Here is a 69,914-nt window from a genome sequence, read left to right as displayed (position 1 = left end):
AATTTCTATTCGTTACTACTACTTAAATAATAAACCACTGGCAAAAGCAAATTTTTTCCATACAGAATGATCTTCCTAATAAGCCAAGTGTAAACCATTGGATCCCCCTATGTGTGTTCTTCTTTTCTCAAAATTATCTCCTCGGCTTTTCAGTTCTCAAAGTAGGGAGGTAAAAGCCCTACAGATAATGGACCAATTTCCAAGGAAATTAAAGTGCAGGCCTGCTCTACACTAGGAGGATAAGAGGTCCATTTAGGACAAACTGATACTATTATCTTAGGGAAGAACAAAGAAATAATTCATATGCAGCCCACATACCATCCTAATAGTTTATAGAGAGAATTATACGTCAGACAAGACTCGCATAAAATTCATAATACACTAATAGTATAACATTATGATGCCTGGACCATAAGTGCTCCATATAATGGCTGCATATGCTGAAGCAAATGCACTGAACACATTCGCATGGGGCCATCTAAAGAAAGATTGAATATTTAATGTTCAATTAAAGAATGGATGTGGATAAGTTGTCTGGGAGAATATTGATGTCAAAAGGAAGCATGCAGCAGATAAAGGGATAAGGTAATTCTGACTTCAAGAGAAATGAATCTTGCAGGCTGTTCTACAGGAATTGCAAGTTGCTGCAAACCTAATCATTCCCTAAACAACTCATTCGGCCGAAGTGGCAATAACTTAGATTAAACAAACAGAAGAAAGGAATAAGAAAAGCTAGATTAAACAAACAGAAGAAAGGAATAAGAAAAGCTGAACTACCTGTGTAGTTAAGGGCGCTATAATTCTCTAACAAAACCATCTCTCCATGGAAGTCCACTATCTCTTTCCTAATGTTGGTCAACTCTTCATTAGAAGCCTTCGCCTCCGCCACACTGTCTTGTAATTCCTGCATCCCAACCCAAAATAACTCACCAAATGAGCATAAAATTTACACAAACGAAGAACCCACAGAGCTAAACTTTAAGCATTACGAACTAAGATTCTTTACCCACTAATACACATAATCAAAACTTTTCTACATATAATAAATTTTTACCATAAACATTTTAATAATAATTTCTGAATCTTCTATTCATTAATCCAAGCTTACTCTTATGTTTTCAATTCAACTTTCAAGCACGTAATTTTTTTTCTTTTTAATCGAACGCCCATAGTCTTGAAGGTAAGAAAAAGTTACGTGGCAGCAACATTAACATGCAAACTCAAGACTGTGACTCAAGGACAACCCTTTCCTTTATGTGCGCCAGTTATCCAAGGAATTTTCCCGTAAGTTGCCAAAAAAATGTTAACGGTTTAACGGAACCGTTACGGACAAACAAACAAATTTCAAAAAAAAAAACAAAAAATGCTTTCTTTAGTTAAACTAAACGACAACGTTTATGGCTTGTTAATTAAGTTTACATCCATGTTTGTTTACCAGGAAAGCAGGAGAAAGAAACGAAACGAAAAATAAAAAATTTTCTCCGCGACCATACAGATCGAGATCAAACCAGAGTTGGAATTACCTTCAATCTAATGATGTATTCTTCCTCTTTCTCAACAAAAAACGTGTTGAATTTCTCGAGCTCATCTTCCAAAAGCTTAATGAAATCGCTCTCCTCTCTCGACATGCCTTCACCGACCTTATCTCCGGCATCGACAACATCACCAAGATTTTCATCCAATCTAGGCCGTTTATTCGGCCTCTCACCGGACTTCGGCTCAATAAGCTTCAGTTTTTTTTTAAGCTCCTTGTAAGAAAGAAACTTGTCCCGCCATTCAGGCAAAGTCTCCTCGATCTGGTTACTGAGGCTCTTTCCAAATTTCATGGCAAAACACTTTGTTTTTTTTATCTAAGGGGGCTGTTTGGTTGGTCAGAAAATGAGAAAGAAAGCGAGGCAAAAAGAGCAAATGGAGGGGGTATGTGTGAGAGTGGGGAGGGGAAGCAGGTGAGGGAGAAGGGGAGAATATAACGGGAAGCGGAGAATATTCGGAGGGTAGGGTTGCGAATATCCGTTGGGTTTCATAAGGAGAGTATATCTTGGGTTTTATTCCTTTCGGAAGAGAGAGGTGTAATTTTTTTATTTGTTTGTTTAATTCTTTATTTATTTTATTATTATTTCTTTTTGGGGCTAGTTTATCTTTAGGGGAGTTAAGATTGGGCACGTGGCAATGGTATTTTCATTTGTACTGTGGGTGTTTTCGTAGCGGCTCGAAGGCGGGGTCCAGGGAGGCGTTTGTTTGGGTCGGAATTGTTGAGTCGAGGGAGCTGACTGTGATTGTGATAGTGATTAGGAAAGATATTTTAAGTTAACGTATTTGGTCAAATTACCAATGTTTCACTATTCAAATTCAATTTTATGTTTGCACCAAATTTATTATTTATTCCTGCTTCCAGCATTTCTTCACATTTGAAAGTAAAAATAGATGGCTTAAACTTGATTTTTTTCATATTTTAATTGTGTTAATTTATTCATAATTCTCTAAACATAATTCATTTGATTTCTCTACCTACTTGTAAAAATTATTAATTCAACATTTTATTCAATAATATGTATATGTATTTAAAAAAAAGTTAAGCTATGTTATTCAAATGATAAACAAATATGTCAACATTATATGAATTGTTAATAAGTACGCACAATGTTATTATTTTATTGAGAAACTTAGTTTTATAAATAAAATTTTAAAAAATTCATAAAATTGAAAAAACATGTTGATGTACAAAAAAGAAGAGATTTTATCTCACATTATTGAGTTATTTACTTTGACGTGGTTGCATCAAACAATAATATTAAATAAAATAATCCAAAACCAAGACAATCTTTAACACCAACATCTTTTATTACTATATTTAAAAGAAACCCCAAAATGCTTCCTTACTTAGGCACTTTGGCTTACTACCATCTCTGCTCTTGCAGGTGGGTGGCAAGCTTGCCAAAGCAATGAAACATGATTAGAATTCTTGGAAGTTTTACAGATCAAATCTTCACATTTTATGCTCAAAATAGAAAACCAAACATTAATATTTTTTATTTTTTATTTAATTAGTTATGATTTTCCACATTTATAACTATATTTAAAGGATGCTTGACACTTGGCAATGAAATTGCCTAAAAGAGAAAATCAACTATAAAGCTCAAATCCAATAGTCAATTACTTTGTGAGAGATTCAGGTGAAATAGCATTTATATTGATTTAACTAGGCCAATTGTTATATTAATCTCATTTCATAAATTTATTAATAATCTAAAAAAAATTCCTAACAACCAAGTAAATGAAAATCAATTAAATTCAAAATTTATGGACATAAACAAGAAAAAAAAGTTAAGAGAAAATTGAGTAGTAAAAAGAAGTACTTTGTACAGTTATACTCTTTTGTTTCATCATATGTAAACAAGCACATAACTGATTATACAACTTCAAACCATTAAATCAACTTGATCATGAAAAAAAAAATACGAACATGCATTTTATATTACTAAATCAACTTGATTATATATAAAAAAAGAAAACACTTACATGTATGTGGACACATTATTTAAGCTAATAAATAATCTTATGTAAGCTTTTTACAGTATATTGAGTTTTGAAAATTATGAATAATCAAAAAAAGTTTGAATTGACACTTAACAGGGTTCTTGCTTTGACAGATGGTTGTTAGGGCATGAGCTTAAGGTTTAAAGGGTTTGTGGTTGGGTTTTTAGGTATGAGCTTGAGGTCTAACGTTGAGTTTGGATTAAATTTTTTTTGTATCACAATTTATGTTATAGATTTTTCTTTGACTTTTTATATGTGAGTATTTATAAAAAATAATTTTTTTATTTCATTATTTATTATTCACATATCATTTTTTTGTGTTAAATGTAATTAATGCACATATCGACTAACTAAAGATAGGGTTTTGAGAGAGATTGAGTTACTACATATTTTATTTTTCAAAGTGTTAAATGTAACTAAGATAAAGTGTGTTAGCTAAAGATAGGATTTTGAGAGAGATTGAGTTACTATATATTATATTTTGAGTATTAAATGTAATTAATAAAAAGTAATGCAAATCAACTAATTAAGAGATAAAATTTTAAAAGAAATTAAGTTACCATATATTTTTCGTAAGTTTGAAGATTTTATTTAAAGTTTTGTTTTTTCTTAAAATTGTTTATAAGTGTATTTTGTATGAAAGCACCATTATAAATATCACAATAATGATTATAATTATATATTTTATAAAATAATATTTATAATAATATAACTACTATTACATATCGTTTTCACAAAACATTTTCAACTCAATTGAAAAAAAAAATTATCATTCCAAACGTATAGCACGAACAGTAAATTAGTAAAAGATAAAAAAACCCTAAATATTGACTAAATTGTTCCATCTTATTCGAAAACTATTTTCCCATAAATGGAAAGGACTGCTTTCTAATCCTCTCTTATCCAAAACCTTCCACGTCGGAGACAGAGCCAAGAAAGTTGGCTAAGCCAAGCTTCAAAAGGCACAGCCACGAAGCCGGGCCGAAGTGGGGACAGTTGCACATTTATGACGCTTGGTATAATTCTAAAGCATTTGGAATATCCATATCTCTTTCACCTAAAAAAACTTTATATGTAAAATTTAATATTAAATAAATAGTACTACTCTATAGATTACTAAAGCAAATTATTCGCGGCCCTTTCACCGCCACCCTGTCACCGCTCTTTCCTCCAATCTGGCACAGGGGTTGGGAAAAGTCAAACAAAAGGGCAAAATTCGGAATTTAGCCCTTGATATCAAGGTTAAAGTTGGAATTTCATTTCCACTATTTGGTGTTTCTCTGTTTCTTTTTATTATTGTTGTTTTAATAATTTTTGTTAGGAGAGGATTCGGATCTATGGCCTGGATATTCCTGGCTTATACTTGGAATCTTCCCTTAATAATTAATAATATATATCCTGTCGATATCTCCCCTACTTCCCCCTCTAATCTTTTTTATTATTACTATACACCTTTCTCCACCTTTGAACTAAGATCAAGGTCTCTTGCGATCTTTATTTATTGCTCTCCCTTTTTTTTTTCATTTTATTAATGAGTTTTCTTTGCTAAATTAATAAGTTTTAAGATCAACTTTTATTGGTTATTACAAAATTAAAATGCACGGTCTTGAAATTTTTTTTTCAGAAAAGAGATGGGAAAACTCTTATTATAAGCTTTCAAAGTTAGTTAAATTGCCTTAAGTAAATAGTCTATTTATTTGATTTATTTATAAATTTGAAGAAATAATTTAAAAAATTCCCATGTATAATATTCTAATTTTGAATCTATTTGATTCATATATACGACCATTGGGAGCAATAAAAGATGGTATCGAAAATATGTGTCAATATAAAAATGAAATTTTAACTGTCAATTTTAAACGTTGAATATACTTGAATACGTGTGCGATGTCAACTTATGAATGAGTCATTTTTAAATTAAAATATATATTTTTTGAAAAAAAATTGAAGTAGACTTCAAGATTCGAACAATTCGTAAGTCCTAATATTTTCACTCCATCTTAGGAAATTGAGCTCATTCAAGAACTTGTAAGATGCAATTTTAGCTCTGAATTAGCCAATTGTTCTGTTTTGAATTGATTATTCAAACTAATTTATACTTTTGAAAGCATGCAGTAAAGAGTAAAGAGTAAAGAGTAAATTAAAATTGTGTAATATTGGTGATAGAATTTTGAATTTTGTAAAGAATTTAAGAAAGATATTATCCTATACCTATGTGTTCTATGAAGTTGTTGATCAAGTAGTATAAATGCTTAATGTTGAATGCTTAGGTGTACTTGTTTATGAGCTATTTATATCTTTTATATTTAGGCGAAGAAAGATCGTTTAGAGATCAATTTTCGCATGGAAGTTATATAGACGGCCTCTACCTATCCAAATTAATCGAATTTGAAGATATTCTAATTTAATTATGCCCTTGGGTTTCCCCCCCCAAATCTATACTACTCTTGTGTCTCTTTTCCCACCAGTTAGCTTCACCTTGACTTTCCAAGAAACCTAATTTTTCAATAATAATAATAATAACAATAATAATAATAATAACCGATATATTGTGAAATTAACCCATTATTGTATCCAAAAGGTAATTCCATTTTTAAGTTACGTGATAAGAGTATTTTTTTTTTCAAAATACATCTAAAAAAAGTTGTATTTCATTAAAAAATATGGAAGGACATAGATACCCTTAACATTTTATTTTTATTGTTACTTCAGTTTGATTTTTACATAATTTCATTAACTAAGTTAATATCATGTGACTCATGACACTAAACTCAATAAGAAGTTTTAATTATATTAAGTATAGACAATAAGGATTACTTTTATTGAATACATATTTATGATCTTATTTAAAAGCTAGGGACACCAATATATGGATGGCTACATCTTAATTATGGGATAAAAAGATCGTGCATTAATTTCTATTTCATGCCAACTTTTCATTTTTTTAATAAATATATGTAAAAGAACAAATATTGATAAATTTTTTGATTTTATAAAAAAGGACATCTTTGTTCATTATATCTAAATTGTCATCTTAAATATTTTTTATTATACATATTAATAAAATTTATCCAATTTAAAAAAAATAATTAAATGAAAAATTTTCATTAAATAGATTTTTCAATAAATAAAAAAGAATTAAAATTTATATTGAATTGCTTTATTTTTGGAATTTTAATTAATTTTACATTAATGGGAAAAGTAATAAACTCTATGTTAACTATGATATTTTTTGTACATTGGACAAAACTTTACATGTTAATGAAAATTAGGAATGGCAATGAGTATCTTTTCATAGTGTATAAGGTATGGGTACTCTTTGGAATGGGTTCGGATAGCAAGTTTAATGAAAATTTTGGATAATATTCATTGTATTAGTTTCAGTTATTTGTGCAAATGTAACTCTATATTAAAAATATTATTATTATTATTATAAAAATAGATTAAAAAAGCAATGTAACTTTATGTTCCACATATAATTATTATTTAATATTAATATAAAAAAAGAAAATATATTTGTCATGGAAAAAATGAGGTGTGTGTTGAGTTTTTAGATAATGATCTTTCATCAGAATGGCAATATGGCATACGAGTTGTTGCATATTAACTTCTGTCTATCTGTCAATGGGAATATCCTCTAGAAAACGAAAAAGGCATACCCATGTATATTTATCTCATAATGGAAGATCTTATCCCAAAAAAAAAAAAAATCTATAGAACTACCAAACATGTGAACTTGTTTTTGATAAGACGGAGATGAAGAAAATGAGGAACAACAACAATGCAGCATATTCCGTTTTGGGTTCCTTTCTGCTTACAACCAAGAGAGTTTTCCATGTTCGAGAACTGGTCATCCATCCTTTTCACAATCTTAATTTGTCTTAACCACAACGTTATGACATATTAATCGCCAATTAATTTCTATGATCTCTTTCATGCACGAATATGCTGCTTTGGCTGATGGATACCTCAATCAAATTCAAAGCTTATATAAATTAGGACGATGAAATCAGTTTTTGTTTTGTTAGATATGATATGGGGCTAATGCTTTCGCCATGTCGGTGCAATGCCAAGCATATACCTTAAAAGAATGTTAAATTAACAAATCCGTGGTGTTTCAAGTATTTGTTTCCATTCTCTGCTTTGGTGGCCTGCGAATCTGGGTCACCTGATGACTCTCAGTGATCTATTTAACATTCATAAACAGACAAAGCACTTATAGTTAAAGCAATATCAAATTCGAGAAAAGAAGAAGCATATGCTTTAGCCTTTACCTGCAGATAATATTATTTGATCAGTAGATGTGGATTGTTATGATTGTTTGGACTTTTGAAAGTGGAGAAATTATGTCTTTGATTTTTGCTTGCACTATGCATATGCCTTGTCCACATGCAAAAAACCTAGAAAATACATCTTTCATTGGGAGGCGAGATTACAATATTGGTGTTTTACCTATAATATTTGAACAAAGAACTCCCTCATTTTCTAAAACAATGCTCCCATCTCTTTCGAGAAGAAACAATTTTGAGTTTAAATTCTTCGAAAGAAAAGTTCTTGTCAGGATCATTGCTCAAGTTGTTTACATGCGAAGAAGGGTTGCAGATGATCTTGTTCGGTTGGACACTGGGCAGGGGCCTGGGCCAATCAATTAAGTTGAGAGAGTGACTAATGTATCATTGGGTTAGATATCAACAGAAGGAATTAAGGCTCTTGCAATCATATATTGGGGGTTCAACACTAAGCTAAAGTCCATTGCAATAAATAAAGAGAATAAGGCAGGATCAGAGTCCATGCGCTAGCCTAGCCCATTTTTTTATCTAGTAAAGAAGGGCATATTCAACTTCCTAATGTCGCCACCAATTACCCTTGAAATAAACAAAAAGTTTATATAAACAATATAGGCATACTACAGTTTCTTAAACAAAATTTAGGATGAGCAAAGCTTCGGATTTTGATGCAAATGACATGTATTAATTTTACCATTTGTCAAAATTCCTCACTCTGGCATAACCTTATTAGATACTTGAGTTATTATATTCCCAATTATGTCACCAAATACATTTGTTGCATATTAAAGATATCGGTTTTAAAATTATAAGATTTTAATTATTAATTTATATTATATAAATTTACTCCGAGTATAAATAAAATATATAATATCTAAGGAGAGTATGTTATATCATTAAACTAAAAAATAAACATATTATTTTTCTATTACACATTTTCAGGAAATACCTCATCAAAATATCAAAAAAATCAATTAAACATACAAAATAAATAAATAAAAACTAAACATGCACAATTTTTTGTTTTTTAAAAAAAGTAGCACAAATAGGTCTCATAAAGAGAGTGGAGAAAATTGCTGAGATAAAAAAATTGAAAAACTCGACACGTGTGCTGGACGCTCTGCACGTGTGCGTGGGATCCCAAGTTTTTAAACGCTTTCAACCAACTGCACCTATATAATTTGACCAAACTATTATATTGCACATGAATTAAGCATGCTTTAAACTCAAACTGCACTATACATAAAGGTTTACGAATTTCAATGAAATAATTACACATATTGAAAAATCAGACAGAATCTTCCATGTAGTTACTATTAATCATGTAATCAACATATGTTAGTAGTTAATTAGTATAATAATGATTTACTCCCTCTCCAAAGCCATATATTCATGTTTTGCACATAAAATTAGAGATTGAAGTTGGAGTTTTTAAGGTTTTTAATCCAAATTAGGGTAACTTTGATATCTATTGATAACTTTATGTATAATAAATTATACTTAATTTAAAATCCACCATAGTAGAAATTTAAAACACACAAAATGTACTTAATTTTTGATACATGACTTTAGTACGGAAACAGCACAAGCACCAAAATAATTGTTAGTAATCAATACATTAGAATCTTCCTTATCTTTTTCGACAACTCTTTAATGAGTGAGAAACTGAATGTGCAAAGCAAGAAGTAAGACTTAACCTTTTTCTTATATAGTGAATCAATCTCATCCATTATAAGATTTAAGGTTTTCTTATACAAGTTTATTCCATTAAAATGACATAAAATAATAGAGCTTAACCAACTCTATTAGATTGTATTTTGAATTATAATTTTATCTCATTATCTAGACTTAATTATTTTGAATTTGATTTTTATAAAACATAAAAAATAAATAATATAATTTTACACTTTAATTATTTGGAAAATCTATAAACAAATAGTTATAAATGATATTAAGCGAACAATATATAAATTAAGTAGCCAATAGCAATTGTACTAAATTTTACGACATATTATCTTTTCCTGTCCTTTTCGTTATTTATTTTTGCTTTTTGTCATGTATGCATGGGCACAGTCCAAGACTCTGTTATAGCAAGTTGTTAAAAATGGTACAGATATGTTGTCATGCTAATTATTATTATTATTATTATTATTATATTGAATTTTAATTTTGAAACCTAGAAAGTGTAGGAAGCATTCTTGGTAACGGTTGCTTTTGCTTTGATTGGACATGTATTTGTATAAAGGGATCAGTTGTTATGAGAGATCGGGGACCCTTTCCTTGTTGCCTTAGCACTTAATTTTGAATGTCAAATCAAGGTGCAAGAGTTGGGTGCTAGGTCTGGGGCCATTTGCAAAAGCTCCAACACAGACAGCTTACTACATATCCAACAAAACAATACAACATTCAAGACCAACCAACTACCTTGTCAGGACCTCAAATTTTCACGTTTATTACAAACTGGTTTTCTCGCAAATCCAACAAATTTTTGGCTTCATTTTCTTCTTCTTCATGCTATCAGCTAACCTAGATTGCTTTACTGGTACATTGGGACTGACGACATCAATTAAGCTTTCTGTCTGTTTTTCATTTCCTTTAAATCTAATAATCTTTTGAGAATATATATATATATATATATCATATTTTTCTAGGTCTTGGTGCGTAGGAGCTACCTATATACCAAATTTTTCTGCGTTAAAATACCTAAAACTAATTTCAACTGGATATTGATATGGAGTGATGAATAATGGTTGCATGCAATTGTCAAGGAAGCATTCCTGATGTGATATAACATTATTAAGCTTGATGTGAAGCTTTTCTTCGCAGAAAATATAGATGCAAGTAGATTAATCCTACATAACTAAGGTTTCCACTCACAACACTAAATAATAATAATAATAAATAAATAATATAAGATGTAAGATTATTATGAAATGCAAAAAAAAAAAAAACCAATCCTTTCATGTAATCCACAAGATAGTAGAATTTTATATGCACACACAAAAAGAAGGGATGGGTTCATGAATACAAGAGTCATATGTTTCATTTTCGTATGTAACCATACATGAAAATTCATATTTCAACCCTTTGGGTCAAAATGTCATGACCTGAAACAGCATATATATATATTTTTTTCTGAAAATTCTGAAAAAGTATATACTTAATTTGCTTTCTTGTGTGTATTTCAGTTTGTAGTTGATGTGCCAATACTCCTAACTTTTAATTAGAGGCATTGGTAATGATGTGTAGATGTCATAATTTTGATATTACCTATCAAGCCCATTGCTTTCTTATAATCACATTCATTAGTCCGTCGAAAAACCCCCTGTTACATTAACTGATGTTAATCAAACCTTGGACCTCGAATGATTAGACATCAAGCTTTAATGAAGAAAGTACAATGCTAGGAACCTGGAATTACGGCTTAGTTTGGCTGGTTCGTGGTTATATATCAATCACTTCCTTTTCTTTGAAAATTGTGTTAAGGGAAAAAGATATATATCAGGAAAATTATAGATTTGTTTCTGTATAATCCTTCATTATCTAACCGGAATTCATTATCATGTGGAAAATATAGATATAGTCTTATTAATGCTATTTTTTTATTTTAATTAAGTTTTGTTTAATTACGAGAAGTGACCTTCAAACTTTGTTTTTTAAATAGAAGATTATATACCAACCAATGAATCAAATGTTCGAATATTTTTTTTTATTTTAATTAAGTTACATGTTCATTCAATCTATTATTGATCTTTCAATTTTATTGATAATAGAGGTTTACACTTGAGACTAAGGTAGTTATCAACTTAATTATTGCCTTGCTTAAGCTTATAAATTGATGTGTGATCTAGAAAGGGAAGAAAAAGACTATCATCAACTTAAAAAAAAAAAGTTGAAGGAATCATTTTTATTGAGATCATATCCTCAACATTAGACTTATTACTTGGTTTATATTTTTCTCTACTCAAAAAACTTGATTGGAATCTTTTCATCACAACATAAAAAGGAAAAATCAAATTCGGATGTTAGTACACAAGGCCTTTTCTTCAAGGACAAATAATCAAATATTTTCTTCATTGAGAGGATTAAGTACTCATTCATATCTCAAATGAAACGATTGAATGATTCTATCAAATTCTATGGGTTAGAAACAAAATAGTTTTGCTCCCGCTTGCTTATTGTCAACTTTTTAGTGTAAACCCTTTCCCTTTCTATTGCTACTACTCTTGGAAAGGCATATTATCATGTGTCTTGTTCTTCTTTATTCCTTTCATCCAACACAATACTCGAGTATACTAAAGAAAAGATTTTCCAGCCTTGTTCTCTTTCATGTCTACTTTCTGCTTAATTGCAATATTGCCTCAACTTTCACTGGAGCCACCTTCTTTTCAACATCCATACATGTTTCTAGATCCTTATTAGTTTCTTGCATTAGTCAAAATAATAATAATGAATTGCGTCTTTAGCTTGGCTCAGGTCATATACGTCATCAAAGTAATGAAAGTAATCAAAAGATTTAAGTTTTTTTTTTTTTTTCAGAAGCAGGTAATGTATGGTTATATTCCATGAAAAAGAAGGGATGAATTATCCCATAACAACCAAGTCCAAAAACCGCAGCAACACCAAGAAACGACCAGCAGTGGAAGAACCATATGGGTAGACCTACAGATGACATATATCTTACACTGAAGATAAACAAAAGAGACCTTACAAAGAGCCTATACATCATTCCTATACATGAGAGAACCCCGTACAAGAAAATACCCCAGCAGGACACAGGAGGCAACGGCCTTCAACAACTTCAAAAAGGATCTTGGCATGTCAGCAGCCGCAAAAAAGCCTCAAGATTCAAGTTTTCTTAATAGTAATAAAAAAAAAAGAATTATTCTTTGTTAACGTGTAGCAAGAATCTGAACGAGTAATTAATTTCTGTAAATAAATAAATATATATGTATATAAATCAACCAGTTTGGAGCAACATACAGCTCCCCATCAAGAAAAATGCAAGATAGGAAAGATCAGCTGATTAGCCATCCGGTGAAGCATGCATGTCTTGATGTCCTCCAGTAACGAGGAACTGAAGGAAAAGGGCAACGGAGGACTAACCTAACAAGAGGAGATATCCCCTCCCATAAAGCCCCCAACAATTTGCCAGGTTGTGCCTTAAGGGGAGCCCTAGTGGCAAATTATTTTATCTACCCTTTTAACTTTAATCCCATGATGGAAGCAATGAATGTATAGAAACAGCACATATGGGTTGTCGGGAGTTGGATGCAGACCTGTGAAATGAAGTACTTTTATCACCTAAAAACTAACAAGACGTCTATACATGGATATATAGTATATATTTCATGGTGAGAACTGAGAATTGCATACCCGTTTTGGCATTTTCCATAATTCCATCTTCCTCAGTCAGATGTAATTAATGATCAATCTAGCTAGCTAGCCATGGAATAATTCCATATGCTTGCTATAAAATGGACTTGAGAGATTAACAAGGAAGAAGAAGAAAAAAATAATTCCATATTTTTTGGATCAGTTGTTGCTTAAAAAAAAAGAAAAAAAACTGCAACACCAAAAATTAACTGATAGTATATATATAATGATAAACTATAAAAAGAATCCATATTTATGAGAAATTATAATCACTTTATTCTTTCTTACGAAACAACAATAATTGCTTGTAATTATACTGGACACCTTCTATAGCTGTAACTATAATTATGATACATCATAGAATTCAAATGCTTAATGTAAAGTATCCCTCCCCTTTGTGCTCACATATATACATATACACAGGTAATATACGTATATGTATATGTATATATATTCACCGATGAATGGACATGATATTTATAATCCTATACAACACACATGACTTTTCAAATCATACAGCACGAGAAATTAAAGATTACAGGAACAAGTTACCCTCCCCTTCTTGAACATCAATGGAAGAACAGTTCCTATGAAGCAGCTCCTCTATCATTTGCAGTGCAATTCTCTCCTCTTCATCCATCTCCCCTCTCAGTTCAGGCCCTGCTAACCCTGGGGACTTGGAAGGCAATGTATTGGCAGACACTTCAGCATTTCCTTTTTCAAGTTGGACAGTCATGACCCAATTGGCATCTGAGCTCTGGCCTGCCCGCTTTTGCCACACTCCTATATGAGAATTCTCAGTGTCAAGCCTCAGACAAGTCATGGAAGGAGAAGGTGCCTTGCTACATTTTCTAAGCTTGGCATGGAGGAGTTCAGATAAATCATTTGGAGGAGATGAATGGGAATTTTCAGTGCCTGCTTTTGTGTCTCCACTTGGTGTTTGTGAGATGGGGAAGTTCGTTTTCGCATTCCTGCCACTCATTAAGATGGCTGCTTGATCATAAGCTCGCGCTGCTTCTTCAGCTGTTTCAAATGTACCTAGCCACACCCTTCTCTTTCTGCAACAAAATACGTCAGAGTTAAAGAAAATAAAAAAGATTCAATAAGAGAATTTTGAACATTTAATTGTATGTCTTTGCCACTGCTGTTTCTTCTTTCCAATAATCTTCCCCAACCAAGAAGGGAAAAAAAAAAGTCAGAAAAGCTTGTAGGTTGACTTACAGCAATGGGTGGCGAATTTCAGATACCCAGGAGCCCCAATGTCGCTGCCTGACACCTCTAAACTTCTTTGACTGCACCATAATTAGGAAACAGATGGAGGTTTTTTTTTTCTTTCTTTTTTCGGCTAACTCAAACAGATGGAGAGTTGAAATTGGAATAGGTACGGACAGAGAAGATGCATCATATATGGAGACGGATGAAGTACATAAGAGCTCAAAGAATTAGATATATGGGGAGATGGATAATCAGAGGAAGGTTTAACTGAAAAGATGCATTGTCGGCGAACAAAAAGGCATGTTCTAAGAAACTTTCATTTAAGATCGCCACCTACGCCTTCATTAAAATTATATTAACCTACCAAATAAATGACTGGGGCTTACCTTGCAGAATACTCTGTCATCAGCTGCTTCTCATGCACTATAATTCCATGTGATTGAAAATAATGTAAAAGTGACACTGATGGGACAAATTTTTCATCAATTATACTAAACCTATGACTTCTTGTTTAAGACCATCAGTAATATTGCAGAATCAAGTGTAAGGTCGACAGGTTATTATCGAAGAAAATTAATGGTTTGGACAATGATAAATGGTATATGGTTTTAGCTAATTAATCTTGTTTGGTTCTTTTTGGAGAAGTTTATGAACTTCACATGGAGGAACTATTCATGTAGGCCCAGGGATTAAAAGGACGTTCCAAGGAACCAATGAGCTGATTGGAAGATGTTGCTAGAGGCTGGGGGATATGGCTTATCGTTCGTCAGCATCAACTCCTAGGAAGGATGCCGACTGATCAGCTTTGTTCCACTAAGGACTCTGAGTTTCGCAGCTCAGCTCAAAATGCAACCTCTTTGCAAATATGATGACTTAATTCATATCTCTTTTAAGAGAAACTGACTACTCACCAGGCAAGAGAAAAATAGTTATCCTTGCACACGAGTGTAGGAACGATGGAGTACAACATCAGATCTTATGACTCTCACCAAATTCTATAGTATTCTCCCACATCTGCTTTGAATTGGCAACTCTTTATATAGATTTTTTGAACTCACTGTTCTGTCCATTCATTTTATTAATTTATCAGCTGAATCAATCAGCATGGTTTTTGTTCAGTCAAGGAACTTTTTTAATTTCCCCTACAAACCTATAAATAATTTTATGCTTAATGATATAATTCAGAGAGCTTTTTTTTTTTGTTTTTCATATAAGTAAAGACTATAACCTATAAAAACTAAATTTGCGGTTCAAGGAGCTATAGATAACATAGAGAGACTTAACTGGAAGCACTTGGATCTGCAACCAGTTAATTGACTCTCTCAAACAAATCGCATGCTTGATGATTTTTGGACAGCCTTTAAACTTTTTCCTTAGAAAGAGCCGATGGAACTTATATGGGAAGGCTAGAGTGTCCTACCATGATGAAGTCTAATGTGTTGAGCTTTTGATTCATGACCCCAAGTATTACAACCAATGCATGCCAGTTCATAAGGTTATTGCTGTTGTCGTGGCTGATTCAGAATCACTCAATTACACCCAAGTTAAAGCACATAGAAAGAGGTTAGCAATTAATCTTTGATTTTTCCTGATCTGCCATCTGAGATCAGTAATGTTCTAACACGACTCCATATCTCGACACAAGTTCATTTGATCTGCATATTCTACAGGTTGCTTATAGATTAGTTTAAACTGCTTAATTAAGCCAGGTCTAACAGATAAATTTCTCAACACCTCCCTCCCTCCAAAATTTAAAAAAAAAAGAAAAAAGAGAAGAATAAATGCTCATTTCTGTGTGGTGATGCTAACTCCTGAAATTTCAGATTTTTACATACAATCCAGTGGAAAATCTGTTCGATTAAAATTAATGAAACGCTATTGTTTAACCGAAATGAGAAGGTAGGGCAGAAGAAGTATGTACTGAATATAGATTTGATCTTTCCTTGCAGTTAGAGAAACGCCCTGCCGCTACCTCACTCACCATCAGCTCACAATTCCTATGACCAGTCCAACAAAGCTCACCCAGGAAGGTGGGAAGATAACAATGTACTACCTTGCTTTGCTTGGCTAACAACGAAAGACGACTTGATGATACTAATTACTATATTGATGATGAGGAAACAATTGGACCCCATTACAGCTGGATGGTGAAATGTCAAAGAATAGAGCAGGGCCATCAACCTCAGCTTCCATACGACAAGAAACTGAAAGATCCCTTCCAAATAAATTGTAACTAGCATATCGCATGTGCAACCTCTAGTCCTTTTTCCCTTTTTTTTTTCTTCTGGTTGGGGCCTTGTGGTTTACCAATCATTTCTGTCATCTAACTTTAGTTACTTGGTATGAACTACATAATAATTACCCAGGACTTGGAATTCAGTTAAATTTTATGATGTACCAGTAATACATTCATGGGATTTTGCAACCTTCCTGGGGTAGGAAAGTGAGAAGAGAAGTAAAAGCTCTTGTTCCATAAAGAAGTTATTTAATAATGGAAAATATTATTGTCTTCAAGAATTTCCAAGAGTACTAGAAACAGGAGGTACAGTTAAGGCCACAGCCAATAATGATTTTCACTGCATCTCCATTTAAAGGTTGCCAACATGTCTCTCTTCCGATGGGAAATCCCCACCATTACTGAAGAGATCTCTTTCTCTTGCCATTTTCGTGACCCCTTCGGTTGCAACTTTCTGATCTACAAAGGTTGAATGTTAAAATATGAAGTTATTCTGCTGTTTCTGTATGATCAGTCACACGATTGAAACTAGCTTTAAATTGCATGGTTGCATCTCCTATGACTGCGTTGAACCCTGGACTAGTGGGGATGCATAGGTGGTGAACCACTAGGCACATGGCTCAGCTCTCAGCTAGAGTTACAGCTTCACTCTCCATTCATCATCACCTAACTGGTTAAAACAAACCATGTAGGCTGTAGCCATGCTTTTTTCTTTTTGAAAAGCGATTTAATTAGCCTCACCACCATTATGCCATTACAAGTCTGTAGCCATACTTAATGGCTTGCTTAAACAAAGCAACTAATATCCAGCCATCTTGACCTGTGTACTTACTAGGTTTGTGAATTTAACATACGCCACGAATCCAAAAGCAAAATCCACATGCATGACATGGATGTGTAGCCATTGAATGAATTTTGTTCGCAAATGGGATCCCCATTCTCGATCGTTCAAAACACAAACTGGTGGCTGAACAATGTGGTCCAAATGACCCAGGAATAGTTTTCAGCATTATTATAGCACCGATCTCCAAATGTGAATGGTCCTTTTCTCCTTCTTACCCTTTCTCTTTCTTAAAGAGTTAAGTCCCCTGCAAAGGGAATCAACCGCAACCTGGTCCTCAGACGAAAGCCTGCTTCTTTTTCCTTTGGGCTTTGGCTTGTCATAATGGCATGTCCCTCATTTGGTTCAGTATACTTTTGGAAAAAAACTTGCAGAAAGATTGAACTACTACTGTTAAAATGTTTTATAACCCATTTAAATATAAGAAGACTTTAATAAATTGTGTAAAAGGAAAAAAACCACCAAAAAAACCCAAAGAAGAAAAGAGTGGATAAGATAAATGCAAGTCTCTGCCTCAAAATTTTTGAAGCTAAAATTGCTACTTGCAGTATTAACAGTGGCTATGACGGAACTACTAGAGAAGCCATGCTAGCATAGTTTTAGAACCTAAAATTAATACTCAGAAGCTGACAACTTTATATAGGAATGGAACTGTAGAGACAAGAATAGCCATGCGCCGAGCAAAAAAAAAGTATATCCATGCAGTGGAAGTGCAAAAGAGAGGAGAAATATCCTGTATGATACGGCAAATCTATAATGTGATGTATCCATTTCTTCAGCCAAATAAGCTATGAACCATGACAATGGTAAAAGCAAATGAGTTCATGCAAAGCAGAAATATGTTGGGGCAGTACACCCCAAAAGCGTATTCCTACACCCCGTGAAATGTAACATGACTGACGATAATCTGGTGCTATTACAAAAACGTAAGCTTGAGGCACCAAAGGACCATGAATTGAGAGTTGAAGAAAACAATTAAAACCTCAAGAAAGTACCTCTGTCAAAACAAGGACCTTGAATATCATTCATGTCATTATTATAGTTTTACATCCAAGAGCAATCTGCCCAGAGTAGAATTCTCCTACAATTTCATCGCAAAGAATAGGAAGTACCTGTTGCAGAATTTTTGTAAGATGCGTAAATTGGAGGGTTAGAGGTGCAGATTTGAAAATTCAGAGGAAAAGCATTCATCAAAGATATGCTAACGTAACTTAGACTTTAATTGAGGTCTTTCGTAACAAAAAGATCTACACCTGGAGGTATATTGTTGCATGTTGGATGCGTTGGGTTGAGGAAGTCGAGGGTACTTTAGAAATTGCAATATTGAAACAAACAGAAAACATAGAGATCTAGACAAGTGATTCGTATCAAGCTTTTCCTCCTTAAGACAATTAAGTATTGAGGCATATATACAAAGTAGAAAAGCAAGGGTTTTTCCTTTATGTTTTTTTTTTGTCAACCAAAATAAGATTTCTATTAATAATCTGAATTGGATACAATTCTGGTGAGAACCAGAAAGTTTGAAAGAACAGGTCTAAGGACCTGTTATTGAGCAGAGGTTTTTGGGGGGAGATTCCCCACAAAGACCGTAACGTTTTCTTCCAATGGTATTGTTTTTGGGTGCCACCAATCGTTAGTCACGATGGATTCCTTCTTGCGCCGATTCTCTTTTAGGCGTCCTCCCTCACCTACTGGTGGAAAATGTGAATCCCTAATCGTTTCGAGTTTGTGATTCATGGTGGGCACAAGGTAACTTACTTGAAGTACGAGATGATGCCTGTTTTTCCTTTCTGTTCAGTCATACGAAAACTAAAGTAAGCATGTAAGCAACAGAGTCCTAAACCTCTCATGGGCCAATAAAAGAAGAACAGAAGGCCGTTCATTACATAGCACCGATTTAAATCAAGAGAGAAGCAAGCAACTCAGCTTTTGAACTGCAGCTGATAGCCTTCTTCACATGCCTTACACTTTTAGCTTGGAACCTGCTTGAGGAGAGCTCTGCAATATCAACAAAGGGTAGCAGAAATTATTACTTTGGAGACGAAGTGAAAATAGAAAATACAAACATGCATTTGCACATGGCCTATCTGGCATGGTAAGAGACATTATAAATAGGAACAGATAACAATTTCTTTGTTCGGACAAAATCACTATCCTAATTTAAAAGCCTCTTCTCATTCATGCTGGTCTTCAAAGGCAAATTATAATTCTTCAATTAATCAGTCAGAAAATTAACATAGTGATAACCAGAGAGCTTTATTCTCAATGATGCGACAAATCTTCTGCAACAATAACAGCAGAAGTGTGTGTTCTTCATGGCTAAGAGTCCAGAGTAACAATAAATGTCAACAACAGTATGTACGTGAAAAGTTCTAATTGCTAGGCTCCATGGTCATCATAGTTTGAACCTATAGTACAACTACCATGAACATGAAGCATAGAGAATAAAAAACAAGATGAGTTAAGTTCAAAGAAGTTTGCATGGGCATCCGCATGGTCAAGCTGGTTTCACTGCAATGGAATCTGACGGATAGAGGAGCACCACTACTGATACCTGCATGTGCACCATGGGATCAAACCATCTCCTGGTTGCCAAATAAGTAAGCAAACGAGTCGCATTTCAACCAAACAATTAAAACCAAACTAACTACTTACATTCATCAAATAAGGTATGCCCACTCTATGTTCCTATCAATCTAATCGGTCAAATTAAACTGCATAGTTTTCTACAAAAGTTTAAAATCCCCCCCAACCCAAAATTTCTAACAGAAGAACTCGTGACCATGAAGCCCCAATTTGCTTAATCCTCGATTGCAGTCTGTCTCCCTTGACTGGAACCTCTTAAACTTGAAAGACTTCAGTTATAAGGAAATATTAAGAACTGGGCTTCTTTTCAACAAAAAAAGCAATTGACTTGTCGCAAATATAATTACTACTAATAATTAAAAGCATCAAATTGTAAAATATTATTAGAGTTATGATAAAGAAATTTTATGTATGTTAAGTTAGGGTATTTTAAGTATATAATTATAATAAAGATTTTTTTTATTAAATATCAGTCTTAAAATTTAAACATATTATCAGAATAAATGTTACTGTACCTGCTATATATGTTTCTTTTTGTGATAAATTCATTATCTTTATATTTAAATGAGAGTATTAAAATGATAATAAAAACACCTCTCATTTATTAAATTAAACATATTTTTAAAAAAGAACATAGATTAATTTTAAATCACATCCCATTTTAAAAATTTAACAAATATAAAAGCTAAAAAGTATGTTTAGTGTCAGGAGGATGAAACGGGCTAGTATGGAAAATAGTAAACAAGTCACCCGCCGAAGTGGAAAGCTTAAAGCGGGATGCATTCGGACATAGCACCGGCATTGAGGCCTAAATCACCGCTCGCATTATTTAGGGCACCAAAGCATCAGCCCACAGCCAACTGATTATATATGGATTAGAAGGTATAAAGTACTCCAAAGTAAAGACATTGTTTGTACGAACGAAGGGTCTTCGTCTTCGAAGATTGACGTTTGCTTTCTTCAGTACCCGTGTCCAACGGCTGACGTTTCGCTTTCGTCGGTATCGGAATGCTTGCTTCATTTTTTGACCAAATCTTTCTTCTTCGTCTTCTGGAAGAGTGTGGAAACGGGTGCTGAAAGAAATACCTTAAAAAGATTCTTTTTTTGTTTTTTCTGATGTTCTGCTCTGTCAAGCGACGTCGTTTATTTCGTCTTCACAATTCCGTTGAAATTGGAAAGTTCTCCTTTTTACCCTTTTCTTTTATCTGATCCTTCAAAAGTCGCTTTTCTTTTATATCTTTGAATTTCAATTTGTATTTTGGATGTTTTGGGTGACTTTTAAAATGGGATAAATGAAATTTATTAAAAAAAAAATAGCTGTCTCTTGTTGTGTGTTTTAAAGTATGAAAAGAAAATAAAAACCTGAAAGTTTAAAAGAAAAACAAAAAATAATTCAATATATAGTTTTCAAAAGAGAGAGAAAAATTATAAAAATGTGTATAAAAAAACCTATGGAGTGTCAAACTTATTTATTGTCAAGCAAAACTAAAACATTAATATACTCTTATTGGTACATTTTTTATTACATATGATTTGAACTTTTATTTAACTTTACCAATTGAATTAGTATTTCTTGACTCATGACACCATTTTAACTATTGAAATTAGTATTATTACTAGTATAAGTATCTGAAAATTTTACTACTTAGTAATGTGACCAAAATAAAGGCAATATATATTCAAAAAATTAACAAAATGGAAAAGAGAAAATATTCAAAAAATTAACAAGAGTCTTATTCAGTAAAGTAGGAGTAAGATAGAATTCAGCTGTCATCAAATCTATTATAAGGTTTATTAATCATTTATAGGATTTAAAAATCAATTTTAAGGTTTGATAAATCAATTCCAAGATTTTGTGAATTAATTTTATAGTTTGATGAATTGATTTTAAATTTTATAAATCGATTTTAAAATTTACTAAATTAATTTTAAAATTTGATGAATCGATTTTGAAATTTGTTGAATCGAAACTCCAAACAACAAGTAATTAACATTTGCACTAAAGCTCTACCTTGACAATCCTTCCAAGCAATTTTGCAACAAACTGGGTCTATGTACTTCACCCATGCTCAGTTTCAGCTCGAGGGAGTGTAACACACGTAAGCACACGAGAAGCTGCGCCTAGAAGTACAACAGAAAATGCAAATGATAACAAAACGGGAGCTGCGATAGCAGCTAGGATAGCAGAACACAACCAGTTGACTTCAACAGCAACAAGTGATAGAATCATCACATGTGCAACTGTTCAGGAGTAAATCAAGCCAAGTACCGTTAGAAGCTTTAGTTTAGAGATTGGATTGTAATTATATTACCTTTATTGCATATTGTACCATTAGGAGAGTTCCCTTATACTGAACTCTTCATCAAATGTACTGCCGATAGATACAAAAGAGAAGAAGAACTCACTCTTCACTCAATTCTCAGTAAGTTATTCTACTTTCATATCTCTTGTTTCTTCTTCCTCTCCTCTCTTTCTCATGTTTTCATCAATTAATTGATGACATGAATAGAGGTGGTTGTCAAGGTCTTCTTTCATGGATGGATTACAAATATGTCATTACAAGTCAATTGATTCCTTTTTTTTTTTTACTTCATTTCTTTTCTAATCTAATCTATTTTTTTCCTTTTCTTTTTGGGTTTAACTCATGAAAAATAGGAGGATTTCCAGGGGAAAGAAGAAGGTATGAGTATTTTTGTTTAAATATAATCTCATATGTGGATTTTTTTTTATTTTTAAATAAAAAATATATTACTAAATCTCTCAAATATTTGATGATTGTAAGGAGTTTGAATTTTTTTGTGCTTGGTTTTTCTCTCATTAATTAATTATAATTAAATTTAATTAATTTTTATATTTTATTTACTTAAAATTATCACATCATTACATCTCAACGTTTGACTCATTAGTTGATATATGATCTCTAAATAAATTTCAAATTTGCTTTCACTAAATCTAAAAAGAAAAATTATCTCATCGTCTATTTGTGCATATAAGCACTACCTTGTTATGAAAAATTGCCATTAACACAATTGAGTTAATTGAGTCATTAATAATGTCAATATTTTCCATTTAATTTTTTTAAAAAAAAATTATTTAACTCAAATTAAAAAAATAGGAACTTAAACGAATATAGTTTGATGGATTTTTTCAACAGTATGCCTTACATGATTAACGTGGCATTTTTCTATTGGTACCAAAAATACTGGTGGACCCAACTACCAGTCAAACCGTTTATAACTACCAGTCTCCCGCTTGGAGGGAAATCCCCTGAATCACTACCCAAGCTGAGTTTTTCGCTTTCCGAGTCATGAGATCTCCTCCAAAACCACTCAAAGAAAACCTTCCATGGAGCCAAACCACAGCCCAACTTGCCCCTGACTCAGTCCCATCTCGCCCACCACCAAAACTCGCCACGCCACCATGCTCAAAGGCAAAAAGCTCAAGCTACCCGATCGGCTCGGCAGCTTAGTCGTCGGATTTGACGACAAGGATGAAGATAGCGGAGGTTCCGATTCGGTTTTGGAGTCTGGAGAAGAGCTCGAGATCATTCAACCAAACGGATTCGGGTCGGGTCGTGAAAGTGAGACTGATGATGATGGTGAAATTGAAGAGGACGCAATGGTGAAGAGGAAGGCGAAAGTGGATGGAGAATTGGAGCAAAAAGGGAGGCAGAGACACGAAAAAGACGGGTGGGGTCATGTTTTGGTAATGAAAATTATTGAAACGGATGAGAAAAGGTCTGATATTGAGTATGAGGTGAGAGATTTAATATGTTATAAATAATTTGCTTCGTTTAATTTCAGTTTTTGTTCTTAATTTTTTAATCCAATATTTTCTTATAATTCAGATATCTCAGAAGGAGGTAAATTTGGAAAAATTGCAAAGAATCGCTAGCACAGGGCTTCCTGATGGAGGAGGTCTGCGTGCAACAGTTTGGAAGGTAATTTTTTCAGTCATTGCCTAATTATTTTCTCCATATGAAAGCAAAATTATTCTGTTTTTGATATTTTAAATTAACAGAGACTTCACATTAGTATTCAGAGAGCTTGCATTGCATCTATTTCATTGATCTATTTGATATTTGAACGGTAGGGAAATAGCAGTGCAATGCATATGGATAAGTAATCAAGTAGGGTATTTTAATTAACATCGAAGAGAACACAACCAATTTTTGCCTGAATCATGCCCTTTTCGCACTGTGTCATTAATTTAACCATGCAACTGTTGTTGCATTGGCTAGCAAAACACTCTGCAGAGTTTCAAAACAGAAGGATTATATTCATAAGAATCATAACTAGAACCTAACTTGTAGGCTCTATAATGTATGGTTTATACTGTTGCCTGAATGTTTCACAGGCATAATGACAGAGTTTGAATTGTTCTTGCTTTGTATTCATCACAAGTGTTTATTGTCTTTCAATGTTAAATTCTCGCAGCTGCTCCTGGGTTTCTTACCTCCATCTCGGGACTTATGGGAAAAAGAGCTAACTGAAAATCGGCAAAAATATTCTAAGCTGAAAGAGGAGCTTCTGTTAACTCCTGTAAGATACTGATTGCCGTGCAGTATATGCCTAGTCAAGACATCTTTTTATATACTTTGCGGAGAATTCCTTACATGTTTATAACAGTACCTGTCGTTAGTACCTTAGAAGTTCCCCTCGCACTAATCGTGATATTGAATCTAGTCAGAGCTTGCAAGGATTAAAGAAGAAGCTTTGCACTCTACTGAGCATAATGCTGATGTTGATACTGATGGACCACTTACACGACAAAAAATTTCTCATGAAGATCACCCTTTGAGCCTTGGTAAGGCTAGTGTCTGGCATCAATACTTCGAGGTAAATCTCTTCTCATAAGGCATCACTTGATTTTTATATGCTATGCTTTAGCTGATGTTTATTATAATGGATACATTGGTTTCCAGCATACAGAGATTGCAGAACAGATTGACCGTGATTTGCAACGCACACATCCTGAAATGAAATTCTTCTCCGGAGAGTCATCATTCAGCAGGAAACACAGGGTACACGACTTCTCACCTTTTCCTCCCTCCCTACACGGTGTTTTCTTCTTGTCATGACACTTTGTTCAATCTATAAGCACACCAAATTTCGAGAATATAGGGTATTGCTCTTCTAACAAGTAGATTATCTAGCATCTATTGTAGCAGTCCTTGGGGTTTAAGTTCTCACTCAGTGCTGTGACGCGTTTCCATGGCAGGAAGCAATGAGGAATATTCTTCTCCTATTTTCAAAACTCAATCCTGCTATTCGTTATGTCCAAGGCATGAATGAGGTCTTGGCACCATTATACTATGTATTTAGCACTGATATAGATGAGCAGAATGCAGTAAGAATCATACTTTATTCTTTTTTGCTTTGACTTAAGAACATTTATGGATCCTTTTGTCTTATGATCCTTGGTCATTGATGGTACTATAATCGTATGATTCTCTGTAGACCAACATCTGAATTGTAAAATATTTGTTTGCTAAGTTGGATCAAACCTATGACAACAAATCTCTTACCTGAGTTTACTTGTGACTACTTTTTGAAAGCAGGCATAAGTTCTATAAAAGTTAGTTTCTCTTGAAGTATCTAAAGCTGCTCAATCAACAGATTTCTTACCTGGCATGGTTTTAATTGACTGAAGAAAGGTGTTATGTTAGAATTTCTGGACATTAGAAAGGGATCTCTATTTTTGCATGAGTTTAAAAACATATTCTCTCAGTTACAACGCCTCACCCATATCTTCACTCCCACTTCATCCATGAACATTTCACTTTTCTGTTACTCTTTTATTTTGTTTACTTGAACTTTACTTTTATTTTTCCTTAAGGAACATAAACGAGGGTTGGGGATTGTTTAATAGTCAAATTTTCTTTTATTAGGCCAAAGTATTTTTTCTGTCAGGGGTTGAACATCATGAGAAATTAGTAGTGCAAAAGAAAATGCAGTGTCTGACAATTCAAGCTATTGATAACTAGTTTTATGCGTTAATTCAATTCCATTGTGCAGTCTAACGCAGAAGCAGATAGTTTTTCTTGTTTTGTCCGCCTCATGAGTGACTCAGTGGATCACTTCTGTCAGCAATTGGATAATAGTTCTGTGGGCATACTGTCTACTCTTTCCCGCTTGGCAGAGTTATTGAAGGCGAATGATGAGGAACTATGGCGGCATCTTGAATTCACATCTAAGGTAAGTTTAATGGAATTTTGAGATGTGTTTTATTGGGCGTTCAAATGTTCAACACATGCCATATATATCAATTTTTGATTAGATGCGTAACATGTTTCTTTATTTCTTAATCCCCTGTCATTTTAATTTCTGCTTGGCTATCCCTCACCAGTTTCTATCATTAACCATGAATCTTGTTCTACTCTGCGGACTCTCTGTACGACGTCCATGTATCTCAATGAGCAGGTTAAGCCTCAGTACTATGCATTCAGGTGGATCACTTTGCTACTTACTCAAGAATTCAATCTCCAATCTATCTTAAGAATCTGGGATTCTCTTCTGAGTAACCCTTTTGGTGTGCAGGTCTCTCTCTGTCCAGCTGACTTTGCTAATAGTCCTTCTACTGAGTTTTCTAGGGGTTGATTCCTCTTTCTACATCATCTTCGTAAATTTAAACAAGTACTTATCAGCGAACTGTCCCTTTTGTAGGATATGCTTCTACGTGTATGCTGTGCCATGCTGTTGTGTGTGAAAAGCAGGCTTTTGAGCGGTGATTTCGCAGCTAACTTAAAGCTATTACAACACTACCCTGATATTAACATAGAACACCTTCTACTAGTAGCCCGAGATCTTAGTCCGGACACCTCTTCCTATCGTTTGTCTTTGTAAATTCACATTGCATGCACTTTTGCAGACAAAGGTATCTCTTTACATGATTTGCAATCCTGAACGATGTTTCAGCTGCTGCACAAGTTGTTATCCAGAACATTTTCATCATATTTTTGAAGGATGGAAATTATTTGGCAGCAATTAGACTGAAATTACCGCCAATTCTCTTCTTCTTCTCTCTCTGCCCTTTTAATTTTTATTTTGTGGTAAATAAATAAAAATGCCATTGATCAAGAAGTAAAAGATAGAGCTCTGAACAGCTTTTTTGATGATCTCACCTGGTCCTGCAGTTTCCTACGAGCACTGTCATAGACTCCATTAAAGACAGATTTGCCAATCCTACTTTTCAATTCCTAAAACTATAATGCTTGTTACATTCTTGTTAGCTTTGTACTATTTACTGGGTTCACCAGCTGAATAACTAATGAGGTTAGTTAAATAAATCAAGTTTCACTAATCACTGCAATGAAAATGTAGCTCTTCCTCATGTGGGCTGAAAAATAAAATATCTCAAAATAAGGGAATCGGAAAAATTTTATTCAAAATATTGTTCAGTTTTACAATAAAATATAAAGAGACTATTTATAGATATAATTTGTTTTAAACTTACTTATAATGTTAGTAAATTGAATAAAAAAGTATTTTTATTTTAAAATTTTTTAAAGTACAAATAAAATAAATAACATAAAAATAAATATTTCAAAACTAGATTTACTTGTTATGCAAGGAAAACAAAACAATTACAGTGCACATATAATTTTCTTAAGTGTGTAGTCCAGATCCCAAGTTAATTCTTCTTTGACTTGTCTGAAAACTTGGAAAAAGTTTCCATATCATCAAAAAAGAAAATAAGAAGCTCATCGGAAAAATACCAAATGGCTGCTCTTGTTAGCTGTTAATTGCATCGAATATGAAATTTGAAATCTTCATCCGAAGCAGCATGTTTAGGCCGTGGAACCTAGACTCTATAACCAGAATTCAACTCAAAAGATGGGCTTAGAAAGATGCAGCCTACGGGGATGGTCGATGTTGCAGCCTTGCAAGTGGTTATGATTAAAATTAGCAAGGCCCATTGCAAGTAGTCAGACTCGTCGGAAAAGAAAATTCTTGCTGCCACATCATCCCTTCAAGTCATCTGCTGGCTGCTGTTAAAAACTCAATTAAGAAAAGAACAGCAAGGAAAAAACCGCAAAGACTTTTCAGTTAAGAGTATCATCTGCATTGTCGACTTAGTGCGTTAGTGGTGCAGAGATTGACTGGCCATTAGGCATTGAAACGCGGTTGCTTCTACGTGTGACGCAATTTTGCATTCAACCATGAGTTGTTTATGCTAACCCTGTTTTGTTAACACTAATTAATGGATTCGGTTAAGGAAATGACGCAAGTTGTAACATGTCTAGACAAGGACGAGGAGTTAAAATAATTTCGAGTGCTCTCGTTTCAGCCATTTCTTCCTTCCTTTCTTAGCGGCCGCAAATAAGCAGAATGTAGGAAGAAAACAGAGACATTTAACCTTGGATGCACATGTCCATTGCAAGTTGAATTGAATAAACACAGAAGGAAAAGAAAATTGGGAGAAAAACAATTCACCTTAGCAGTTGTAGAAATACATGAAAAGAATGGAGAAGGATCCAAATTGTTGAGGATGAGAGCTTGCATGCAAGATGGACCTACCACACTTGCAGGTGCTGGTAGCTTGTGAAGATGGTTCTGCTGAAATGTCAGTGCCATGCAATGCAGCCAATGTATTCATGGGTCAGATTTTCACCCTCTGCACCTTGTTAGTGTATGTAGCAGAAGGGATTTGATGTGTTTGGCAGTGTATTAAGTTCATTCGAATGAATGAAGAGGAAGAAGCTCTCTTAGTTCACTTTTCTCCGTTTTTTCAGATTAAGCTTCAGTTCTTTAATGCTCTTACTCTCCCTTCTGAAATTGCATGTTGTCATGTTTTGTTTGCTTAATTACAACACAAATAAAGAAAACTAAAATAATGCGTGTTGACCTATCATCTCATAGCCAAAACAGCCAGCAATGTTTCGCATGCAAACGAGCAAGTTGTCAGGGAATAAGAAGTATATGAACCAGTCTACTCTTGCTCTCTTGGTAAGCCAGAGAGGTATCCATCGCTCTGTTCCTTGTAACTTCCCAGAACTAAGACCAATATATCTTTTTCATCTCTCTTGGTCTGGTCTTTCAAAATTCAGCACGGGACAGAATACTGTTTGTCCCAATCACGGCCTTCCCCCACAAAAGAAAAATCACAGCCTAGTTGTTAACAAGGGCATATTTTATTTCCATTCTATACAACCAAGCCACCACTACCCTTGTTGTCGTGCTAATTTCAGCAGATATATAATAAAATCAATTTTGCTGGCATAACTAGATAGAATCCATACCATATAAGTTTTACCTGTTCAACTCATTCTACGTGCTTGCATTGCTCTATGCAAATTTTTAAGCAATTTCTACGAAACACAACTGTCTCTGACCCGTGATTTCTTCATCCAGTCCGGAATCTTGTTCTAGGTCTTTTATTACTTTACCCTCTTTTTCTGACTTGGTTTGTACGTTCACGGTTTCTTAAAGCCTTACGCTTACAGTTCATTTATCAGCGGTGTTTGTGTTCGTCTATGCCTTCTCTTCTCAAGGACAGATTGCTATATAGGTCCTTAACGTTTTTACGAGAGATAGGGAAAAGCAATGGCACCTTTTCTGCTCCATGGGACACTTAATGTGACGATTTACGAAGTTGATGGGCTTTTTGGAGCAGGCTGCTGCAATGTTTTCTGCAAGGTATACTCCTTTTGAATGGTTGATTAATATTATCAGTTGGTGAATCTGTTGTACAAACTACAGAAAATGAATGGTTGCTAGCTTGTTTAGTATAGCACTTTAGTATGTTTTTCTTAGTAATTTCCTGTTCTGATATATATATATATATATTTATTTATTTAGTGTAAACATTTTGAGAAGTGCAAAATGTCGTTTCTTCTGTTCTTTTAGGGTACATAAATAGACTTCTTGAGTTTTCTCTTACACCATATGATTAAGATGACCCTTTTCCATCCTTTAAATCCACTCCTCCACAAAGTTTGAACTTGAGGCTTTCATAACTAAAGTCTCAAGTTCAAACCGTTAGAGTTGTCCCCCAGGACCAAAACATCAGCTTATCAGTACACAGGCAAAGCCTATCACTAATATGGCATCCTGCTCGAGAAGATTGTACAAGCTAAGAATTGTATAACATTCATGTTTACATGTAAAGACCAGAAGTTATTGTCTAAGAAGGCGCCTGATATCTACTAGATTAGTGAGCTGCTATCATTCTTCAGTTATACCAACTACCAAGTACTTAGAAATAAATTTCTTCTTCACAAGGCATTTAGAGGCTTAAAAGGAGGGAGAGTAATTGCTGTTGGCAGAAATTCTCTCATCCTAGCCCAAGAAGCAAAAACAAGTCGAGAGAAAATATCTAGCTATTTATCATATCTTACATACAAAGCTTAATTATGTCTGAACACAAAAAAAAAAAAAAATGCTATGGGCAGATCAGTGCAGTATGCTTCATTTACTCTACAAAAGCCTTCTGTCATAACTTGTGGAAGAGTACAGGAGCAAACACTATCTCGCAAGAGCACTCAAGTCTTCTTCCTCCCAAGGGACATTTCTCTACAACTCTCCCCAGTTGTCTAGCCAGCAACTAGACCTAGAAAAAGGTTTATTAGCCAAGAATCAAGACAATATTTTATTCATCAATCTTTAAAACCGAAAAGAATAATGAATTGTCTAAATTTGGTCTTCCCTCTTCCTGATATTACTGATACGATTTCAGAATTTCAGTCGCTTCCAGAGCAGCAAAAACTGGTTTTCCCAAGTTTTTGGACATGTAGGAATCTCTATATTATATATGGTCTGATAAAAGGCAGTTGTCGCTCTGTTTCTTCAACACGTCCCTAGATTTTTGGTCATCTTTCTACTCTTTAATATTTCATTTTTCTTCCTACGGACTTGTGAGGAAAGTAAATGTAAAAATTTGGACAAATTCTGCACCGACTTGAACCTAGGACTATATTTTATATTTTTTCAGCGTTTAGCTTGAAGTGCAAGTTTTGATGCGAAGTCAACTAATCATTTAACAGTTCTCTATTTATCTGACTTTTAAGATTTAATGTTAAAGAATGTTGTTCTTCCTTGCAGCTAATGCAAAACATTGAAGAAAGTGTAGGAGTTGGACAAGCATTTTCCAAACTGTACGTGACCATTGATTTAGAAGAAACAAGAGTTGGTCGGTCTAGGCTATTACAAAACGAAGGCTCTACTCTACAATGGCATGAATCGTTTCACATATATTGTGCCCATAAGGCTTCCAATGTTGTTTTTTCTATCAAAGAAAATGATCCTATAGGAGCATCCCTGATTGGAAGAGCTTACCTGCCTGTTGAAGAACTTCTAAATGGAGAAGAAGTAGATAGATGGCTTAAGGTTGTGGATAAAGGGTACAAACCTCTTTATAGAGAATCCAGGATCCATGTCAAATTACAGTTTTTTGACACAACTCGGCACCCTAATTGGTCTCAGGGAATTAAAAGTCTTAAATTTCCAGGAGTTCCATATACATTCTTCAGTCAAAGAGAAGGTTGCAGGGTTACCCTTTACCAAGATGCTCATGTTCCTGACAAATTCATTTCTGGAATCATCCCTCTTGCTGGGGGCAAGTATTATGAACCACACCGATGCTGGGAGGACATCTTTACTGCAATTTCTAATGCAAAACATTTTATTTACATAGCCGGGTGGTCTGTGTATGCTAGAATAACCATGATAAGAGACTTGAAGAGGCCAAAACCAGACGGAGATTTGACACTTGGTGAGCTTCTTAGAAAGAAAGCCAATGAAGGTGTCAGTGTTTTGATGCTTGTTTGGGATGACCGAACTTCTGTTAAGTTACTTAAGGAAGATGGAGTGATGGCTACTCACGATGAGGATACCAGACATTATTTCCATAACACTAAAGTCCATTGTGTTTTATGTCCACGCAATCCCGATGATTTGCATAGCATTGTTCAAGACATGGAGGTTTCTGCCATGTTCACTCATCACCAGAAGATTGTGGTCGTGGACAGTGAATTGCCCAATGAAGAATCAAAAAGGAGGGTTGTGAGCTTCATTGGTGGCATTGACCTTTGTGATGGGAGATATGACACTCCCTCTCATCCCATTTTCCGAACATTAGGCACCGTCCATCAGCATGATTTTCATCAACCTTGCTTCCATGATGCCTCAATTGCTAAAGGAGGGCCAAGGGAGCCTTGGCATGATATGCATTGCCGATTGGAAGGGCCTGTTGCCTGGGATGTATTGTTCAATTTTGAGCAGAGATGGAGGAAGCAAGGAGAAAAGGACTTGCTAGTTCATTTACGAGAATATGATGACATATTCATACCTCCATCTCCAGTGACATTCCCTGAAGATCACGAAACATGGAATGTTCAACTGTTCCGGTCCATTGATGGTGGGGCTGCCTTCGGCTTTCCTCACAACCCTGAGGATGCAGCTAGATTGGGTCTTGTCAGTGGGAAGGATCATGTTATTGATCGAAGCATTCAGGATGCATATATCAATGCCATTCGTCGAGCAAAGAATTTTATTTACATTGAAAATCAATATTTTCTTGGAAGCTCTTTCAGCTGGAATTCAAAAGATCCTAAGGTTCAGGAGATTGGTGCTTTGCATCTTATTCCGAAGGAACTGTCTCTAAAGATCGTTAGTAAGATTGAAGCTGGTGAGAGGTTTACTGTCTACATTGTCATTCCAATGTGGCCAGAGGGTGTCCCACATAGCAAATCTGTTCAGGTAATATTGAATTGGCAGAAGAGAACCATGGAGATGATGTACACAGATGTGGTTCAGGCCCTGCAAGCCAAGGGACTCGAGGCAAACCCCAAGGACTATTTGACATTTTTTTGCCTTGGCAACCGAGAGAGAATAACTCCTGGGGAGTATCAACCTTCGGAAAGACCTGAACAGGACACTGATTACAGTAGATCTCAGCAATCTAGGCGTTTCATGATCTATGTCCATGCCAAGATGATGATTGGTAAGTTAATTCGACACATTTTTGCTTGGATAGCTTAAGTATCTTCAATTTTTTATACCCCTTGCCAACTGTATCTTTAATTTTCTCCATTAGCAAGAGATGCACATGCTAAACTTGGGACCGTATGCCTTTTGCAGTTGATGATGAATACATTATAATTGGATCTGCCAACATCAATCAAAGATCAATGGATGGTGCCAGGGATACTGAAATTGCCATGGGGGCCTACCAACCGTATCACCTAGCGACCACAGAGCCAGCCAGGGGCCAGATTCATGGGTTGCGTATGGCATTGTGGTATGAGCACTTAGGCAAGCTTGATAACTCCTTTCTCCAACCAGAGAGCTTGGAATGCGTCCGGAAGGTGAACCAGATTGCTGACGACTACTGGGATCTCTACTCATGTGACACGTTAGATCATGAGTTGCCAGGCCATTTGTTAAGTTATCCGATTCGAGTTACCCATAATGGAGAGGTGACAGAGCTTCCAGGGTTGGAACACTTCCCAGACACCAAGGCTGGAGTTCTTGGATCCAAAAATGAGATGCTTCCTTCCATTCTAACTACTTAAACTCAGTTGTCTAATAATCAAAATGATGTATATTCTTTCATTCTGTCATTTAAGCACAGTGATATTCTGTTTGGTGGAAGCAAATATAGTAAATATTAGTACTTTACATTTCCTCTAGCTGAATGCCAAAGCAACTGAATAGAAAGGAATAATACAGCTCTGACACTAAGCCATTTGGCCAACAGAAAATGATGGGCAGATAATGAATGATCCGACCATCAAAATTGTTTTCCAAAGCAAAATTCCCAGAGAACCCTTTGCTGGTCAACCATATATGACTCAGAAAAGAACAGAAAATGAAAGTGATCTATTAGAGGATGAGTTAAAGAAATTCACAAAATTTGGAAGGGCCAGGTCCTCTTCCAACCATGAACTTACCTATGCCCCTTATTGCCTTATCCAAAATTCCCTATTCGTGCATTACAAAATTGGTGCACTCATGAAACCAAGGGCTACAATTTCTGTTTCTGTTTTTGGGAACAGACCAACAAGCTCCCAATATGCTGGTAGATTTTCAAGGCTGGTTCAATGTTGACAAACAAGTACGGTAAACATCCCAATCGCAACTTCTTCCATGTATAGCGCAGTTGAAGATATTTTAATAATATGCTTTCGGATATTCTTCAAGTATACCAAATTAATGCTAATATTTAATTTCCGATAGCTAAAAGATAATCTGCCGAGCCATTATTACTCCTAACCTGTTGACATCCAAGTTGTAATAGCATTTATTCCAAGACCAAATTATGTTTTCTAAGGAAACCCATTTTCTACATCCACAGAACCTCATTATCTTAATATAATATTGTTGCTTGCAGGCTACTTCTAATGCCAAATTTTCGTTGTGTAGGCTTCTTAACTTTTGATTTCATTGGTGGATATCTATAGCCTTTGCAGAAAATTATAGCTAGTGGATTCCATCAGTAAGACAGTAACCCTTGTCCAACAAAACTTTGTTTTCTTTTTGAAAATTTCGACTTTGGTCTATAGAGGCTTAGCCTTTTTTGTCCATACAGTCTAAAAAATTAATTACTTTGTGGAAAAACATTCCTCTTTCTTCAGCCTGTTTCCTACTTTTCTTGCCTAGAGATCAAACCACCCACAGTTTTCCAACATAGCATTCATTGCAGTCTCAAAGAATAGAAATGTGCATGCACACTTAATTCGTGGGCTACAAATTAAGTTTCAGAACCAGGAAAGAAGTTCATATCACGACTATTTCTTGACTTTGTGTTTGGATTTAGAAGGTGTATGGGAAAATTGTTAAAAATGACATGATTCACGTTGTCATGAGAAGTTTGATATCACCACATAAACCGTTTTTTGCATGTAGATTTCACGAGTTAATGATTTGATTTGATGCAAATGTGCCTTTACGTATATGAAACTTGTGACAAAAGTAAGGGCTGTAACTAGTAGAAGTTTGAGAGGCTGGATGACTTTAACGGCTAAATTCATGTGTGTCTGAGATCATCACAGGATGCAGGCAGCCCTACTTAGTTTTAAAGCCACAGAGAAACTGAGAAAAAACCTTCCCTTATCCGATTTCAATCCCATCCTAGATAGTTTCTGACAAGAAAAGAATCTTCTCCAAACGATGCTCGAAAGCGCATCAGACCCACTTCTCGTAACGTCGTTCATCATTTTCCGGTTTCCTCCAAACTATACGCAACATCGCATGATGTTGATTTTATGTCTCCTCAATTAGGTAGTACTTATCTATAGAATTCACTCATTGTATGGATTTAAAATCAGGAGTTGATATCTAAAACAGAAACGATCTCAAGAGTCAAAACGTTTCTTTGTACCATTGATTCGGTCTGATTAAAAAATGCAGCAACAGCCATATTTATCTGCATTCTTGGACCATGACTCTTTGGTACAAAACAAAGCAATCTGGTGGCTTACTGCTAAAGGACATTAAACACAACCATGTGCCCAACAGCCCAAGAGCAGTTTATTTATTTCGCCTATCCGGTGATCAAATTCAAGCTCTTAGCCCATTGGTGGCACAGTCATTTTCCTATCTTGAACCAGATCTAAGCATCCGTTTGAATGGGCATGGGAGAGTCTGCCACATCCTGGATGGTACACAACACCGTATATTCAAAGGTCAATAAACCAAAATTATTGAGCCAAAAATGTACTCTAGGTACGCTCTTTTCCGAAGCGTGAACGCCACTCTCCATATCTTCGTATAGGATATAAAGTATTTTCATTTTCCTTTTGGATGCCTTAGCAAAACAAATTTGCGGAGTTCGTAAGAGTTCTGCAGACAAAAGCTAGCACATCTCTTTCTGTCTTCTGCATACTCCTTTGTCTGTTTATTACAAGTCTCTATCGTCTTTCTTGTCTTTGGTCATTTCCTCAATTAGCGTGACCTTCTCGTGAGATGCTATCGAAAACAGAAATAGATTTTGCTGGTGAACTCTCAATGCCCTGCCCCATACACAGAAAATATCATCCCTGTCTCAGGGTTTTGATGGAAATCTAGAAAACAGATGAAAGTGGAGTAAGGAAGAAAAAAAAATCCTCCTGGAAATGATTTCTGTACAGAAAAAGAAGGATCCCAACAATGTAAGAAAAGGTTAAGATAAAACCTTGAAGCATGAAGGCACCCTTATCCTCAACATCTTATCACTTTCTAAATTCTGCAAAAAAAAAAATCAGACAACTAAGGAAATTAACAATTGCAACCAATGACATAAGGCGGCAGTTTTTCCAAAGAATCCGGAAATTACAAAAAAACAAAAGAGAAGGAAAAAAAGAAAAAACCTCCACCTAAAAATGAAGCGTCCTGATCGTCACGCGCTGCCAAAATTCTGAACAAAAATTGGAGCGGGCAATAAGATACTGCCCATCTAGTCCCTTCCTAAGAAGCAATTGACGTCACCCAGAAGGTTTCTGTCCTCCGCCTTGCCGTGTAGTGCACAAGCATAGCCTATTTGCCTGACCATACAGTCCCCTCTAAATGCCATAACACATGCCTTTCAGCCTTTTCTTACATAGTTTTTACAGAAAAATTCTCTAACATTCAAATAACAGCACATATTATAATACTAATATTTTATAAAAATATTGCCCATTTGATTCCAATATTTTATTCAGCATTCAGACTTGTTTATGCGCCACCATCACACTATTTATCCTCTGTAAAGGCCAAAACTAACCCCCTCCTTCCTCCCCTGCCCCTGGCAAAAACAGAACCAAAGCATCACTTTTTTTTTCACCCATTTCAGCTACAATTTTGGGTTTGAGATTTTGGTCTTGTTCTGACAAAAACATGGCTTCAATATTGAGCTCGCAAGGAGTGGTATTAGCCACAGCTATGGCAGTCTCTGGCACTGTAATTCTCCTTGCTTTTCGTCTGCAGAAATCTTTACCTCTTGATCAAATCTCCCAGCCTTCTCAACAAGTCCTCCGCTCTTGCATAACTTCTGGTAAAGATACATAAACAACTAGCCGTCTAGCTCTACTTGCATGCATATATATTAACTGCTAATTTGCTTTCTTTTTCTTGGGTTTATTTTTGTTTAAAGAAGGGAAGAAGAGGGAGAAGAAAAAGAAGAAGAAAGTGCACTTTGCGGAAGATGTGATGGATCCGAGAGGAGATGGGGAAGAGTTCAGGAGACAGCTGATGAAGAATCCTGTTAGAATAGGTAGCAACAATAATTCTCCGGCCGCTTTAAACTCATCACCAAAGTTCAAGAAAATTGGTGGTGGTAAAGATAGAGGAATGCCCGCTAACAGAGTTGCTCTTTACAATGGAATTCTAAGGGATCGTGTTGTTCAACGACTGGCTTATTCTTACTGAGAAAAAGGATAACAGATTTTCATTTTTATTTTTATTTTTGTACAATCAAATTTGTGCTTTTTTTTCGCTACAGTCTGTGTAGTTTGTAATTATGTAAATACTATGTAATTATGTAATTTTTTCTTAATATTTTGGTTTTATTATTTCTACATGAGAATCTTCTTGTTTGATTTTTATCTCAATAAAAATAAACAGTGTTACGTTTGATCTTATATAAGTAACTTTTGCATGACAAGGGATGTGGGTTGTTAATTTGACAAAAGTACCTTTTGAAAGTAAGATATATATATATATATATATATATATATACATTTTTTAAAAGTGAATTTGCAAATCAAACGATTATTTATTTCTCAATTGTGAACGTAACATTACATATATGTGACGACATTTTAAATTGCACCGTTACACATTAATGAATAAATTAGAGTAAGATGAAGGGTTGCAGTTTGGTTAAGTTTAAAGTGTAAACACAATCCAAACAAAAAAAGGAAATTAGATTCTACTTCTTTTTTTTGAAACCAAGCCTCATTTGATTTTGTTTGGGTTCTTATTCAGTTTGAGCATTTTAACAAACCAAAAAAATTTCTACAATTTAATGCTGCTTCAATCCTTAAATATTATTTTCCTTTTAATTTTTACTAAAATTAAATCAAAAATTTTGATTTTAATGTATTTTATATTAATATTCTCAATTAGAGATTTGAAATATAAAAAAAAAATCATATACCTCTTATGTCCCTTCCCCTGCTCAAAGGACAAAGCCGAAAGGAAAGATTAGGCTTCGTAGTGTGTAAGCGTGAAGGCTAACACAGACAACTTTTCCCCCTTACCAAGATCGTGGCAATGGCAAACAATTTAAGCTTTTGTTTTCCCGAAATGACAACGTGGCCTTACCTTCGATTTAATGTAATAGTTCTTTTCCGAGGTGGAAGCCCGTTTCACATGGACATGTAAACATCTAAAACTGATATGCATGCGTGAGTGCGAACGCTACCATGTGCTAGGATGCTTCCTTTTTCACATCACAGCCAACAACCATACATATATATAATCTCCTCAAATTTATTATACTCACAACTATATGTCAAATGACCAATTCATTGACCTGACTTCAACTTTTTTTTTCCTTTCTCTTCTGCGAGTGATGTGCGTCGTATTCATGCCGTCATTCAATTGAATGACTGACTGCTATTATTGGTGTTTTTGATAAAGATTAATGGAATATATAAGAGTTTAATTCTCAATTTGTCCAAGTAATTAAATGCAAAAAAAAAAAAAAACCCATAGAAGCCAAGGTTAGGCCGAAGTGATACACCATCTAACCAAACCAAGTCTAACATACAAATTTTTATCACCTAGTTAATAGAAAGCAAATGTTGGATGCCGTTTGGGGCTCACAACAGTCCTGAAGCCCTAAAATTAGATAATTGAGGTAAGAGGTTACTCACATCACCTTTTTATTACTTCAAATTTTGAAATTTTAATAAATTTATTAAATATTTATTAATTTTCCGCGAGAAACACAATGACTATCTTCTATTTGATATATTTTGAATTGGTTACACGGCTTATTCTATATTCAATTCATCAAAATTATGAGAATTTTTTTATATATTTATGTTGACAATTTTTTTTTAATTTGATGGCCCACTTGTCTCACTGTGTTTTTTTTTTTTTTCTTTGGACAGTTTTGGGGTACCAATGAAGAAAATGCTTTTGGAGACACTTGGCAGGTAGGTGTGGGAGACAAGTAAAGGAAGGAAAGCCTCAAAAGAGTAGCATGGGGCATGGGCAACTGAATATGGAGTTGGAGTTGCATTGTAATTGGAACCGAATCTTTATACTCATCACGCACCTTGTCTTTTTATATAATTTTATATTTTTTTTGTCTTCAGATTTTGGAAGTGCTAGTGTGTTTCTTGTGAGGGCTGTTTGTGCTTCTCACATTTCTTCCCCCTTTTTTAATAATTTAATTGCATCCCATTTAATTGAAAAATATACTTGTCATTGAATCTTCCCAATGTCGTAATTATGCACCCAAATTGCACTAAGGCCGGAGGTCATGTTCTAAATATTCCAGAAGGTTTTTCAGTGTTTGACCAATCAGCCTAATCAATGGAAAAGAGGGCGGGTTATAAAGGAGATAACGGTATTATCGCTGCAGCCCACTGCACCCAACATGTTTGAGCTTGGATTGGACAAGCCATGTGTACAATTTCAAGCATGGACCAATCACATTTCTCCTGGCTGTAGCCTTCCCTGTAGGAAAAGATTTGTATATAGACAGAGAACATAGTCCCCCCGCCACCCTTTTTTTTTTTGAAAAAAAAATGGTGGCCGGCATTTTTCTTTATTTTTTAGAGCCATTCATGAATTGCGTTGACATTGCAAACATAAATTTATGGTCACATAGAATGGCAATTTGATGCTTGAGCACGATCAAGCTAAACTGTGACTTTTGTCTTATTTATCAAAAATTTTATCGGAAATAAGTAGTAATATGAGAGTTAACATGTAAAATAACCAAACGAGAAATGTCATTGGCATGGCCAATGGCAAATAGTCACATGTGTCAATGATTGGCTCTCCCATCCATAGAGTGGTGACGAATTTCAATGATAAATGAAGTAAATTAATACTCCCTATTAATTTGTCTTAGATCTTGACCCTTTATCAAATGAATATATCTCCTGAGGGCCCTAGGATTGTGAGCAATCAGCAGTAAAAGCTACTCCAACGCTTGGAAGAAACATTAGGCAATCGCCCAAGCAGGCAAGAAGGTGAAATATGCTGCCTGCTAGCTCCTATAGGATTCTCCAACTGAAATCTTTGGTAGTCACCAATAAATCTTGAAAAAAGATATGCAAAGATACCCTTTAAGTCACCTTGTTGGAGATTGATGTGCAATCGATGGTTACTGTAGGGCAGCGTCATGCGTCCTAGCCTCTGCGGCTCTGCAGGCCACTGTTTGAAAGTTCACGAGAAAGCGCTTCATGCCTGCAAGTTGATGAATGATTGCGCAGGATTTAATCGGAAGAAAAGTCGATGAATGATTAACAAAAATTCAAAAGAAAAGTAGCTCAACCATTGGCTGTCAAATTACTAAAAACAAATTGTATATATTTTTTTTCTATTACTGTTTTGCATGTCTTTCGGTCAATATATCAAATCATTTTGTGGATAAGGTGGTGATGGAAAATTTTAGTTGCTTTTGATCATCATCACTTAACGATCAATAAAATGGATAATCAGACAATACCCATTATTATCTACAAGAGAGATCTGACAAAGGTATATAAATTGGGGAAAGGCAGAACTACTCAATGCCATAGTTTGAGTTTTTCATGTTTGATAAAAGGTTGTTTTCATGTTTATGCAAACAAGGCAATGCCGATGTTATCATACGAGGACAAAAGAAGAAGAAAATTGACATTTCCCTAACTTCATTTCTCAAAAAAAATGTACTATTATTTAGGCATTTTTTGAGCCCCTTCATGTCGAGTTACTACTCACTACATATATATATATATATATATATGAAAAAAAAACTGATGTTTTTCCATATACATAACTGTGTATTTATACACAAATATATCAATTTCGCTTGTAAATTCAGGGGTTAAGACTCAAGACTATAATTGATTATTTACGGTCTCATTTACATGTTTTTGTGTTAGTATCAAGTAGAATAATCGTTATTTAATTCAAATTATAAGAGTAGAGAACGAGTGACATATAATTATCATGTAGCGGTGAATATAAATGTAATGGTACTAGACCCATTTTAAAAGCCAGACCGTTGATGCATGGAAAGGAAAGAAGGATGATCAAATCCCCAAATGGCAGCTGCCACAGCAAGGCAGTGGAACATGACACATCCCCATTCAAATGCTTCCATCAAGGATCACCACATCAATAAAAATTATAAAGGCACATGACATACGCAAAATCTCATGGTTAGAACCAATTTCCCCCATTACCTCACCAACCTTTTTGAACATTTCACTTTGTATATCAAAACAAAAGGCAATGGCTTTCACGTAACATAGGGTTCTTTTACTTTTGAGGGGTTTTTTATTATTATTATTATTATTATTTTAATTCCAAAGTGGTCCATGGCCACCTCTCCCATTTAGTCAAAAAAAGAGCCAATGATTTTGCTTAAAGTTGGCCCCTCTCCACCGACTTAATACACAATTAAGATAGATTCACCCAATAATTTGATGAATTCCATTTCCCTTCCCTCTTACCTCATTCTCCTTTTGGCTTTATGTCTGCATTATTGAGGGAAAAAGGCCTTCGGGTTTCTTTAAGAGAGAAAAAAGAAGAAGCTATAAGCGATTTCCTTTAGGGCATTTAGGATTTAGGTGGGTGAGGTAGGTGTTGAGTGGCCTGTGGTCTCGCCCTGAACAAGGTAAGCTCTCATTTCTTTACTAATAAAATGGTGAGACAGGCGGTTTGAAGATAAGGATTACCCGCGTTAATTACTAAACAAGCTAATAATTCTTTTGGGGTACTTGATTAGTGGTAATGACGTCGGGTTTGATGTTGCCATCGTCAAATGTTTGGAACAATTCAAACATCCCTATTTTTTACATTATTAAAGAAATGAATTTAACTATTCAGAGATTGCTGAAGTGTAACGTACGCATCTGTTTCTGGTTCGCCAACAATATTTTGGAATCTCTACTTCATTATAGTACAGATTAATTCCCAATTTAACTGTGGACGGGTTCATTATGCCGTCTTCTACAGTACCAAATTTAAGATTAAAGAAACATTCAAGGAAACCCGACTACGTCGCTCATTACGCAGTGCTTATGTAGCTACATGTAACGTTGCATCATGGCATGCTATATTATATCCACAATATGAAACCCTATTGGACTTCATCTCACTAAAGAAAAAATTATTGAGCTTTACAATTCAGATTAATCTTTTTTATTGTAAATTTCATATCAGTAAAAAATAAATAAATTTTAAATATATAAATATATATTTTTTACTTCTCGTCAAATATATCTTTTAAGTTAAAAATATAGATATATGATAAATGATTTTAGTATAAATTCAAATTTAATAATTATGGAACTCTATAAAAAGTATAAAAATCGAAATAAATTTAAATTAATATAAGAATTTCTCTCCTTTGTAAGTAGAGAGCAAGTACAAGAAGTCTTTTTATGGGTAAAAAGCATGTTGCACAATTGGGTGCATTGGATTGTGTTGTTTTATTCATGTGGAATATGTAGTTTACTCTTCTGTCCTTAGAATATGAAAATGAAAAGGACGGGATTGAGTAACATGGCTGCAAATGGTGACTTCACACAATGTGGTGAAAGTATTAAGTATTGCTAATTGATTTGTTAATCAAAAGTGAAGATTACTCGCTGCTATTTTATATTTAAAACATAATTAAAGGCACAAAAGGCGAAAAGAGAGGTCAGATGAGACACGACTTGAAAAAGTAAAATAAATAAAGGAGCTATATGCACTTAGTTTGCTCAGCCTGTTTAGGCCTGACCTGAGAGAATAATGGGCTTTCCTTTAGTATGTATGTATATTTAAGATATATCAACAGATATTAAATTTTTTCTTTTATTCTATTTATAGTTCATAATTGAGTCTATATATGGTCACTATCTAAACCCAACACAATTGAAGTACGTAACACTTTAAGGAAACACCATACTTGCAAAAGATAATCCGATAACTGGGAAGATAAAAAATAATGAGATTACATGCAAATAATACAAATTTTAAAAAACAAAAAATTTAATATTTTTTCAAACTCTTTTAACACTTCACCAGGGCAATACTACTGATAAAGAAACGTTAGAGTTTGTCCCGTTAAGGATGAAGGACCAAGCCCAATAAAATTGGGCCCAAGTTCATGCCCTTGGATCCAGCGTTTCAATCGCAACTGGACCGGATCAGCTCACATCGCACCCTAAAACCCCGAGGCTGAACGAGAAAAGCCGCGTGGCATTTGCTCAGCAGAGAAAAAAATACTCCCAGAAAGAAAGAGAGAGGTGTAGCCCGCATTTTAGCCGATACCTCTCCGTTCCCAACTGGTATTTTTCTTCGCTCCTTGCACGGAACTCCGCGTTCTACTATAAATTTTCCGGTGCTTATTTTATAAGATTAAACTTCATTTCATGTAGAAGTTCTTTTCTTGGTCACAGTTCCTTTGACAATTTTAATCTGGTCCAATCCTTCTGGGGTTTTCATTCTTGTTTTATTTAGCAAGAATATACTGTAAAATTTTTTCTTGAGAATGAAATTTAATTGCTTGAAAAAAAAAGTTAGTTGTAATTGCAAATTTATGACTTGACGTGTTTCTTTTCTTTAGTTATAACCTAAGTGGTTATGTTAGGGTTAAATATGATTCGGGGAGTTTGATGATATCTTAACTATGATTAAATATGTTGGTAATTTCTATAGTCATATCCTAAGTTGTTGTGTTGTGGTTAAGTATGATTCGGAGAATTTGATGATATCTTAACTTTGGATATTGCAGTAGTAAGTATGAAGGTGCGAGCGTCAGTGAAAAAGATGTGTGAATTCTGCAGAACTGTTAAGCGTCGTGGACGTGTGTATGTACTATGCACTTCCAACCCTAAGCATAAGCAACGACAAGGCATTTCCACATTTGCGTCTGAAGGCACATTGCCTCCTACGTATGGCCCTCTCCTTAGTCCTTACATTTGCTTTTGTTTACTTTTGGTGTTTTCATTTGTTTCCTCACTCTTAGTTCCATGCGTTACGGTTTAGGAACCTCAATGGCTTGAACTATTTAAACATGGTTTATTTTCTGAAGTGGGATGCTACTGGTTTGTTTTTTCTCAGTTGTCTTTATATTGTTGCTTATTAGCGAAAGGCACCTTCATTTGATTTAGAAAATAAAAGAGTTGCTTTGATAAAATTACACATGGAACAAATATGCACAATTAGCCTGTTTTTTAAAATATGGGCTGATAAGTTTGTTTTAGTTAGTTTTGAAAAATTATTTTCAATATGATTCCATATTCTTTAATTAGGTATGGAGGCATGCTTTTGCAAGGAATTGTTTTGCCATACAAAAAATTAGTGAAGCTTCTGCACGCTGAGAGGCATGCGTTTCCTTAGCCATCCTGTTCCTAATATTGGCTGAGTGCTATGTGCTAAAATTGCTATTTCGCTGATTTGTGCAATACCTAGGGGAAGTGGCACCATTTTTATTGGAGGAAGAGGATAGGCTAACTATATTTATCTTTGGTACACTTGATCTGGAGCCAATTAGCTTCTTGTCAAGTTGATTGGGGCCTGATATTCAAAGAAATTCTTCCTGGTCACACCCATTGATTTATTGGTGCAATTGGGTTATTTCTGTTTTTTCAGGTTTAGGGTTTTTGTTTCACTAATTCAAGTATCCAACAATAAACCTCAAACTGAACAAGTTATATGATGAAAATAACAATTATAATTATGTTACAAGCAAAATGTTAGTTGATTTTTGTGGTTTTGGATATCTGATTCTCTGTGTAGCGTTACTTAGAGGAAGGTGTTTAAGAATTTCTATTTAAGTATTTCAATCTAATGAAAATAGAACTCCATAACCATAAGGCTTTGTCTTTATCCACTTCTCCATTTCCAAAATTCGATATCATTAATGGAATTGATATGAATTGCTCAATCACTATTTGTCTAAGCTCTTAGGTAATTAATTGTGTAGTCCACGTTTCAATTGGAAGCAATCTTTTCATTGATAATGGTTTTTATTGATATCATTGATGAAGCTGCTTGATAAAAGTCTCTGTAGATCTATGTGGAAGATTTTTGTCTGAATTCTTTTAACTTTGAATCTTTTATATGTTTATAGATTTCAGCCATGCAGACCCACACAATCAGTAGTTATTTATCTAACAAGTTATCTGCTAAGACTTGAATCATGGATTACCTAATTTCAGTACTATCCTTTCTGTTTGAAGAAATAATGGACTTGAATCAAACATGTAATTTACTGAAAATGCCAGGTGAAGGGGAAAAAGGACAAGGAGATACCAGAGAAAAGTTTTGCATTTCTTACCTTCTTTGCATTTAAAAGGATTTCTACTGAAGGTTCTACCAGATTGAATCTTTAATTGCATTGGAGGATTTTGGGTACCGGTTGAATTTGATAACATGCTGATTTGGGCCCCCCATTGTTCAAGCTGATAGTATTGCTTGTTGCTTTGCCTATATAAAGCCCAAACTTTCTGCAGTTAAGAGCTTGTTGCTTCTTATAGATTTAGCTCTGAAATGAATTCTTAATGAATGCCTCAAAAAGTAGTCTGATTGCTAGGAGACCATCTTAAAAGTTGAGAACATGCACCAGTGCATCTATTGCTTTTATGCACCTGATTTAGTGCAATAAAGTGCACCAAAGCTTTTAAAAGCTTTTGGATTCATCTTGATCTTTTAGACAGATATTACCTTACTCTATTTTATGCCTAACCATGATTAGACAGTACATGCTTGCATCTCTGATGTTCTCCCTCAAGTATTGGTATTGATCTGATTTTGTTGTGTTTTACCGGCTGGATGGTTTAATACAATTAGGCATTTGCTAATATCTTAGTCTGTGCAGTATGATTGTTAAAGTGTTGAATCTTTATTGGAAGATTATTGGACCTTTTCAATTAAGCAGTGCTTCTGAGATTTGGCAATATGCTTGTTGAATATTTTCCAGGTCAACTGAAACAAATGTCAAGCATGCAATTGTGCCCAGTCACAGCATGCGGCCAGGACTAGCATCTCTTCTTCCCAAAAGGCAAGAACCTTCATTGATGCTTGGATGGAGGGCTAACCTGGCATCTCTCATATTCAAATCAGGATCTTAAGGGGAACCAAAAAAAGAGATATTACTGTTGTGAACTAGATGTTCAACTGATACTGCTGAATATGGGATTCTCTGAATTTTGTTTTCGGTTGCAATTTATTTAGTGAATAGTGATGGTATATTTGGAACTTTGTTTCATCATGATGCTGTACTTATTGTTGCTGTCCTAAAACATCTGTTGGAACACAGATAGAGTTGAAATGGCAGTGCCTTTGACACTTTGGTGCCTGGGCTTGCATTTATGTTCGCACTGTGGGGTGCATGAAGGTAAGAACCAAGAGCCGCTTTGGATTATGGAGAAATTGGTAAGAGTGTTCCGTAACCGTTTCTTGCAGTAGAGATCTTGGAGCTCTTTTGCTATATTCATCTGTTGAAGGAAAGTTAAAGCTCTAATTTCATGTTTTCTTTCCCCCTTTATTTATTTATTTGGTTTTGGATTTGAGAATGGGGATTGGGAGATAGTTAATGTTAAGGATCTCATATTAATAAGAAATGGGATAAGTTTTGAGTTTATAAATAAGTCTTTTTGCACTTAATGGGCATGTTTTTATGAGTTGAAAACATAAGCTCATGACATCCAAGCCGTAGACTTGGTTTGAGCATGGAAGAAGAAACGCACTTTGATTGAAAGCATTAAGAATAAAGTAATGCTTAAAGCGTTGAGTTTTAAAAGGCGAACCGGAGCCCAAATGATTTCTTCTGGATTCGATGGGCGGCAGCGTTCTGGCGCTCGATTTGACATCAGGCACTTTCTTCATACTCTTGACTCCCATGCTAGGGGTTGCGGGTTTACCAATGGTATCTTTAAAATAAATCAATTATTCTTCGCCTCTTGTTGTCTTTATTCCTTTTTTTCTTTGTTTCGTAGACTTGTTTATTAAATAAATTTAATTTTGATAGTTATTTTTAACAAAATTATAAAGGTATAAAATGTTTAAAAATAAAATTAAAAATAAATAGTTTAACTTTTTATTTTTTAATAATATTTTTAAAAAATAATGGTCAAATCGAATTTGACTAACCAAAAAGAAAAAGACAAACAGAGACAAGTAAAATGGAATAGAAGAAATATTACGTTATTATGGTTATGGGAGATGGTAAAATGGTTTGAATATGAGAACAGGGAGATAGAAATATTATAACAGAATGTTATCATAATACTAACTTATGAGAGAAAGAGTTGATGTCTTCCGCTCATATAATTACTGTTGTCATATTATAGAGAATTTTTAAAGCAATAAGTAGCATAATACAATCCATAACAAGAGATTTTATTATTTTATTTTTGCAAACATGTAGAGATGCATGCATGAGGGTTGTCATGACTTTATAATCAAATGAGTTGATGATACATTCTATGATTTGAGTATGTATTATTAGGAGTTAGGACAATCTGTATCCACAAAACATCAATGATTAATATAAGAAGCTTTGAAGCTTGAGACTTTCACGATCATATGGCATCCAATTTTAATACTAGCAAGTAGTATTACTATTCTTTTTCTTTTTTTATTTTTTAATGTTTTGCCTTTTGCCGGGATAAATATTTAAAGGCATTTTTTAAATTTATTTTTAATTATAGTATTTCAGAATCAGAATCAGTATCTTTATTTTTCTTCTTTCCTTTTTTAGACTAATAATATTTTTTTATATATATTTATATATATATTCTCTTCCATACGTATCACAACGCAGCTTTTGTAAAAGACAGAGAAACATCATTTCACGAATTAAGTAAATAAATAATAATAAAAAGTAAAAACACCAAAACAAGATAACGAAAGGGAAAGCCATAATCGACCTTTACTTTGGATGCGTCTCATCTTTCCTTCATTTGGCAAAACCCAAGGCGCGTGCATTCCAATCCCCTTAAACTCCTCTTTATTAGTTAGAAAAAAACAAACACAGTTCCCCCACTCAGCCAGCGAGCATAATTTACGTTCGCAGCTTTTCACTAATCTCTTTCTTTCTTTAACTGCCCAAGCAAGTTGCAGCAACAACCGCCACCGGCTCCTATAATACTACGCCCACCACTATCCCTAATATTAAATATTGAAAAAAAAAGGGGCACACTTTCAAGTAGCCAATAATTCATTTTCTGATTCCTTTGCTTTCTTTCTTCTTCCTGTTTAGTTGGGTTTTGAAATTTTGATTTAGATTGTGTTGGTGGTGGTGATGATGATTGGTGTTGTTTGATAGTTTCGCCGGAAAAAGAAAAAAACGAACATGGTGACAGTTAATAGTTTGATTAGTACTTGGATCGGTGACCTTCTCGCTTGCATGGGGTAAGTATTTGATTCCTTTCTCTTAATGATTTGATTGTTTCTTTCTTTTTCGATAATTTTTTTGGATTTGTTTTTAGCTGTTCTTTGACTGTAACGCTAAAAGCGCGTTTTAAGGAAAGATAGAGTTGACTTGTTTGACTGTTGAACCCCCATTCCCCTCCCCCTCCCCTTTTTCATACGGCTTAAGAATACGCAGATTGAATGTTTTTCCTCCTTTATTAATTCAAGGGAGACTTATATTTTCAACTAGTGTATAATTGCTTATTAAAAATGGTACTTGTATTTGTTTGCTGATTATAGTAAAGTAGTAATTGTATCATTTTAGCACCGGCTTTGTACTGATCACTAGCAATTTGATAGAATATAAGTTTATCAGGGTCATGACCATGGTTAAAGGGAGGGCCTTTTTTGGGGCAAAACCCAGGGTTTTGAGGAAAAGCTTCAATCAAAAAACATTGATGACTTAGAAGTAGCGAATTCTTAAACATTAGTAAGCAACTACTAAAATTTTTCCTGTATTGGAATCCTCTTGTTTAGGCGCAACCATCGTCACATAGGAATTACATACAATTACATACAACTGCTTGATTAAATAGAACAAAATCATGAGTGAAACTGAATATGCTCGTATAGTTTTCTTGGTTTTACTGTTATCATATTTTTAAGGATGGAGCTTTAGTACCCTAAGAAGATGGTAAGACTAAAGAGACTTTTAGAGGAAAAACGTAGAAAATAGACATAAGCCCTACAGGTTGAGTTGCCTATTATTGAAGCTAGTCATATCTTTCCTCTTCACAAGAAAGCTGTCTCTACTTAGTCAGTTTACGAATCTTTGAAAGGGCCTTAATCTCTTTGGCCAAACGAAAATCTCCTATAGGTGGCAAAGTTCATGTTCTATCAAATCAATCTCCTATTTCTCAAGGGCTACCTTGAGAAAGTACCCCTGCTAAAATAAAGTGCAGTTGCTGCACTACATGGTCTTTTCAAACTGCAATGCATGGCTGCATTCAGCTTCATACATTTACCAAGGGACAAGTTTTATAAACAGTTGGGAAAGGATTCTAGTCCGCCTAGATTGAAAGGGAAAAGATCTATACAAGTGGAATATGAACCTTTTGAACATAGTGTTGCTTAGTGACAAAATTGCAGAATAATCTGTTGTCAACTTTATGCCTCTTTCACTCTCATCTTAAAAGAATGATTAAGAAATCATCAGGCAGAATATAACCCTTGATGTCCCTTATTTTTTCATGCCAAATTATCTTTGAACTCGTTATAGTTCCTTGATGACTTGTTTTCTGAAATTTAAGCATATAATAATTACTAATAAGGTACTATGTGAATTAAGCTAAGTATTTGTTTTATGCCATACCCCTTACTTTTGTATAATTGGACTTGGAAAAAAATCATTATGTTGTGCACTTTGTGTCTGTGGCAAAGTTTCCCTTTTTAGCAGCTAGGAAAACCAATTTAATACTATGTCTTTATGAAAACTACTAGTCTTGCTGCTCAAGCTGCCCAATGGAAGTAGTTTTATTCATTTGTTGTCTTTCCAACTATGATTTCATTTTTCTTGGAGATATAGTTGGCAAATTGCTTCACGATGTCCTTTCCGGAATGTTTCCTTGAAGTTAGAGTGGTCCTATGGTGACATTGTTGATGCACTCTGGGCTGTGTAACTACTGAATTTCAGCGATATATTCCTATTCCTGAAAGATGAAAATGAAGAGGGGAACATGTAGCTTTCCACTGAATTGTTTCGTTGAAACCATTAAAATCTTTTGCGATGGGCTAAGTTCTGCCATAGCTTCTTGGTAGATGTTTTATATCAATTTGTATGGTTTAACTTGGTTTTAAACAGAGCAGTGGTTGTTTTGGGTGCTGCACTAAACCTACACCGATTATTGCTGTGGATGAGCCATCAAAAGGATTGAGAATTCAAGGGCGTATAGTGAGGAAGCCCAGCATTTCAGATGATTTTTGGAGCACCAGCACGTATGATTTGGAAAACAGTGCTATTCAATCTCAAAGAAGCTTGTCGTCGATCAGCACATCAAATCCAACTCTAAGTCAATGCAGTAGCACTGGTGGCATAGCCAACCAGTCTGATTTCGTAAATCAGGGCAAGTTTTATTTTATTATACTCTCTGTCATGTCCACAAAATATAAGAAACCATGGATAATTGAAATTTTAGTAATGATATTATTGTAAATTTTAAGATTCTTAAATTAAATTAGGCAATTATATGTATTGTTACTTGCAGGTTTAATTCTCTGGAACCAGAGCAGACTCCAGTGGATTGGAAGTAGCAGGCCTAGGAATCATACTCAACAAAGTAGGGAGACCAGATTAAGGTGTGTCACTCATTTTTTTGATACTTTGTCTTTCAACTTTGGAAGCAGTCATCCAGGAAATTTATGGAGTGCAGTGCTATCCATCTGCTAAGTAGTTGCCTATTTATTAGACAGTTTCCTTTACCAACACTTTTTTTTGGTCTCAATTTGAGTGACATTCAGTGAGAAAAAAATTCATAATCAAATAATTATCAAGTCTTGCTAGCTTGCACCATTGTCCCTTGTAATCAACCAGGCAATCATATGCTTTGACTGGCATTGTATGCTGGGCCATTTGTTGAAAGATGAAAGTACACTGAATCTAGGTGAACTTTTTTTTTTTTTGAAAAGCATTCATGAACTTTCATTGATAATCAGGAATGAAGCATTCTTTTCCAGGGAAATATCAACAAAGCACATTCAGAAATCAGAAAATATTGGAAGATGTACCCCTAATAGATGCTAGTGTATTTTTCCAATATTCCCTCATAAGACTTCCCTCATTCGAATACGCAAAATTTACTACCTATCTTTGCAACAAAAATCAAAAGAGGATTGCCCACTAAACTATACAATTCCTTGAGGCATCAACCAGCGGAACCAATGCTATCTGAGGGCCATTCAAACATCCCCTGAACCCAATTTCCAGTGAACAAAAGACTCAAACACAAAGCAAACTTTACACTTGGTGATCCCTTCAGCAGAGACCTCCACATCCCATAGCTCAGCAAAACATCAACAAGTTCACTTCCAGCATTAATTAGAAACAGAAATAAGCAAAAACTGACTTACTAGAAAAGATGTAGAATATCAGACTGAAGCCGCACCCCTTCCTTTGCCAGATTATCTGCTCTTTCATTTGCTTCCTGCATGACATGTCTTATCGTCCAACCATTCAGATTTTCCTTCATCCTTTCAATTTGAATTAACCACTTCCTCAGTCTCCACTGGGTAAATTGTGTCCATTGGGCAATTTAGGTGTTATTAAGTTTTACTTCTTCAGAGTACCTAAAGCAAGCTTGATTGTTTATAGGCATTCTAGAGAATGGAAACTGAGAGAGGCTAGCCCAACTTATGTTGGACATGACAGCTTCGTTATGACTACGTTCCCCCATTCCATTCCAGATTGTACTTGAAAAAACCATAGCTGTGTGGGCAAAAGCCTTTTGCATGATGAATCTGGTCATGGGTATATATGCACAGCACAACAAGAGTGGTAAAGTTTTATGCAATGAACACATAAGGTAAAGAGTAAATGTGTTGAGGTAAGAAGAAACCTCAAAGAAGCGGGCGCAAGGCCTTATAGAAAATGAAAAGTAATTTTGTATTAGCTTGTATTCATTCGTACTTATGCTTAATTTCCCCTAACTTTACACATTGTTACAGTTGGAATGCAACATATGAAAGTTTACTTGGGACCAGGAATCCATTTCCCGGGCCCATTCCTCTTTCTGTAAGTCAACTTTGCATGTTGGTTTCTTTTGCCCTGCATTCATATTTACTTTTGCTGTCTCCTAATTCTGAGTTTGTGACTTAATTGGCAGGAAATGATTGATTTTCTGGTGGAAGTATGGGAGCAGGAGGGATTGTATGATTGGAGTTAATGTCAGAGAAAAAAAACGTTTTGTTTTTTTCACATATTAACAATTGTTCATCTTTGTAGTTTTGAACATTTAAGTGAAGTTGTATATAGTTGTGGGGGAAGGGAGAAAACAAAAGGAACAAGATACAGTATCTTTTTCATTGTATAATTTTAAAATCCACAGCCCACACGATTCTCTTCTTTCCTTTTTTATCTTTTTCCTCCCCCTGTGTTTCATTTTCCTCTTCCTTGCCATGTTAAAGCTTTGTTGAACCTCTTGCATTACGATTTGAAGTGAATAAAGAAGCAAATGTTTGGCATATCCGTATGCAGGGAAAAGTAAACGTAACGTAACAATGTTAAAAACGTGGTTATGGATTCAATAAATCGGGTGAAAATTCTGGAAGAACCTGTAACAATCTCAATTCACCAATTTAGAAAACAGAGTTGGAAACTGATACGCAAGCATGTTTTGTTAAGAAAACAAAACAATCTACAATTGTCGAGTTAGAAGATCTTAGATGCGTCTTGTTTCAACGTAGGGAAGTTGAACTCACTCAGGGCCAATACGAAGAGATGGTAGTTGGATTGGTTTTGTATTTGATTCAGTAGACAAAAAGAAGAGAAATACTAGATTGGCCCTGTGTCTCCGAATATGAAGCTAGGTACAGAAGCGTCATTAATAACTCGATGTTCCAATTCTGTTCTGTGAAGCAAAAGATGAGGCGGTGCCGCTGCCGAATCAGTCACCCGGCTGACGATGCATATAAGCATTTCAGCACACCATCCCGCGTGTCTCCCTACGAGTCAGACGACAACGCCTGCCATCTTCTTTCAACTTGGAATATTACTACCATTCACGATTCCAAAAGGTACAGCTTCACCTAATGAATCTTGAGTTGTTCATCATATAGAATTCACATTTCATTGTGACCACAATTTATCAAAACCACAAATGCACGCATGCAAGGAAATGACATCTGAATCCTGAGAATTCATCACAACACTCACGACAACAGTCATCGTGCATTGTTTTATCTTCTCCTCATCTATCCTTTCTTCCAAAGGAATGATATGCTTTCGGCTCATTTGGATATATTTATGCGTTCATTCATTTGTTTATACCTGCCGCTTTCTTCTTATTCGCTTAAACAACATGACAAAAAGAGTTACATACATTGTACGACTACCACCTTGCTTTTAAATCTGTATTAGCATTGATTTTTAGGATATATTATATATATAATATAAATAAATAATGGTAGATAAGAATAGATAGATGTGGATGAAATGCAAGGGAGGAATTTTCAAAAGTTCCAACTTTAGAGGTGCATGAACACAAAAGGTAAACATCAGAAGAACGATGACCTGGTACCCAACTTTCCGCTGTACTTGGCAAGGACAGCAAGCTCTCAAATCCTCATCACCACAAAAGGGTCATTCTCTAATTTTAGAAGCACTTCAATGTTCTTTGCCCTCTACCATTGTTCTCATCTTTTTCCCTCTCATGACACTAGCATTTATTCTTACCTACATTGCACATCAATTATTCAATATTATTAATATTAAGAATAATTTTTGTTAATTTATGAAAGTCTGGAATAATCTTAATAATCTTTATGATAAAAAAATATTTTAAATGAAAGTTATTGGCTAGAATTAATTTTTTATTTATAAATTGGATGAATTAAGGAAATATACTTTTTAATGAAAGCCATTCAATGAAATTAAAATTTTATTTTACCAATTAAATAAAATTTATAAACATTCATAATAAAAAATTATATAAAATGGCCATTTTAAAATATAATGAATGATTAGTCATTTCAAAAGTTCTTTAGCAAATTTTTTTATTGGCGCAAATGATCATATTGTATATTTCTACAATATATTTATAAAAATCACCATTTTAAATATTTTTATTATTTATCTTAATAAGATTTATCTAGTCTATAAATAAGAATTGTAGTTGCATTAGATGATTTTAATTAGAAATATTTTTAATTATAAAATTTTTAAATTTTATCTTATTTGTAAATAAAAATTTTAATTTCATAAAATGATTTTCATTAAAAAATGTTTTATACGTGGTGATAGAGTTATTAGAGGTTAATACATATTTTATTATGATATATTTATAAAAATTAATAAATAAATTCATTGTTAAATAGATATATGACAATCACCTAAATCTTTCTTGTGTTATTTAAAAAGTCTATTGTTAATGTATTTGTAATATAATATTAATGATAAACTTCACCTATATTTCTTGTGATTTCAGCTTTTCTCACATAATATCTCTTGATTTTTTTTTATATTTTCAATTAAAACCATGTGGATATCTTCTGTCCAATTAGCACCATCTAAAAAACTTCTATTCTCACCAAAAATCATATTGTTAATTTTTTAATAAAATTACTAAAATGTCTTAATTCAAAGTTAATCTATTTATTCCCGCTTAAAAGTATTTTTGTAATTTTATTAAGCCAAATCAACAATAATCTTTTGTGGAATAAAAAATTGCCCGAAATGGGTTAATTACAAAAAAAAAATTCATAGAATATTAATTGCAAACTAAAATCACATGGTGCCGTGTGAAAAACAAATTGAAATCACTAAGGTGTGCGTTTGGTACATTACAATGCAATGTGATTACAGGTAATGTGAGTGCAAATAAGTGATTGCAAGCAATGTGGTGTTACAGGGAAATAACATTACAGTGTTTGGTATGTAGTAAATAATGATTAAATGTAGGGAAGATACATTGCAGTGTTTGGTTTACAAGTACTTTAGTGGGAATGTTGCTAATTGCAAAATTACCCCTAATTATTAAAATATAAGTTTAATATATTTATATTTTTTTATTAATTTTTATATAATATCATTTTAAATATATGTTAATATCATATATTTTATATTATGTATAATATTTTTTTATTTTTAATATATTTATATTTTTTATTAATTTTATATAATATCATTTCTTAAATATATTTTATATCATTATATTTATTTTTTATTTATTAATTATAATATTTTATATTTTATTTATTATTATGTATATTTATGATATTAAATTTTTATATAATATCATATTTTTAATATATTTTTAATGTCATTATTTTTTTTTATTATATTATTATATTTTATATGTTATTTTAATATATTTATATTTTATTATTAATTTTATATAATATCATATTTTAAATATATTTTTAATGTCATATGATTTTGATTGTTTTATTATGTATGTATGTGATGATTGTTGATATTTTATTGTGTGTAATATGATTTTATATGTGTATATTATTGAATGTTTGTAATATAATATCATATTTGTAAATATATTTGTAATGTGCTGATATTTGTATGTTTATTGTTATATGTAATGTTGTGATAAGTTTTTTGTTTCATTTCTGTGTAATATGATGTGTTGTGATATGTTATATGTATGATGATTATTGGTGTTGATGCTGATATGTATATGAAATGATTAATTTGTTGATTTGTATTGTTATGTTTATGTGTTGTGATGTCTTGATGATGAGTATATTTTATGTTTAATTATAATATTATAAAAATAGTTTTAATAAGATGAATGAAAGTTGAGAGGGTAAAAATTATCTTTAAAAATTGCAGAGTGGCAATGTAATGTGATGTACATTGGTTTTGGACTGTAATCACATTACATCCATTGGCTGCAATGGTAGATTGCATTGCAATCTTACATTACAGTGATTTGTTACAAAACAAACACTACAATGTAATTTAATAAGCCATATTGCAGGAAATGTGGCTTACATCCCTGATACCAAACGCCACCTAAAAGTTGAGGTGTAATTTACTCTAAAATAAAGTGTTCATAGGAGAGAAGTCAAGTCTTAAAAATTTTGAGGAGGCCACAATTTGGTGTAACTACTAATCAGCCAGCCTATAGTGTAGATTTCATAAATCTTGAATGTGACCCCAGTAGGATACATCAAGCTTAGGCCACAAGTGACGGAAGAGAATTCGAGAAAAATATTTGGAGGACAAAGATTATCTTTGAAAAAATCAAGCCCTCCATGAGGGAAATCCTTTTGCATGATCTTCTTGTACAAGATAATATTGGATATATGCATGCACATTAGACATTCCTGTATACAATGAACATTTCAAAACCCCAAAAATTAATTAAAAACGACACGTTCAAAATAAAACAAACTAAAACAACAATATTTTTACATCTCAAAGGATATTGGGATTGCATGAATATGTGTGTCTTCAACAGATTCATTTGACCGAACCCATGCCGTGTCACATGCTTCGGATATTTGGTTGGGAATTGGGATATGATTACTTAGAGCCCTACACCTAATTATTTGTAGCACTAATATTGTGTGCATGTCAACACAGATACATGCCTTTCTACCCAACGCAAAACAAAAAAAAAAAAAAACAGGTAAAAACCGTGTCTACTTTACCATTAAGCATTACTTAATTGCAAATGCAATGTTTTTATTGGGTTTGGTATGAAAGGGAAAGGCTATAAATTAATTGGTAAGAAGAAGCAACATTTTTTATAAAAAAAAAAAAACACCTAAATGTAAAAGTAAGGAAATACAATTGTTAATGTCTACAAATTTAAACTTCTAAACTTAAGGATCCCATCTTCCACGAAGCCAATCAAGATAATACTTGATTTATATTCTTCCCACTTGGCAACTAACTCACGCCCCCTGCTCCATAGAAAGCCAGATGGATTTGGCTTAATTCCTAGTACCAGGCCAGTCGTCTTCTTTCCTCCCAATTTCTTTTTCAAAAATTGCGTGTTCTTCCATCTTTACTTTTTCTTGAAGGAATCTTTCTCAAGTGCCTAAGCCTCTAGTATTTATCGGTTAAAATAACTCGTACATTTTGGATGTACATGCACTAATTGATGCGTATAAAATAGCATTTTGCACAACTAGACTGAAAATCCTCGATGGGAATGATTATTTATATAGTCCTTGAATCATCTCAGCACGCCATGGTAGACACCATTGATCCACTGAAAATATTTTTGATTAGCTCACTTTTGAGGATGAAATGAGCTGGCATGATTCGCTCTGACGTTTAGATAGTATTAGAGATAAAAGCAATGACTGACAGCCACTTGCTAATGCTGTCAAAATAAAATCATTAAGGCTTTCTGAGCCAACAAGATGGGTGGTACTGGCAATTGGAAAGTGAAGATGATGAATTCATTTATTTTATTAGTACAGTTGTTCAAGCTGATCACATTATTACAACGGGGAGGGACCAATGTCTAGAAGCAGGCATTGGGACAAGTCAACATGATCCCATAAGCAGCATATGAACAACAGAACGCTGATGAGAAAGATTTCGATGGACCATTACACGAGGATTGCATCAGAAATAATATATATTAAATACGGATCTCATCAGAATAAATGTTGTAATAATAATAACTACTAATTTAGAGGATTAATATTTTTTAATATACATTATATAATAAGAAGCAATTATATTTTCTCTCATCGCATAAATTTCACCTCTCACAGTATAAGATTCACATTCAAAGCTCAATGTTATAGCATCAAATTCATATAGATTCCATTAATAGCTATGTTTTTGAAGTAGTTTCAGGGTATATATATGGTAAAATAGAGGAACAATGATGATGACTATGAATGTTGCTCTTGCAGTGCAAGTTGAAAGCCTTGTTGCAATATATATTTCACTGTCAAAATGTGATATTTTTTTGAATGTTTCTCATTTCCAAGAAATTGATAGTGTCTTGAAATGTTGGAAGCTTTATCTTGCCGATTGCCATATTTGCCAAGTCTTAGAGAGTTGGGAGATGGCAACAGAAAAAGAGAGGGTGTGGAAATTGAAGAGAGATGGAATGATTCAGCCTTGTTTTCCCTTTTAGAATCTAAATTTCTCACCCTTCTTCCTGAGTCACATTTTCAATTTTCTTCCCCCTTTTAATTTCAGCCCACGCCAAGTTACGGGACCAACATATAATCCTATATGCCAACTCATGAATTCAATGCTTTTTTCCATTACTTCCAAGGCAATTAGACACCAGAAAAATCCCATTCATGCATCTTTCTCTTTCTAGCTTTTGAAGTTGATTTCTCAAATTTGAACTGATCAAGATTTTACAGCCTAAACTGAAATTTTGTATCTTTTTGCCAAGTCAAAAAAAAATCTATAAAATTTTGAAAAAAAAATTACACTAGAATATTTAGCTTATTAATTAATACATAATCTTTTTATTTAAAAAATAAAATTCGAATACTCTCACGAATAAAAAAAAGAAAAGATTTGACATAGCACAAAGCTATCTATGGGGGAAAGGAGACCATAACCCTACGGATATCAACATAATTTCCTTTCACCTAAAACCATACCCATTGTGATTATGATGAGCCACTAAAATCTGATCGAACAAAATAATATAGATGACCACGTGTCATTATCAACATATAAATGCAAAAAGATTTTGTAAAGTTGGTGTCATTGAATATAATACATTAAGACTAAGAGTTGGAGTTTGGACCACAAAATTCTATCAAAATACATGCATACATCTAAACTTATAAGGAACGACTTTTAGCAAGGATGGACCACTCTGAGAATTGTACGTTGCCAGCTAAAGGAACAATGCTATCACTTGAAAGAAATATCGAATGACTTGAATCTTGTGGGTAGGCTTTGTATTTGGTCTATCCCACGGTGTTTGAAATCAGTTAACCTAATGTTGCATAATAGACTAAGTTAATTTAATGGGAAAATTAGCAGATCCATGTATCTTTGAATTTCTTTTAATTCAACAGTGACATTTCTCAAACATATGGTAAGGCAGAAGGGCTAGAAAAGGAGGCAAGTTAGATGAATCGGGTTACAGAGACTGACAATTGATGCAAATTTGCTACGTTGAAAATAAAGAAAATGGAGTTGCCAATTAAAGCGTCCTTATAAAGATGCCTCCCTTCAAGTGGAGCATGCTCTTTTAACTCAACAAAATATCTCCAACAGGTCACCTTTCCAATCCAGTTTCTTCATTTTTGGCCAAACACACTCACACATACATATAAACAATATTTTTTTATTATAATTTTATTATGAAAAGTAAAAAAAAAATTTAAATATTTAATTCATTAATTAATATATAATTTTATATTTTAAAAATAAAATTTAATTTTTTAATTAAAAAATACAAAAAATAAAAAAAAGGTGTAACCCATTCAAAAAAAAAAAAAAATAAGCGCGGTGTTTATCCATTTGTGCAGAGAAAAAACGAGGAAAATTGAGTAGATAAAAAAGATTTCAAATTAACAAAGTCTATCTTGTGATGTAAAAAAAGATTAGTGGTACAAAAAAAATAGAAAGACGAAATGAAGCCGAAATTTCATATGTCCAGAGCCTTCAATTCAATGATTCTAACCCATCTCTTTTGAAGAAAACAAAGACCCATTTTGTCAAATCTCATCTTCGTTTCCAGCCATTCATTGGACCTACATGAATTCACATTTGTATAAAAGCTAATCAAATTCATTGCACATCACTTTCCTTTCTTTAAGACAAGAGAACCCGAAACAATGCTCGATGCATTTGCCTCTGGGGCCCCTCTTTCACCGTTTACTATTTAATTTTGTTATTTGCCAATTCTAAAGCTCTTTTCCTTTTTTTTTTTAAATTTGTTTTGCCCCAAGTCAACCCCAACACCTATGACTCTCTCTTCTCCCCTTTTTGTATTATTTTCTTTCCTTTGGTGAGATGCAACAATTTTGACTGTTGCTGAATGACCTCAATGGTCGGCCTCCTTTGACTGCTGTTGTGCAATTTTGAGGCAGCTTCGTCCAAAGTTCAACTTGCTTGTGACTCTGTTCTAATTCTTGGGTTCCCTCTCGTTTTAATTTAGAGAAAAGAAATTTCATTTCCCAGCTGAATTCATTATTGGTATAATAAAACTTAATTAACAAGTTGATAATATTCCTTTTAATGGTTCTTATATATAGTGGGTAAAATTCATTGCACTCTATAGGTGAACGTGTGAAACTATAGGGGGGAAATCAAAATTATTTGAAAGCATCAATGACAAAAAAAGAAAAAGATAATATTATTATCTTGTACATGAATGTAACGTTTAAAATTTTACAAACGAATTTAAATATATACAAGGTATAAATTAAATAATTTTATTATTTATCGTTATATCAGTACATGACATATTTAAATTTAATTGTTGTTATATAGAATAATAATTACTTTTTGAGATTCCAAACCTGAATTAACATAAATTATTTGTAATTATTAAAGAAGTATATTTAAATTTTTCTCACTTTCAGTCCTTCCTTTTCTTCTCTTCTCTTAATAATTCAACTGGGATGGCTTATAAATCAATGAAAGTGAAGTGTAAAGATATGGAATAGAAATCAAAGCATCAGTCTTGTAAATTCAAATTAGTCGTTAACCTGCTCTTATCGATGTCAAATTAATCTACGAAATGACTAGTTTAAGCTATGCTTTGATCAATTATTGGTGAGCTGTTCCCAAATATCTAAATCCCATTGCAAAAATTATATGAAAGAAATTGCTTTAATTATGGGTCATGTGGTGCTGCATTTATAATCCAAGAAAAAGTGATTAGACAGACAATAATCCCTCAGTTTTGTTACGTGTCAAAAATCTAATGGTTCATATAAAAGCCACCAAACTGTAATTTCTTTTTTTTTTTTTGGTTTTTTAGGTCTATTGTTCAGTGCATTCCAAAAGTAATTCCAGTCGTCTAAAATCATGAGTTACTTCTTTTTTTTTTTTGAAAAGCTAAATTATGAATTACTTGACAGACATAACTTCTTTTTCTTTTGTACTAACAACGAAACAAACTCACTTTTTTCATTTTTATTTCCTTAAAGACTTTCTTATTTAAAAAGGTTACGGATTTATAAATGAAATTTTAAAGGATAAGTTGACCGAATGAACATGATGAGAGAGAATTATTCTTAGCATTGATGTAAATCCATGGATGCATGTATGTACTTGTTAAGAGCCTGATGAACAGTTCAATTTGCCAATTCTAAATTCTCTAATTATCCTTAATTGGCCTTGATTAGTGCCCACAAAATGAAAAAAAAGACCTTAATCTCCCCACAACACCCCTAGTTTATTCTTATACCAGAGGCTAATCCACAGTCCAAAAATCCTAAGCAAATTGCTAAATCATTTCACCTTGACAAAGTATCATTAGCTTTTTCTTGCTTGTCCTATTATGCTAATCCAACGGGACAGGGCAACCGTTTCAACCCCTTGTTTTTTAAATATCAAATTGGGTTTTCATCAACGGATAATAAAGCTTAAAAAAAAAAGAAAAAAGAAAAGGATGCGGCTGGATTTCCAAATTCCCAAGCTACCTTAGTTGGAAACCTTGGAGAATGCATGGCCTGTGAGACCAAATACAATTAACCAACATAGTAAAGGCACACACTTGTCCAATTTGTCATTGCCCCCACCTTGTTTTTTCTTTGGGTACTAACCCATTTCCCTACTCATTTAATAAGCTAAGCAAATTTAAGATAACACTTTGCTCAATAAATATTCCCATTGCTCCAACTAATAAATAAGAGTAATGATGATGCAATTATGTTATGTAGTCGAAAACAATCATGAAAAATGTTAACGTGCATTATCATAATTACAAGACTGATTTCAATTTCAAATATAAACCACAGATAATATTGTAGACTAAATCAATCTCTAATTCAATGAACCAAAAAGGAAAAGACTAGTAGAATATTGCATGCAGAAGCCCCAAAATAATAACTTACACACCGCCCAGAATTCAATTGAATGTTAAACTAAACCACCAATAGGAATTTCTTTATTTCAAAGGCAAGGAAAGTTGAAAACTTTAAAGAAATGTGACGATATGAAATGGGTAGGAGCCGGTTGCCGGGTGTTTGGTTGGACTAAAGAAGGAGAGAGAAAAGAAAAACAGGTTCTAAGGAAAGATACATTGCATGTAGCAGATGTTGTCAGTTAATGTATCTGCAACAAAAGATAAAAATTAAAATAATAAAATAAAATGGAAAATTCTCAACACGACTCGACATGTTTTTTTTTTCTTTGTTTCTTTTCTGAAACCAAATAAATAGAACTCTTATGTTCTGTTTGAGCTAACACAAATAACTCTCTTCTTTCTTTTTTTCCCTCTTCTTTCTTTCAATCCTTTTTTTGCCCTACGTAGTGGGGTTTCAGAATTCTTTCTTCTAAACAAGTTCTGATGCATTCAAGCTTTCCAGGGGTATACTTGGTCTGCCTTTTTCTAGCGTTTTGTGCTGTTGGATTTTGCGTTTTGGGGTTGGAGGCTTCTCCGAAAGGTTTCTTCTGTGAGATTCAACCATGCCTGCCCTTGTTAATTACGGTGGTGAGCTCTTTTTTCTTTTCTGTTTTTTCTTTAGTGGGTGTAGGTTGGCTTTGAATTTATAGATCTGTTTACAATTCTTAGATTGATATTGTTTGAAATTCATATGAAGATCACTTGTAAGAATAGTCTATCTTGGTCAGGATGTTTGATAGATTTCTCTTGTTGGGTTTTTATGCTTGATCTCATAAGGCCCCCAAGTGAGAATTTGATTTTAAGTCATGGTTCTGTTTGTTTTAGTTAGGCTTAGTTTTCTTTTCTTTTTTTAAATAAAGAAAACGAATTTAGGAGATATTACTTATATGAAATTTGTGTTGTGAGGATTGGATCCTTGAAATTTTACATCAAAGTTGAAAGCTTTTCCAAATGATTTTTAAATTTTGTATAATTGTTCTGGGAAGGAAAAAAATTGTTGTGTGAATATGTTTATTTTCTGCTAGCTCTTTTTGGAAATATTCTTTGGGTAGTTTTAGCTTATTGCAGTTTTTCTTTATTGGAATTTCAGGTGATGATGATTTCTATTCTGGGGGTTCATTTTTTACAAATTCCACAGACTTGGGTAGATTGTGTTCAATCAGTTCCCAAGTGGATGTGTACTGCCCTCCTCGTAAAAGAGCTCGTATTAGTGCCCCATTTCTCTTCGGAGAAACTGAGTTTGAGCAGAATAAGCAACCATCAATTGATGTTCTTCCTGAGGAATGCCTTTTTGAGATCTTCAAACGTCTTCCTGGGGGCAAAGAAAGGAGCTCCTGTGCTTGCGTCTCAAAGCATTGGCTTATGCTTCTGACCAGTATTCGTAAGAGTGAATATGAGTCATCAAAGGTGGTCAAGGAGAATAATGATTTGGTTTCTGAGGATGTTGAGATGATCTCATCTGATGAGGATGATGGGTATCTTACAAGGTGCTTGGAAGGGAAGAGAGCAACTGACATGAGACTTGCTGCAGTGGCTGTTGGAACAAGTGGTCATGGTGGGCTGGGAAAGCTTTCTATAAGGGGAAGCAGCTCCTCATGTGGAGTAACCAATTTCGGGCTATCTGCCATAGCTCGTGGTTGCCCTTCTCTCAAGGCACTGTCTTTGTGGAACATCCCTCGCGTTGGGGATGGAGGTCTGTCAGAGATAGCTAAAGAATGCCATTTGTTGGAGAAGCTTGACCTTTGCCAGTGCCTCTCAGTTTCCAACAAGGGTTTGATTGCAATCGCAGAGAACTGCCCTAATTTGACCTCATTGAGCATTGAATCTTGCCCAAAGATTGGTAACGAGGGCCTCCAAGCCATCGGAAAGCTTTGCCCCAAGCTGCAGTCCATCTCAATCAAGGACTGCCCACTTGTTGGGGATCACGGAGTTTCAAGCCTGTTGGCATCAGCATCTTCTGTCCTTTCAAAGGTTAAGCTTCAGGGATTGAACATCACAGATTTTTCTCTTGCTGTGATTGGGCACTATGGCAAGTCTGTGACAAATCTAATGCTCAGTGGTCTACAAAATGTGAGTGAGAAGGGGTTTTGGGTCATGGGTAATGCTCAGGGTTTGCAAAAATTGGCATCTTTGATGATTACTTCTTGCTGGGGGGTAACAGATGTCAGTCTTGAAGCCATGGGAAAGGGATGCACAAACCTAAAGCAGATGTGCCTTCGCAGGTGTTGCTTTCTTTCGGATGATGGATTGGTGGCTTTTGCCAAGTCTGCAGGTTCTCTTGAGTGCCTGCAGTTGGAGGAGTGTAACAGGGTCACACAGTCTGGGATTATTGGTGTCCTCTCAAACTGTGGATTAAAATCTCTCACCCTAGTAAAGTGCCTGGGAATTAAGGATATGTCCGTGGGAGCTCCTTTGTCCTCCCCTTGCAATTCCCTTAAATCCTTGTCTGTAAGGAACTGCTCAGGATTTGGGACTGCCAGCTTGGCTATGGTGGGCAAACTGTGCCCTCAGCTTCAGCATGTAGATCTGAGTGGGCTCTATGGCATTACAGACGCAGGTCTTCTGCCTCTTCTTGAGAGTTGTGAGGCAGGACTTGTGAAGGTGAACCTGAGCGGCTGCTTAAATTTGACTGATGAGGTAGTTTTGGCCTTGACCAGACTACATGGCGGAACCCTCGAGTTGCTCAATCTTGATGGTTGCAGGAGGATCACTGATTCAAGTTTGGTGGCAGTTGCAGACAATTGTGTTTTTCTTAGTGATCTGGATGTATCAAGGTGTGCGATCACCGATTCTGGTGCTGCTGCCTTGTCTCATGCCGAGCAACTCAATTTGCAAGTCCTTTCTTTTTCAGGTTGTTCTGGAGTGTCAAATAAAAGCATGCCTTTCCTGAAAAAATTGGGAAATACCTTGGTGGGGTTGAATCTCCAGCACTGCAATTCAATCAGCAGTCGAACTGTTGAGCTGCTTGTAGAGAGCTTGTGGAGATGTGACATCCTTTCTTAATCAAGGATAGAAGGCTGATGAGCCAGATCTGAACAACTACACTTACGGCGTAAAGATGGTAGAAATATCAAACTCATATAGTTAACTCACACGGGTAGCAACATTCCGAACAGATTTTTGGTCCGACAAAGTGGTCATGCTGGTTCCTCAATGGCTTGGTGTTTTCCTGGGGACTTTGGCTGTTTTGCAGATGGCCAATCCATCCGTTTTTTGCTGGCTTTCTTGACATGGGAAAGCCTGTTGTAACCATCAAGCCCCCATTTACCTGGGGGGGTGCGGGGGGTTTGGTGGCAGTTTCATAGGCATGGTTCCTGGAGAACTCTGTCATCAAGTCATGGATATAGGTTTCCACTCATGATCATCAGTGCTTGTGGTTCTATTTTGCTGGTTGTGGTCTACTCAGTGTTTTAGCCTTTGTCATACATTCTTTATGGGAGTGCTTGACTAAGCTTTCTTTGTTTTCAGTCCTATGAAGTCTGTTGCTTGGATCTGTCCATCTTAGTTTTAAGCGTCTGTTTTCAAGGGGCTTCCGATGTTTGAAACTCCTGTAGGGGTTCTTCTGTGTTTGCTTTCGTCGCGTCTCTATGGTGGTTGCTTTGAGCAGTTCTATGTTTGGGTGCCGCAGATTGTTGGGCTTTGGCAATGGCAGTGGATTCATCTGATCTGCCATAACAACCTTCTTTGGTTGTTTTTTTATTTTTTCCACAAGTCCCTGGTCTTGTAGGCTTTTCCTTGTGTATGAATTGAACCACTGCAACTACTCTGTTATTAGCAATAAAGCTTAATATTTCTTTGTATCTTCTTTGTGCGAGGCTTGGCGTACGATTTACTGATTGTAGAACCATGCGGCAACTATGGACCAAATTAAGAGCTTGAACGTGCTGATGAAGATCTGAATTTTCTTTAAACCATAGACGTGAACTTCTCTCTGTTGTTTTCAAAAGCTGATGTTACAAACTAGCAATTTCACCAAAGATTAATCACAGCTAAAGATTTGGTGCTGCAAAGAAACATTCTGATTGTTCTGCATTAAGAAATATCTGCTTCTGCCCTCCGAGGTTTCAAACAAATAAACATTGTTAAACTGTGTCCATTGCTCAGCGAATCCATTTGTTTAAGCAATATCCAGACTTGGCCTCACTACTCCCTTTTCGGGGTTCAATTCCTCCCTACCTTTGTCCAAACTACGTAGTGATAGGAATGTGGTTCCTTGGTTTTCATATAGTATACAACTACAAGTGCAATAATGATTTTTGAGTTAATTAAGTGCCAGTATACGTATCTTTTTATTCGAATCAAAATCCAGCGGTAGTTGAGACTTTATTGGGAGTCGATTTGCTTTGAGATGCATCCTGCTACCTACAAACAATCCATTATATCTATATAACTTTCACTCTCAGATGGGCAGTTGGACTGTATAATATATACTTGTATATAGACTTCTTCCATATTTGTATATGTTCAATATTTCTTTCGGTTACTAGTCTGAATTATACAAGACAAGTTCTATTTGGACAATTGTGATAAGATGACTGAAAGAAAGGTGGGGTAGAAATTAATAAAGGAGATGAAACAATGACTCCCTTGAAATTTCCAATATCTCCACTTCCCAGCAGCCGGTCCAAAGAAACATAATAAGAAATTCAATGAAACGTTTGTTGACTCTACTATTTAATGGTAATGTGTTTTGACTCTTCGGGAGGTTGAACATTGATTGAGCTTGGAGGAGCAGACTGAGTCACAGAGGCATGGCAAAACGTGTCATCAATGAAAGGGAGAAAAAAAAAATAGTATGGTTGTATGTGGTGGAGATAATGGATGCAGTCTTCTACTAATTTCCATGTTGCTAGCTGGTGGCTGGATGCTGGATGCTGCATGCCAGCATCAAGAGCATGCTTGGACCAAAAAGTTAAAAGTAGAAGAGTTTTTGTCCTTTTGATTAAGTTCTTCCTTTGTTGAAGCCACAGGAAATGAACAAAGAAAGAAGTCAAAGAGAGAAAAATGGAAAATTAAGTCACAGTTATTTACTTATAATGCTCAATTGGATCTTCGAAGCGATCTTTTATCTGTATTAAATATATACTACAAAACTGATTTAACTGTTTTAAACCTTTGTTCTCGGGACTTGTAAACAGTCTCTCAGCTGAAATTTGGCTCTTTTTTCGCCGGAACGGAAGAAGTTTCGATCAAAACAGTAAAAAAAATGCACCAAGAATAATCATTGCATGCACTGTTTAAAAGAAAAAAGAAGAGTGAAACATTTAGGCATTTGCTTCGTACCAAAGATTTTTTTGTGCTTTGGTTAATTAATTTTAATGAATAAGCTACCATATCAGTAGGAAACAGAGAAAAGGAATACGTTACTGCTAGCTTTCCTCTTTAATAACGAGAGACAGCGAAAGAGGCAATGCATTAGAATTTAGAGCTAACTTAATGTTTTTGGCACTAGAAGTAGAAGAAATAGCAGATATAACACCAGCACCATTGGACAGAGAGAGAGAGAGAGAGAGAGAGGATTGCCATGGAAGAGCTTCCTAGTTTATAATATAAGGCTGCTAATAGTAATAGGGCGATTGAGATTTCTACTAGAGTTCTATAATGTAAGCGACAGAGGGTTTTAACATAGTAACTAGCTAGTATAAAACTATATATACATTAATCTTTGCTCAAGGTTGAAAGAACTTATCTCCACATTTGCATTTCCATGCCAGCAGATAATAGCTTTCGTCACCTTGATATGAAGAACTTCGACCATTTCTATGGTGGGGAGAAGCAACTAAAGCAGCCATGCATGGTCTGCAACTGAAGCACCTGTTGACACACTTGGGTGGCCTTGAACCCAGAACCATTTTCATCACTTGCTTGGAACGGTGAGTAGCTGTTACAGATACTGACCCAACTGCCAAAAAAAAAATCCAGGAATAAACGTTACACGGAGTAAAACAAAATATAGAGTCTTGCAGTGTGTGTATATATACATATATATCAGCTTGTCTAAGTTTTCTGTTGTGCCCTTTTTTACCTGATTTGGAGGGGGAAAATGTGAGGTAAAAGATGAGCATAACACTGACTGCAATCTTTAGCTCAACTGGGTGGTTTCTGAATGAAGCCATCTGTCTTGTCGAGGAGATAAAAGGAGAATACACGAATCACTGCATAGAGTCTGGGGAGCTTGTTTGTTTCTCGAGAGAGGAATTAGGAAGATGTTATTGTTTGCAAAGAGGGATGATGGTCTGCCTGTAAAAGAGAAGCATCTCTCACACACAAACGAAGAAATACATTGCATCTATCGCGGTATTTGGAGGGTCCCATAGAATAACTTTAAAATTTTGAAGTCTCTCCATCAAGAAATAGTTCCCCTTGTCTTCATGCTTCAGGGTGAATTGACTGAAGTTACATCTCCTTTCATCTTTTGCAAGCTGACCTGACTCCCCCTTTGCTACCTTTTTTTTTTTGTTCTTTTTTTGTTTTTTTCAAATTGTTGGTACTAAACCCTCTATCTGAAGAATACAAGGAGATGAAGTGCCAAAACCCCCTCCTTTTTTGTCATCATACAAGGTATGGCCGTACTTGCTTCCATGGTCACGTTTGCTTCTGCTTTCATTGATCGATTATTTAATTCATGGTAAATTTTAAAGCCGTACGTAGCATGTTCTGCTCTTTTCCTATTTCTACTTTAATCTGTCACCCCCAGGCCCTAAGGGGCATGAAGATATTAGGGAATAGCCCCTCCAACTCCAACCTATTAGTTTTTTAATTCATAATTACATTTAAATCGAGTTTGAGTACTTCAAAATTAGGAGATATTCAACCCACTCTCATTCCTACCTTGGAAGTAATAAGAGGACTCATAATTAAAACTTGAAATTTCTCTTAAGATATTGCCTATTCAAATTAGGAAAAGAGAAAGAGAAATGATTTTTGAGATAGAATAACTTTTTCTTTTTGTGAAATTTAAGCTCAATGAACTTTCATGTGTAAAAAAACAAAAAAAGAAATTATGTGCGGAACTTATAAGCTAAAGAAATTAAAGTTTGGTTTGATTAATGTTTTTATTATATATATTATTACTGATTATTTTTATTTTTTACTATTTTTATAAATAAGTATTTAAACAAAACAGTCTATGCAAAGCTGAGGTTTTAGAACAACAAAGGGGATTGAAGACGAATTATAGGCTGTAAATGTATGGATTATTGAGAAGTTACATTGGATCAAAGTTATAGTCCCATTTATTTTAAATTGGTTTTCGGGAAAGGATAGGAAAATACAAGAAAATCTGACTCTAGCCACTGCCAACGTGACTTGTCTTTTTAGGGAACAATATACTACTAAAGTAGACAACACCAAGTCCAAGTGACAAATACAAAATCAAATTTTGCACCTTAATCAATGACTGTATTTTCCTTCCACATAGTCTGATGGTTTTAGATACAATGTCTGGGAGTTTCGAAATATAAATATATTATTGCTAAAATAAGAGATATTATCATATATGTACGTTTATATATGAATTACATATTTCTTTTCTTTAAAAAGTTGGATTCCTATTCTTTTCCTTGACTTTTCGAACCGGCTCCTTGCCTAGTTTTTGTAGGTAAATTAGGGAAGAA

General features: G+C 34.4%; 9 protein-coding genes across 16 annotated transcripts in view; 6 read left to right on the top strand and 3 right to left on the bottom strand.

Moving 5' to 3' along the window:
• Positions 1-1,956, bottom strand: part of SPX2 (SPX domain-containing protein 2 (SPX2)) — a 2,712-nt gene extending 756 nt beyond the window's left edge. The window contains exons 1-2 of the mRNA XM_021421831.2: positions 1,524-1,956; positions 778-904 (exon numbers count right to left, since the gene is read on the bottom strand). Of these exons, the coding sequence (XP_021277506.1) occupies positions 778-904; positions 1,524-1,826 (430 nt within the window). The 5' untranslated portion in view covers positions 1,827-1,956. The remainder of the gene's footprint in view (positions 1-777; positions 905-1,523) is intronic.
• Positions 1,957-13,451: 11,495 nt separating this feature from the next.
• LOC110410978 (ethylene-responsive transcription factor WIN1-like) lies at positions 13,452-15,412 on the bottom strand. The gene is made up of 2 exons (XM_021420946.2): positions 14,421-15,412; positions 13,452-14,257 (listed from the first exon to the last, which is right to left on the bottom strand). Exons 1-2 carry the CDS (start codon positions 14,498-14,500, stop codon positions 13,735-13,737), a joined length of 603 nt encoding a protein of 200 aa, XP_021276621.1. The 5' UTR covers positions 14,501-15,412; the 3' UTR covers positions 13,452-13,734.
• A 7,950-nt stretch (positions 15,413-23,362) lies between these two features.
• Positions 23,363-27,198, top strand: LOC110410633 (uncharacterized). Of its 5 annotated transcripts, none has more exons than XM_021420431.2 (9): positions 23,363-23,834; positions 23,926-24,018; positions 24,515-24,619; positions 24,764-24,916; positions 25,003-25,101; positions 25,299-25,427; positions 26,096-26,275; positions 26,501-26,617; positions 26,744-27,198. In XM_021420431.2, exons 1-9 carry the CDS (start codon positions 23,499-23,501, stop codon positions 26,921-26,923), a joined length of 1,392 nt encoding a protein of 463 aa, XP_021276106.1. In that variant the 5' UTR covers positions 23,363-23,498; the 3' UTR covers positions 26,924-27,198. The 5 variants fall into 5 exon arrangements, with proteins under 5 accessions (XP_021276106.1, XP_021276108.1, XP_021276111.1 ...); XM_021420433.2 differs by having other exon boundaries at positions 26,427-26,526; XM_021420436.1 differs by having other exon boundaries at positions 26,501-26,526; positions 26,744-26,932.
• A 2,425-nt stretch (positions 27,199-29,623) lies between these two features.
• LOC110411287 (phospholipase D alpha 1-like) lies at positions 29,624-33,699 on the top strand. 3 transcript variants are annotated; one of them, XM_021421373.2, is made up of 4 exons: positions 29,624-29,704; positions 30,027-30,041; positions 31,121-33,020; positions 33,158-33,699. In XM_021421373.2, the coding sequence occupies exons 1-4, from the start codon at positions 29,624-29,626 to the stop codon at positions 33,589-33,591; spliced, it is 2,430 nt and encodes an 809-aa protein (XP_021277048.1). In that variant the 3' UTR covers positions 33,592-33,699. The 3 variants fall into 3 exon arrangements, with proteins under 3 accessions (XP_021277048.1, XP_021277047.1, XP_021277045.1); XM_021421372.2 differs by lacking the exon at positions 30,027-30,041; XM_021421370.2 differs by lacking the exon at positions 30,027-30,041 and having other exon boundaries at positions 29,624-29,716.
• A 2,891-nt stretch (positions 33,700-36,590) lies between these two features.
• On the top strand, positions 36,591-37,616 carry LOC110411402 (uncharacterized). Of its 2 annotated transcripts, none has more exons than XM_021421540.1 (2): positions 36,591-37,031; positions 37,134-37,616. In XM_021421540.1, exons 1-2 carry the CDS (start codon positions 36,875-36,877, stop codon positions 37,403-37,405), a joined length of 429 nt encoding a protein of 142 aa, XP_021277215.1. In that variant the 5' UTR covers positions 36,591-36,874; the 3' UTR covers positions 37,406-37,616. The 2 variants fall into 2 exon arrangements, with proteins under 2 accessions (XP_021277215.1, XP_021277214.1); XM_021421539.1 differs by having other exon boundaries at positions 37,131-37,616.
• A 5,768-nt stretch (positions 37,617-43,384) lies between these two features.
• On the top strand, positions 43,385-46,713 carry LOC110411010 (Ribosomal protein L36). The gene is made up of 3 exons (XM_021420996.1): positions 43,385-43,482; positions 43,929-44,088; positions 46,119-46,713. The coding sequence occupies exons 2-3, from the start codon at positions 43,937-43,939 to the stop codon at positions 46,267-46,269; spliced, it is 303 nt and encodes a 100-aa protein (XP_021276671.1). The 5' UTR covers positions 43,385-43,482; positions 43,929-43,936; the 3' UTR covers positions 46,270-46,713.
• Positions 46,714-48,183: 1,470 nt separating this feature from the next.
• LOC110411107 (uncharacterized) lies at positions 48,184-52,675 on the top strand. The gene is made up of 5 exons (XM_021421129.2): positions 48,184-48,553; positions 50,420-50,676; positions 50,818-50,908; positions 52,274-52,340; positions 52,432-52,675. Exons 1-5 carry the CDS (start codon positions 48,495-48,497, stop codon positions 52,489-52,491), a joined length of 534 nt encoding a protein of 177 aa, XP_021276804.1. The 5' UTR covers positions 48,184-48,494; the 3' UTR covers positions 52,492-52,675.
• A 9,929-nt stretch (positions 52,676-62,604) lies between these two features.
• On the top strand, positions 62,605-66,098 carry LOC110410573 (EIN3-binding F-box protein 1-like). Its single transcript, XM_021420337.2, has 2 exons — positions 62,605-62,886; positions 63,389-66,098. The coding sequence occupies exons 1-2, from the start codon at positions 62,862-62,864 to the stop codon at positions 65,299-65,301; spliced, it is 1,938 nt and encodes a 645-aa protein (XP_021276012.1). The 5' UTR covers positions 62,605-62,861; the 3' UTR covers positions 65,302-66,098.
• A 1,650-nt stretch (positions 66,099-67,748) lies between these two features.
• On the bottom strand, positions 67,749-68,526 carry LOC110411536 (EPIDERMAL PATTERNING FACTOR-like protein 8). Its single transcript, XM_021421733.1, has 2 exons — positions 68,324-68,526; positions 67,749-68,200 (listed from the first exon to the last, which is right to left on the bottom strand). Exons 1-2 carry the CDS (start codon positions 68,412-68,414, stop codon positions 67,968-67,970), a joined length of 324 nt encoding a protein of 107 aa, XP_021277408.1. The 5' UTR covers positions 68,415-68,526; the 3' UTR covers positions 67,749-67,967.
• Between the last annotated feature and the right edge of the window lie 1,388 nt (positions 68,527-69,914).

This window comes from Theobroma umbraticum, unplaced genomic scaffold (assembly GCF_002168275.2).
Source record: "Theobroma umbraticum cultivar Fairchild unplaced genomic scaffold, ASM216827v3 scaffold_56.0, whole genome shotgun sequence".
Lineage (NCBI taxonomy): Eukaryota > Viridiplantae > Streptophyta > Magnoliopsida > Malvales > Malvaceae > Theobroma > Theobroma umbraticum.
The sequence above is the reverse complement of the archived record's forward strand: the minus strand, read 5'-3'. Positions and strand labels throughout refer to the sequence as shown.

Excerpts from the sequence above, each read along its gene's own strand:
- LOC110410978 (XM_021420946.2), bottom strand. The coding sequence starts at position 14,500 with ATGGTGCAGTCAAAGAAGTTTAGAGGTGTCAGGCAGCGACATTGGGGC. Across the intron at positions 14,258-14,420 it reads GAAATTCGCCACCCATTGCT|AAAGAGAAGGGTGTGGCTAG; the intron begins GTAAGTCAACCT and ends ATTTTGTTGCAG.
- LOC110410633 (XM_021420431.2), top strand. The coding sequence starts at position 23,499 with ATGCTCAAAGGCAAAAAGCTCAAGCTACCCGATCGGCTCGGCAGCTTA. Across the intron at positions 24,019-24,514 it reads TGCGTGCAACAGTTTGGAAG|CTGCTCCTGGGTTTCTTACC; the intron begins GTAATTTTTTCA and ends AAATTCTCGCAG. Across the intron at positions 25,428-26,095 it reads ATATAGATGAGCAGAATGCA|TCTAACGCAGAAGCAGATAG; the intron begins GTAAGAATCATA and ends TCCATTGTGCAG.
- LOC110411287 (XM_021421373.2), top strand. The coding sequence starts at position 29,624 with ATGGCACCTTTTCTGCTCCATGGGACACTTAATGTGACGATTTACGAA. Across the intron at positions 33,021-33,157 it reads CCATGCCAAGATGATGATTG|TTGATGATGAATACATTATA; the intron begins GTAAGTTAATTC and ends TGCCTTTTGCAG.
- LOC110411402 (XM_021421539.1), top strand. The coding sequence starts at position 36,875 with ATGGCTTCAATATTGAGCTCGCAAGGAGTGGTATTAGCCACAGCTATG. Across the intron at positions 37,032-37,130 it reads CCGCTCTTGCATAACTTCTG|AAGGGAAGAAGAGGGAGAAG; the intron begins GTAAAGATACAT and ends TTTTGTTTAAAG.
- LOC110411010 (XM_021420996.1), top strand. The coding sequence starts at position 43,937 with ATGAAGGTGCGAGCGTCAGTGAAAAAGATGTGTGAATTCTGCAGAACT. Across the intron at positions 44,089-46,118 it reads GAAGGCACATTGCCTCCTAC|GTCAACTGAAACAAATGTCA; the intron begins GTATGGCCCTCT and ends AATATTTTCCAG.
- LOC110411107 (XM_021421129.2), top strand. The coding sequence starts at position 48,495 with ATGGTGACAGTTAATAGTTTGATTAGTACTTGGATCGGTGACCTTCTC. Across the intron at positions 48,554-50,419 it reads GACCTTCTCGCTTGCATGGG|TGGTTGTTTTGGGTGCTGCA; the intron begins GTAAGTATTTGA and ends TAAACAGAGCAG. Across the intron at positions 52,341-52,431 it reads CCGGGCCCATTCCTCTTTCT|GAAATGATTGATTTTCTGGT; the intron begins GTAAGTCAACTT and ends CTTAATTGGCAG.
- LOC110410573 (XM_021420337.2), top strand. The coding sequence starts at position 62,862 with ATGCCTGCCCTTGTTAATTACGGTG. Across the intron at positions 62,887-63,388 it reads TGCCCTTGTTAATTACGGTG|GTGATGATGATTTCTATTCT; the intron begins GTGAGCTCTTTT and ends TTGGAATTTCAG.
- LOC110411536 (XM_021421733.1), bottom strand. The coding sequence starts at position 68,414 with ATGGCTTCATTCAGAAACCACCCAGTTGAGCTAAAGATTGCAGTCAGT. Across the intron at positions 68,201-68,323 it reads ATTTTCCCCCTCCAAATCAG|TTGGGTCAGTATCTGTAACA; the intron begins GTAAAAAAGGGC and ends TTTTTTTGGCAG.